The sequence below is a fragment of the Amblyomma maculatum genome, chromosome 1 (genome assembly GCF_055883805.1).
Source record: "Amblyomma maculatum isolate TAMU_Amacu chromosome 1, ASM5588380v1, whole genome shotgun sequence".
NCBI classification, from domain to species: domain Eukaryota; kingdom Metazoa; phylum Arthropoda; class Arachnida; order Ixodida; family Ixodidae; genus Amblyomma; species Amblyomma maculatum.
The window spans coordinates 387,529,815-387,601,903 of record NC_139344.1 but is presented as its reverse complement, the minus strand read 5'-3'; the positions used below and the strand labels follow the sequence as shown (position 1 = coordinate 387,601,903).

The window sequence follows — 72,089 nt, the reverse complement described above, 5'->3', positions numbered from 1 at the left end:
ATCTCCTAAGCTTAACTACAGCTAAGCCGTTGTTTAGTTTTTTCATAGATACACTGCCTGTGGTCGTAAACGTGTTGGCCGTAGTCCGTGTGTTGGGGATACTGTTGGGAAGAGGTTGTGCTGCGAGCAACACGCGATCTCTCGGATGCCGCGCTTTTCAGCCTTTCACCAAGGGAAAAAGCCACGGTTGTGAAAACTCGTGTGTGCGCTTTCGCTTTTTATGCTGCATGTGTTGCAATAATTCCGCGCCGTACAGCGAGCCTCCTCGCGTCCCTTGTAGGCGCCTTTGTGTGCGACGGCCGGACTGCGTCGGTTGCTCGTCACTTGTTGACACTGCCGACAAACCGGGGGGAGGGGGGGCTTGTACTTTCGTGCAGTCCTACTGTGTCACGGGTGCTTGCAGTGAGGTTAGTGGGTTCCCTTCTCACAAGGTAGTCGTATCCAGGACGCTTACTACTCTTCTACTTTTTAAGCACGGCACTTCGTGCTTTCAGCCCTGGAAGACATGTAGGCCCACAATCGGAGAGGCCGTCCTCTTTCAATCGTGTTGTTGCAGGAATGAAGGAGGCGTTAGACGCCGATTTAACTGATGCGAGCCTCACAGACACGCCACCCATTCAGCTTAGCGAAAAAATCGCGTGTGCAAGCCTTACACCGGATGAAGCCCGGATGACAACCATATCCAAATGACAGGCATGGGCGACAGGCCGAATGCCCAATGAAGTTGTAGATTTTGAGTGGAACAGGCGCTGGGGAGTCCATCCCACGCGCCAGTGCCTCTCCAAGTGGGGCGCGGTACCCAACGATAGATGCGCAAATTGTGGTGGCGTAGAAACGTTACAGTATTTTTTCTATAATGTGTTGTACGCACGATGTGGCGCCTCGTGCAGCGCATGTTTAGAGTTCACGTAGGCCCTGGCGCTTGACGCCAGCGCGGCTTTTTTCCTCGTTTAGTTGTCGCCGCCACCGTGCATGTACTGGGGCGCCGTCGCTGCCTCACTGAGGCACGTCGGACTCCTGCTCGCGCAATGTACCCAGCGCTGCGGAACCTGCGCGTCGTCATCTGGAAGTACTTGTCTGATCAGCTAGAGATAGATGGTGAGGCGCGGTTTGTGCGGCGTTGGCATACGCGCTTCTTTTTTGTACGGGGCTACAGGCTAAAGATGCTGGCCTTGCTGTACTAGCCTGCGAGCCTCGTATCCCCTTTTCCATTTAAGCTTGTACACGAGGCTTTGAGTAAGCGCAGTGCTCACACTTACATTGCGTCTTTATGTGCTGTAACCGGTCGCCCTGTCAATCTGCTTCTTCTTTTTAGGGGATAGAATTTTCAAACCTTGATGAGCCGTCTGAGTTTTATTTCCTTCAAGGGAAGAGAGGTCGTATGGACAGCTTTGGCTGCGGGTATAATTATCCTTTGTTTGAGCACAGTGAATATCGCGTATTTTTGAGTACTGCGTAAATATCGCACCCACGATGGTCCGTGCGTTTCAATTGTATGCTCAATGTACCAAATAAACTTCTCTTTGTTATCGCTGCCGCCTTTTCGCTTAGTTGTTTTGCAGGCGCAAGTCAGCCATATAAAGAGTTTCATTCAAGTGCAACGCCAGTGTCTTCGTTTGTGGCTACCGGGCTTGTCACCAATACGTGACAGGCTGGTAAATGGTTCAAAATAAAATTTACATTGTGCATTAGAAAAAATTTCAAACAATCTAGTAATTACATGCCGTGACATTCGTATTGGACAGCACAAATGAAAACAAAACAAAACAAAAAAAACTGTGTATAAGAAATCCTAAAATTCAGTACTTACAACTTAAAACAGTGAACAGAAATAGGACGATATATTACTATATTAGGATATATATTACATCCAAAATACCTCCAAAATGTACGTCCAAAAAAAAGTTAAAAATTCAGCGCATTTGTTTGTGTGTGTCTCGTCCTTTTGTCCTCGTCTGCTAGCGCTGCGACACCGTAATGCTCAACAACTACCAACTAGCCCAGCAGCATATACCCTACGTAATTTTTAGTGCCCTTAAAATAAATACTTCAGGTCTTTTAGATTCAGGCCTACAATGTGTACGAATCTGTTGAGCAATGCTAGAAGGTTGTAAGCTAAAGATTGGAGGTTGTAAAATGTACGGAATCGTGGATTACCCCATACATGCGGATTTCTAATGGATATATTAGTGTCTCGGCGCTGTAAATTTGCTCGACAACAAACAAAGCTCGACAGCTTTGTTTGCTTCCCATTTATTTTATTGCACCTCAGTTTGGTGTACAACCGCAAAAGGGAATTTAAAGCTTTGGATTGTGGTCTTCCGAGGGGGTATGCAAGGATAGTGTGATAAAACTCCAGTAATTGAAGACCGTTTCTTGCCCAGGTAACTGATATGAATGTCCTAGCTAAAGTTCGACGACAAATACACACCAAGGATTTTATGTTCGTGAACAATTTCTATTTCTTGGTATCAAGCTGAAATGGGGCGTTATAAGACACTTTCTCATTCCTAGCAGAAAAAAAAAAGTATTGCTTTTGTTTCTGCAGCATTAATTTTAATTCCATTTAGCTTTGACCATCTTGACAATTTTTCCAAATCATCGTGGACATCGGTACTAAATAATTGACGCTTAAACCAGAAAATACCAAAATGCTATCATCAGTATATATAAGAAATTTTATTGCTTTGTGTGCGCTTTCAATGTCATTATTAAATACATTAAATAGGAGTGGGCTTACTGTGCTACCCGGCGGGACACCATATTTCACTGTGAGAACCGATGGGCTATATAGGTTTGTTTAGGAACTGAACTCTATTGTTGAGGTAATGTTTTAATCATGAACATTCGCACTCTTTCGGAACCACATGTTGTGTGCGGTCAGCTTAAAAGGGCTACGAGGAGAAAAGCTGGGCGAGAAACTTTATTAGCTATAAACGCCTGGTTCTAATGGTTCAGAATGCGGCATCGTATTTGTAGCGGCTCAGCTGGTCACCGAATCAGTTTCAAGGTTCCCAGTAGGCCAATTTGTGCTGTGCTAGAGAGAGAGAGAGAGAGAAATGCTTTAATGTCTGTGCCAGGTTATTGCTATTTCCTCATGGTAACCGTTTCAGAGTGTCGGTGGAGCAACAAATAAACCAAGAGCAGAATAAATGCAGTTTAAAAAAAAATTCTAGTTCTTTGCGTTATGAGGCGAATAGCGCGAGTTAATGCCTGCCATGGGTAGCGCGTTATTGGCCAAATTACTTAAATTAAATAACATGGCGTTTTCGTATCTTACTTCTTACTTGTCTACTAGAAAGGCTTTGTTTTAAAGACTTCCGTAGCTGAAAGCATTGAAGGGGTAGTCGTTAACTTTTCGTTTATTTAGTTAAGCATGCTCGGCCGAATTCTATTATTTACCAGCCATTCACAATGTTTGATAACGAGAGACGTCTATAATGGTCAAGAAGTACTTTGGCTTGGGCTAGTTGGTCCATAGCCGATCTAAAATGGGTTTTGCCACGCAGCTGGCGTAGCTTCGTCACATCACATTAAGCTTGCCTGTAAAGGTGGCTTCCAGTGTTATATTGGTGATGTTAGGGGAATGGCTAGGCCTACCTTACGAGTACCTATTTTCAAAGGCAACGTTAAGCGAAATTAGAAAAAAAAAAAACGCTAATAAAACCTTAGATCACATAAAAAAATCATCGATATTTGCTTCATTTTGTCATTAAAAAAACAACCCCCCCCCCCCTCTTGTTTTCGTATTTGTGTGGCGTTCACTTAAATGATGAAATAAGGCGTGAATTATGCCGTAGCTTATTTTAATAGCAGGGAGTATCATTAGGGAAGTTCGCAGACGTAATCCGGTGATTATCTACCGTCATAATCATCGCTATCAGCCTGACTACACCACTTATAGGGTAGGCCTCTCGCATATCTCTCCAATTAAGCCGGTCCTGTGCCTGCTGCACCCACCTAACCCTTGCAAACATCCTTTGTCTCATCCGCCCCCCTAACTTTCTGCCGATCTCTTGTACGCTTGCCTTTCCTCGGAATCAAGTCTACCGCTCTTTGAGACCACTGGCTATCTTTCCTTGACACTGCGCCCTGCCGACGGCATTTTTTTTTTCTTGCTTTCTATTAGAATATTATTACCTCGCGGTTTTTTTCACTGAAACATTTGTGACGTTTACACCTATCGTTTATCGTTCCATAGCCCTCTGTGTTGTCCTCAATTTCAGGTGAACTCTTTTCTTTAGCCTCTACGTTTCTGCGCCACAGGGGAGTACCGAAAGTTATATTTGTCATATACTTACCGCTTGAGGGATATTGATAATCTACCATTTATTATTTATATTACCATTTATATTTCTAAAGGTAATCACTACTTGAAAAAGGTCAAACTAAAACTTCAATCAACTAAAAGGCCCAGGCTGGCTATCAGACAGTGTAGTCAAGACTACCCCATATTTGCACTATCAATCAGGTGATAGCGAAATTCGTAGAATGAGCCAACATTTGCAACAGCTGTCATACATTGCGAGAAAATATTTAACGTAGCAGAAATCTCAGCAGTCATACAGATATTGCATATCGAAAGCCTCGAAGAGGCATATGTAAATGTTACTAAAAATGTCGACAACGGTTGAAAAGTGATTATATAGTTTACAGGGATTAAATTATCACTCAGGAGGGATGATAGACAATGAGATACGATTTCTTCATTGTGGTTCACCATGTGCGTGCAACAGGTTTTCAGAGTAATTGATTGCGAAGAGTTGGTGTCAAAAACTTATAAAAACTGCCTTAGCAATCTCCGGTTTATTGATCACATGTTGCGGCTGCATCGGACCTGATTTACAATATAGTCTCTTATACCCTGTGCTACGATGACCAACACTCTTCGTTCTTATCTTGGGCCCCAGTTATTCTGGGCATCAACAGTCTGTTCCTTAGTAACCTTTCGCTCTCTCCGTCCAGGCACGAGACAGCGCAGAACGAAAACCAGGACTGCAACGTAGCTTCGCGTTTATAGAACCGTGCTTTCTTAATTATTTATTTCGTAGCCTTCTCACCTCCGCCGCGTCCTAAGTCAAGGGAACAAGGAGTATTTTGGAATCTAAAAAATGTGCCCTTGGTGCACTCGTTCGAACCGGTTTGAGGCGACGAGGTGCAGCGCCAATGTCGCAAGGGAGTAATTGTAAACTCCCTCGGTGAGAAAAGCCAGCCTGTGCGACAAAGCTTTGTCGCACTGCGGAGCACAGAATTTCCACATAGGAGTTTAAATAAATCATTGCTTTTCAGAATTGTCCTAGAGTTAACGGAACAATCTAAATATTGACAATAGCGCTCAATGATATGTTACAGATGGCGACTTGGAGAAACTCCTTTTACTGCACTCTGTAGTTTGTTACCTAGGTGCGTATGGGTTCACGCCACGCGCGACGACTCGCGCGTCACTGCTATGGTCCTGCATATACGTCAGCATAGACGTCGGCTTAGAACGAAGCTAAGTATTGCGGAAATTCGTTCGGGTGTGACGTCACAAATCACTGCGTGCAAACCTTTTCATGCATACTGAAGCAAAGCTGTACGTCACAGACAAAGCAGTACACGAAAATGAGCCGTCGTAATAGGACTCAAACCTTTAAGATACGAGTCCTATTTCGAGGGAGAATTTATACGCAATCATCGATTTCATTTATGGGCGTATTCTAAGTGGTCGGAGCAAAGGGCGAAACTTTGTGTCACTGACTGCCACTTCAACTGTAGGGTTAGTGGGCTTGAGCTGCAAGGTGCAGACATCATTTTCGAAGGTGCACAACCTTGGGTACTATTTATATAATAACTATCAGAATGCTATTGGTGATCACAGCTAAAGACCGCTAGAGCACAAGCTGATATAAGAACAGCTTGCAGCTCAAGCCTTCTAACCCTGCAGCGGATGCATGCAGCTGAACCGCTTTTTAAAGCAAAAGCGCAAGGAAGGTGCTGCGTAGAAGTACAAGAGTCGCCTACGCGATAGGCTTTAATATCAACCTTACTGTGTCGGTTATCCGGAACACTACTCTATTGTGTTTTGTTGTTATTTCAGCTGTACATGATGCTGCATCTCGCGTAGGTTGCAGCTTTCGTTTCTCAACGCCATGTGCAATCATCATGAGCGCTTCATTTCCTAATAGTGGATCTTACTCTGTGCGGGAAATAAACTGTAAACTGGGCGGCCATCTGCGTCTTTTCGCTTTCTCCGTCCGGATTACTTGTACCAGAATTACATTGGTGAGTAACTCAGGAGCCGAACTGCAAAAGTTGACCAAGGGCCTAGTCAGGTAAAGCAGAACACTTGGCGCATAAATTAACATGGCGGAACATAATAATGCTTAAAACCATTGGAAGGAAACAGCTCACTAGAGCAGGCAGTGAAGGAGTTTTGAAGTAGAAGGAAGCGCATTCACTTAGAGCAAATCCTGACGTTAGACCGAGTCAACAAAAATGAAATAATCAGGTAGATCAGATTGCATTAGAGGGCTCTTGGTAGAAACTGTAAGGGGATGAATTGCAGTTTACGAATATTCCCCTGGGATTGGGGCGTTGAACCAATTGGGATGGACCTTCTCGGCCCCTTCCCAACTTCATCAGGGGGGAACAAATGGATCATCGTGGTAACCGATTACATGATTCGTTACGTCTAAGCGAAAGCTCTGCTCAACGGTACCGCAGGAGAAGTTTTTTGTCGAGCGAATTCTCCCACGACACGGCGCTCCTGAAGTGCTTATCCCGAACTGCATTTTCGGCGGAGCTCACGCAGGCCATCTTGAACTATAGCCAAAATAGCCATCGGAGGACAACTGCCTACCATCCCCATACCAACGGACTAACGGCCTCAACAAAACGAAAACTCAAATTATCGCAATGTACGTCGACGCCGAACACAAGACTTGGGACGCCATCCTGCCGTACGTGATCTTCGCTTATAACACGGCCGTCAGGAGACAACACTGCGACCCCGTTCGAGATTGTGTACGGCAGGGAGCCTACGACGACGCTCGGCGCAATGCTGCCGCACGTAACTGGCGAGGAGGACGTCGCCACCTATCTTCATCATGCAGACGAAGTGCGACGGCTTGCCCGGCTGCGCATAAAAGACCAGCAACACACTAACGCTCGACGATACAACTTGCGGCGACACGACGCAGAGTACAGGCCGGGAGACGAAGTGTGGGTTCGGACTGTTCGGCCTCGTGTTCGGACTGGGTGAAAAACTCTTGCGGCGGTACTTCGGAGCATAGAGAATCTTTCGGCGCATCGGACAGCTCGACCACGAGGTCATCCCCGACGGCCCGACCACATACCAAAGGCTGCGGGTGCGCCCAGAAGTCGTTCATGTTGTGCTTCTCAATCTTTATTACGCGCGCTAAACTTATTGTAATAATTAGTGCTTTGTTTACCTTTCTGCGCTTATTTTGTAAGCATTGGGTCGATGCCTTTTTAATGGGGGAGTAATGCCGCAAACAATTCAAATCTGTATTTGTTCTTTTTTGGCAACCGCCGGCATGCAGCTTTATCACGCGTATTATGGCACGCGTATCAATTCTGCGTTCTTTGTTTGATCATGCTCGTTGCCACGAGGCTCAGCTTTATCAATTTCTTTGTCACGCACGATGTTCCGAGATGTTTCTCGAAGATTCTGGTCACTCGCGTATATTTCTGCAATGTTCTAGGTTGGGCTAGTCACCGTTGGTGGTTTTATCTCGATCTTTGCAGCCTTTCAATCGAGCGCTGACGAATAAAAAGGGGCATTCTTTGTTCAACGACCGACGGGCACATTTGCTGTTATCGCCGCCACCGAGTTGCTTAGTTCTTTTGCGGGCGCACGCCAGCCCAATAAAGAGTTGATTACAGTGCTAATACGCCTGTCTCCTCTTTTGGTGCCCATGACCTTGACACCAGTATACGTGACAATATAAAGCATCAAATACTGCACCTTACCGGCACTAAATCTTGGGAGCAGAAATGTATACAGGCGATCGAGACGTGTTCAACCTGAATATAGGACATCGCAGCTACATGGAAAAAAGGAATGGCAGGTAGAACTTTAAAAGAAAGGAAGGGAACAGAATATGTGGCGGAATGAACGCGAACTATTTATATCCTATTCAAAGTCAAGAAGCAGCCAGCGTGGGAGGACAGGCAACATCAAGAGCAGATGACCAATGGTCTCTCAAAATAACGAAGTTGATGCAAGGGCAAAACTGAAAGGGGCCTCATTTAGGTGGATGGATAAGATCTGAAAGTCATTAAGGATAAGTTGGCATTAGCTGGCACATGATATGATTAATTATGGGAGTATGGCAGAAGCTTTGGTCTTTCAGTGAAGTAGCAAGACTGATGAGGATCATGTAAAGTTAGGGCGCACAACTACGTTTCACATTGAAAACATCATGCAGCTCTTGACAGCTTGCATCTCATCATCGGTCGTTGTTGCCCATCCCATAAACGTAGCCTGAGCAGCCACCTGTATTCAATCCTCCGCGACATACTTACCCGGGCACTTATTCCGCTTGCAGGGATTTTACACTATGGTAGGCACACGCGGCAGCGATTAAGGCGCAATTAAAACCTAATACACGGATCTCTCTTGACACGCCAGCACACAACCACGAACAGCTACCAGCTGTCCCTAAGCTCTCCAGTTGTAAAGATAAGACTATAGAAACTTTATTTCACTCGCATGCTTTCTTCTTCTTACTGAAGCATAAGACATGGATGCATAAATGTGCACAAGGTATTCGCTCTTACTAAAACTTTATATTTGGTCTAGTATAAAAAGTTCGGATCTGGACATATAAGGAATTCGACAAATATGGCGAGATCGTGCAGTAGCTGGGAAGGCGTGGCCATAGCTACCTGATATCGACTACCAGTGCGCATTTTTATCGGTCTCTGCTCGTATTTCCGCTGGTGTATTCTGAACTTTGATTCATCGGGTCGCTTTACCTCTTTCCCAAGAACGACATGTAGTTCCATCGGAGCCCTGATGGAGCTCGAACTTTCATAGAGCTTATTTCATTTGTCGCCGGGCCTTTTATCCCGGAATATTTTAATCCTTTACTTACGGAAGTGCGCACCGGCACCAGTGGTCTTAGTATCGGCGCATACTTTCCCAGCAGCTGCGCTATGACCCCCGTGTCATTTCCAACGCCAGCCAACAGTCCTCACTTTCCGAACACAACTATCCGTCACTGAGAGCGATTGCCTCGCACTTGTCTAACGGCGTCTACAAGGCAGGCCGACTGCACCATGACTCTGACGGCATGTCCTGCCGCCTTATCAATCCTCCTGCATCCCATGATCCTCATGCCGAGTGCGTTTTATCCGATCGGACTTCCTGAACAATGGCAAAGAATGGCGGCGCGATCCATCGCTGTGCTCTGTTATCGAACACCGATGTTTCCTGTCCATGACGTCGGCCTGCTTTATACTGCTTTTCATAAACAGCTTACGGATAGCGGCTACTTCTATTCCTACTCATGCCCTACCTATCACAAGCTTACAACGGCCTACCATACTCAAACGACTGCTCTCACTATAAGCGCCTTAATCGTACACTAAAGGATACGCTGTCGATGTGCTTTGACAATTACCGTGACTGAAACGGTGCTTTAGCTTTCACGATCCTCGCTTACATTACCGCCTTTTGTCTCTTCTATCTCCTCCTCAGCCGCAACGTTTTGCTGCCCTACGATACCTTATCCTTTTCTGACGGCTTCACATGTAGTTATGCTTGCAACGCCGTCGTCCACATTCACGCTGTCCGTCATATTTTGAAGACCTGCTTGACTCCTCTCAACGCACTCAAAAACGCCACTATCACATTAATAACCTACTATCCTCCTTGCTCACTCGTTCTCCTATCGCTCCCGGCACGCCATGTGGTCCCGTGCGAGAAACTATATGACCTCATTACTTAGTGAGATCTTATTATATTTTGAGGCAATTTCAGAAACGTGACCTGCGAAATCACTCCTATGTACCTCGAGTCTTCTTCCACTTTTGCCTCATCATTCCACATCACCAGCCTATAATGCGCCCAGGGACTGTTTCTCCCCTTGGAGGAAGGGAGAAGATAGTGTCTCAGTCATCGACGGCGTTATTCTAGGTTGTCGTTGTTGGCAGTGACGACGACGGCTACGGTTGGGCTTTGAATGTGCTTCCGGCAGTGAACTGTTGCGTCTACCGCTCATTAATCACTAGAAGCAATAATAATCATTATTTTCTGAACAGTGACGTCACTTGGAAACTGCTGTTTCCCTCTTCATCACTACGTTATTGCATGTTACTGCTCTGGTACACTTATATAACTGAGGGGTTCCCAGAGAACAGAGCGCAAGGGGCGGCGACAAATAGTCATGTGAGTTAATGTGATTAAAAATTTGTCAGAGCACCATCATAGCTGCATAGAGATGTTCACAAAAGGTTATGGTACTGGATCGGATCCTATTGCCGGGATGCGTTGCTTGTTTCTACTTTATATTCCTTTAGATTTCGAGCATAAAATGACTTTCAGACAGATTTCTCATTGATAAGCACCAGTTTTATAGTAAAGGCATTTGTAGCTTTTCTTTTTCTTTGAATCCTACTTTTCTGAATAGCTAAGGTAGGAATTATTAACTCAGGTAGCGGTGAAACAAGTGCACAGCTAGTTGCCAGTACAGCCTAGAGTATCGAGCGATACTAAGAGGTCTATGTGTCTAAATTGACGAATGCGCAACCCGAAAAGTACAACTTCAGCCTCGTGTAAAGTATCCGTATGACTGGGAACAGAGCAAAGCTGAAGAAATCAGGGGGTACAGACAATAACACACTTAGAAGGTAAGACGGTATCGAAATTAGCGCATTCAGGTATGGGGGTCATGCTGGTGAGAACGTTTATTGAAACACAATGAGAAAAAGGTGCCAATAGCCGCCAGTCCTCAAGCACACATTCGAAATCATATTTGTTATCGCTGATTTGGGCATCGGGGACAAAAGAACACATACGCAGAGGACAGACACCAACGTCTGTTTTATGCGTATATGTTCCTTTATCCTTTGTGTCCAAATCAGTGATAGCAAGTATGATTTATAATGCTTTCCAAAGAGCTCAAGTATCCGCCTTAGGCAAGAGCTGCAGTGTTAGGGCTGCTGCCTTAGCTCATCGCACTAAGTGGCATTGTCCGAGCACCTTCGAGCTGAGCATCGCAACTTCTCAACTCTCCACTGATAGGGCGGGAATTGTTGGAAGCCTTGCGTTGCTCAATATTGGGAAGCTCAGGTTACGTAGTACAGAAAGAGGTGAATAATTGTCCTTGTATTTAATACAGTAGAAACAGTGCAGCAATGCGAGACGCCTGTATTTACAAGAAAATTAGCGCCAAAGACCACCACCCGACCCAAGCTCTTGTGTGTGTGTGTGTGTGTGTGTGCGTGCGTGTGCGTGTGCGTGCGTGTGTGTGTGTGTGTGTTTGTGCGTGTGTGTGTGTGCGTGTGCGTGTGCGTGTGTGTGTGTGTGTGTGTGTGTGTGTGTGTGTGTGTGTGTGTGTGTGTGTGTGTGTGTGTGTGTGTGTGTGTGTGTGTGTGTGTGTGTGTGTGTGTGTGTGCGCGTGTGTGTGTGTGGCGGGGAGTGATCGAGGGGGCAAACCTCTGTCGATGATAGGTGAAGAGTGTGGACTGGAAGGGGCTGTAGTTTGTGCTGGCTCGGTCTGGTGTCACTCGGTACGCAATGGCTGGGGATATGGCCTGTGCTTGCCGGTTTCTATGTACAGGTACATGGCTAAGCATCCGACCTATTTGCTTATGGAACTAGGGTCCCAAGCTAGCGACTAAGCTCGGGGTACGAGCAGTAAGCTTGCCTTAACGGTAGCAGCTTGATGTGACTCGGGAATGAGAGGATTATTACATATTCTGTGCTTGTCGTGACTTGCCATGGCGATGGTGCTTTCTTCAACTTCCACTGCTTTGGTAGTGGCCACTAACGTTGTAGCCATCAACGCGTGTGTTCTTGGTTGATAACACTGACAACTTTGGTCAGGCGCATCGAGTAAAAGGCACTTCCTGTGTGGTTGTCTTCATTGTTCGTGGCATAACCGCTGGAGCGGCCTAGCATGGAAGCACTGCCATGGAATCTAGGGCACGGCATATATTCACACGTAGTGCTAAATTTCCGTTCTCAGGAGAATCAAGTGGCGGTGTTCTGAGAGAAAAATACGGTCATGGCTTGGAAGGAGGTATGTGCTGCCATGGTTGAGCACTGATTGGTCATAGGCTTGCACGACGTCACGCGACCACGCGACATGACCGATTAGGAAGGCGGGGTCAACTCTCGCTTCTCAGTTCAAATCGGTGGCTGAGGACAGACGACCCTCCAGGACCTTTTCATTTCGAGTCAGACATGCTACCCATAGGTCATACAGGTACGTTTGTACGGCTTTATGCCTGTGTCAGGTAGATTAGTATAATACTGTAGTTTAAGACCCTATGCTAAAGAGTGCGAGATAGCAGAGGCCCAAATCATGATTAAGTTAGTGATTAAGCTAGTAGCAAGCTTTTGCGTATACGCGAAAGATGCGCAAGGAGAGCCGAAACGAGAAGCCGTTAGGGTTGTCTCGTCAAGGCATGAAGGTGAAGCTGAAGTAACCCCATCCAGTTTTAAGACGATATCTTGCTAGCTTGATTAGACAAGGTTAGGTTGGCGATTGGCGTTGAGGTTGAGACCCACATGATTTCAAAAAAAATGACGCATCACGGTCGCCAGGCACAGCACAGCCGCAGCTCAGCTAGTTGCTATAATGTACGTGACCAAGTGAGGTAGCATGAGTTGCGCCGAGGTTAATCGTGCCACGGTAGAATCGGTTGGCCTTGCGTCTGGGGCGATGGAGCCGTGCCTACGACTCTTCGAGGTCAAGCGCGCTGTATGAATAAGAGGCTGAGTCGAGGCGGACAATGTGCACGACCAGAAGAATGAAGCTGTGCGTGCAATATGAGGTGCGCTTGGTGCGTCCAGGACTACTTTATTCTGTTTCACTGTCGCATCCGAACGTGTATCGATCTTCGTACACAATCAACTACATACAGGAAGCATATCTCGCAGAAATAATTTCAATGAAAGAAACGCGCTTACATAAAAGTAATTCCCACATGTAAGGAAGCCTAAGGGTCTTTACCGAATTTTGTATACGAATAACATCTACTAGGACGTTGCATCGGGTAGACTTTGGCATTGTAGCTGCTCTGAAAGGTCTGCTTTGTAGGGGGAGGCGTAGGCTCCGTAGGACTGTGCAACAGATGGCTTAAAAAATGGGAATTCTTAAGCTCCTCGTTTGCCTGTATCACGTGACAGCGTTAATGGCTGCAGTTTATCGGCTCTTCTTTCCGATCCACTTTCGAGTACATGCGCTTTGCCCCTCTATTTATCAACATCTCTTAATTTATGCATCAATTATTCCATATGAGTTATCCCACAGTCGTAAGATACCACATAGGTTCAAATTCCCGCTTTAAGAAAGCCGTACGAACATGTCTATACATATGAACTGAAGAGAACGTGTGTCTAACTCTGGTGTCCAAGGACCTTGGACTATTTTATTTTGATCTTGCCCTGCAACTTCACAGGCACCGCCCGAACTGTAATCGTCTGCTAACGTGGTCATGACATGTGTTCTCGTCACTTCACACAAGCCAAAGACCAGTCAGTGCACGGAAACAACCTGCCAGCTACCGGCTGCCAGAGCCATTCCCGTGATCGTTTACTCACAACGCCGACAACGCCGACAACCACGACGCCAAATTCTCTTAGGGACTTGTTATTTGCACTTGGATGTGGTACTGAAGCATGATGTAAACACGGTCCCAGGCGTGTGAATGGACGCAGTAGATGAAGCGACAGATGATGAAGCTTTGGACTTGTCAGATTACGTCTACCACTTTGAGCGCTCGTGTTTGTGGCTTATGATGCATACTATTGTGAACACATTGTGGGTGATAGCGGTTTGAATCAACTCAACGCTAAAACTGGCTCTTCCGGTTCCATGGAAAGGGCGCCCGGTATGGATAGTTTTGGTAACGTTGGAATAAGGGTGGCGGTGTGGTGAAATGCACCTTGATTTCAGCCGGATTTGAATATGAACGTTCTGCTGATGCGGCTGTGGGTAAGGAGTAGCTCTGAAGTCTCGGATTGCAGCTGAGGCCTCCGGGATGCCGATAGAGGCGATACGGTTGCGGGAGAAGTTAGTGACCTAGCTGTATATCTTCTCTCCGGTTTTAGTATTATCTTTTCTTCAATAATAGCAGCCTAGAGTATGTGCCCATCCTGATTACGTCCGGACCACAAGCGCGTGACGTCTAGGCACCGGCTTCACAGTGTACTTATATCGTTCCCTTCCATAAATACGCTGTTTTCGTTACCAGACCGCCGAGTTGCTTACCTGGTGGTGGCGGCGCCCAGTTGAGATGTTTAGATGGTGACGACGCTACGAGTTTTATCGTCTCTGCTGCCGGTATGGAAGCCCCTGGATATGTCAGACGCCTCCTGGCTTGTCTGGAGAACTTGGCAGAGTGAGTTTGATCTGGCAAAGGGTATCGAAGGGTAGCGAAGTACTGGAAGTAGTAGGCGAATATGTCTACTTAGGAAAGGTAGTAACTGCAGATCCGGACCATGAAAAGGAAATATCAAGAAGAATAAGATTGGGATGGAGCGCATTTGGCAAGCACTCGCAGATTATGACTAGCAGCTTACCGGTATCGCTCAAGAGGAAAGTGTACAACAGTTGCATCTTGCCTGTACTCACCTATGGGGCTGAAACGTGGAGGCTAACCAAGAGAGTTCTACTTAAGTTGAGGACAACCCAGAGGGCTATGGAACGAAAAATGGTAGGGGTAACATTAAGAGATAGAAAGCGTGCAGAGTGGGTCAGAGAAATAACTCAAGTTACCGACATTCTGGTAGAAATTAAGAAGAAGAAATGGACATGGGCAGGACATGTTGTTCGAAGAGAGGATAACCGATGGTCGCTGAGGGTAACAAACTGGATTCCAAGGGAAGGAAGGCGTAGCAGGGGGCGGCAGAAAGTTAGGTGGGCGGATGAGATTAAGAAGTTCGCAGGGGTCAAGTGGATGCAGCTAGCACAGAACCGGGTTAAGTGGAGAAATATGGGAGAGGCCTTCGCCCTGCAGTGGATATGATCAGGCTGATGATGATGATGATGATCGACCGGGTTCTCGGCGCGATATTGAGCCCCTGTGCAACTGCTGTTGTCTGGCCTAGAGGCCGCCGTCTTCTGAACATTGTTGCGAGGTTGATTCCGGCGATGGTTGAAGTGCTGCCTCCTGCAGGTGCTCTTGTGCGGCAGATTTCATGGTCGTCTTCGGTCCTCATGATCATAATCGGTCTTAACAATGACGTTCCGACCATGCTACGGGAGTGCATAGGCGTGGATCCGTTTCCCTACGGTGGTTGGGAGTTCGCCATCATAGTTGACTTTTATTCTTCATCTTCAAACTCCGAGAGCTTTGCCACATGGCGGCCAATGTGCTGAACCCTTGGTGTACACAAGTTTTTTATGTGCATGGGCTGTAAGAAAAGCAGTGCAGTGACATGGTCCCCCTTCAATAGCTCAGATGTCAAATATTTTTGAGAAAACTAGATATTTTGCGTGTCACGTCAAGTCCATGTCACCCGCGTTCTAATGAGACGACTGAAAGAGCTGTTCAGGAGGTCAATAAGCGGCTAAAGAAATTCTCATTTCGCATACCAGATTTTGAAATTGCTCCGCTTGAGTGGAGTAATACCCCCAGAGACCCTTGTGGAGTCTCCTGTGTAGGGGCTCATGGGGTGCCAGACACGGACCCTCTTGCCGGTACCAGCACAGCAAAGGAGCAAGATGCAATACCCAGCAAGGCTGTTCACAGCCTCCTCCTGGTGTCCCGACGTCGGCAAAAGATCTGCTAGGACCGCGGCGCTAGGAACCCGTGCCCGCTTACACCAGGACAACATATAATGACGTACGAACTTTCCAGAGAACCTGGTCTCCAGCTATGTTATAAGACTCGCCACAACTCCAAGATCTCAAAGTTATACTATTGTGACGACGAAGACGGCCGGGAAATCCGCTGCACAAGAGAGCGCTTCACGAGGCAGGACCCCAAGCAGTGCCAAAATAAACCTCGCAGCGGCTTTCAGAAGACGGCGACCTCCAGGCCGGACAGCAGCAGTTGCGCAGGAGTTCAAGATCGCTTCGAGAACCGCGTCGATACCCTTTGCCAGATCAAACTTCGGGACTTTGTCAACATTAAAGGAGAGATATGGCCATCCTGATAACGCCTAGACCGCTAACACGCGACGTCTACGTCACCTGCTTCACAGTGGATTTATTTATTTGAAATACCTTCCAGGCCCATTAGGCATTGTGTAAGGGGGAAGAAAAAAATCTATACAGGGCTATATATATATATATATATATATATATATATATATATATATATATATATATATATATATAAAATGTAAGGAAACATTAAAAAAATACAAAGCATAATTATTATATCAGCAAACAAAATAGCACAGAAGAGCGCACGAAACGACATATTGCTAAGAAGTGTTTGGGACTGGTCTAGTTGGAACATCTTCTCTAAACAGCGCAGCATTTATGAGAAGACATATTGCTTCCTTCTATAAATAAACAGTATTCGTTATCGGAACTCCGATTTGCTTACAGAGAATCCGCGAGTGGCTGACTTAATATTTACAGGCGCGAAAAACACAGGGCATATTTAGGGCAAGGGCGGCTCCGATAGTGAATGCAGCTTTTCAACTTGGATAAGCACCTTCTTTATAAGTAAGCTCAGAAGCCGAACATGGTTTGCAACAAATCACCGTTGTTTTTCAATATTTTTAGAGATTGTTGAGAACAAGATCCTCGAGGAGCTTACCGAGACACGATGCGAAAAAGATCGGGCGAAGAGTTTTTTGTTTTAGCTACTTTCTAGCTCGGATCACTGGCTGCTCGCACAAGCGGTCAGAGTTCGTGGTTCTTGCTTGATTATGTCTGCTTGAGACTTGTATTTTATGAAGGCTGTTTCTATGCTCTTGTTTCCACTATTAAAGCTCGCTAAAATAAATTTTAAGCGTTAATATTTAAGTTTGTATTCGTTCTGAGCTTTAGAACGTACGCAATATCAGCTTTACAAAGGCGGTGTTCTTTTTTCATCCTCTTTTCTGTTCTTCTTGCCTAGTAGAACGACGTTTATAGCTGCGGTATACTTTGTCGCGTAATAAAATTGATCCAGTATTTTCAAGCAGATACATAGAGAGATACATAACCGTATCCACGTCCGCCTTCACGGGCGTTTCGCAATGACAGCATTATGCTATTGAAAATGGTTCCTGTATCGCAGCGTACAAAATGAATTTATTTTCATTTCTCTGTGTCCAGTGTGCTTCATTTTTATGGTCACTCGTTACGTGCTGTAAGCTTTCAATTTTATACATTGTTCCTTGCCGCCAGCGCACGTTTGCTCCCGACGCAAAGCAAACAGTCAGTAGTGTCCATGTAGATGCAACCAGATTGTGGTGAAAGATTTGTGATCACATGATCACGAATGCATCCGCTCAAGACTTTATAGGAAGATGACGTTCTTCGTGTGGAAAATTCTGATTCATACTTCAAAAGAATGGTGTCAGATAGCTCAGGCCTACAAAGTCACGCCGCCGTCGAGTCCGCTTGTTTTTTTCGCAGTCGCTGTTATTTTTTTTTTATTATATGTGGCCACACGTTCACACAGCACGAAGGCCGTATTTAAAAGTTTTTGCCTGTCTTTTATTCCATGAAATCTCGCGGGTGTTCTGGAAGTCTGTCCATGTTGTAAAATACATCAGATAACCGCTACTTCAGTCCTCTTAGTTGAGCGCAAGAGAACGACCAAGTGCCAGGTTTCAAGTCTAAGGCAGCAACCCATCATTACCACAAACTGTCAAGTATGACTTACCAAAAGACTGAACCTAGGATATTGACCATTGCCTTGCACCTGCGCCAGGAGGTCTAGTTGTTCCCCAAACACACACTAACTCCAGAAGTTTGTAAGTGAAGGCAGCTTTGAACAGGTGGGTTGTCTGAGCAAAACTGAGCGTATATTTTATTCTTGCCGCATTAAAACGTGATATAAAAACCACAAAAAATAGGTAACTATTTGAGTGAAGTTTCTTCTTTTTCGCAAAAAAAAACAAAAAAGAAACAAACAAACATTCCCTTTGCAGTGAAACATCCAAGATGCTAGGGAGCACGCCAGTGTATAAGCTCATTTCTCAGCATTTATTTATTTTCAGTGTAATCTCCTTTTTCAGTAAAATGAGGCGTACTTGAGAGAGAAGCTTTTTTTTCTTTCTTTCTTTTTTTTTTTTTTACAAGTATCTAGGCACTAGCTCAGCGATGATCAGTGCGTGTTCACGAGTGAAATGTTTACATTGACAATACCCATACAACGAATGAGCCCATCGTTGCTAAGCACTATTCTAGGTCCTCTCAGAAAGCTACCTAGACTGGATAGCGGCAAGTTGTAACTGAAAGGCCGTTAACTGCAGGAAACAGCCAAGAAAATGCGGTGATTCTCGCTGTAGGTTCAATTGTCGAGAGTCGGGGGCGTTTTCTGCGGAAAAGATTATCAGTCATTGACTGCAACTCAAGAAGCATGAAGCGCGTACTACGCTAATGGCGCAGCCCCGGGCTATGACGGAATATCTCAAGACCTTGTTGAGAGCAGCCTATAACAACGCTGTCCGCTGGTTTAAGCTTCCCAGCTCACGAGCAGCGCGTAGCTCCCAAATTATCCGACACCTGGATAGCTCTCGGCAAGCGTTCTTCGTGCTTTCATTTTGTTGATGTTAGCGAAGTTTAACAATGCGCTGAGAAATGTACAAGCCTGCATGATGACATGATGGTAACCAACTGGATGCCAAGGGAAGGAAAGCGTAGCAGGGGGCGGCAGAAAGTTAGGTGGGCGGATGAGGTTAAGAAGTTCGCAGGTGTCAAGTGGATGCAGCTAGCACAGAACCGAGTTAATTGGAGAAATATGGATGAGGCCTTCGCCCAGCAATGGGTACGGTCAGGCTGATAATGATGATGACATGATGACCGTATGAAGTGCCCGAGGAAAACTACCACAAGGCCTAAATGAGTACAGTGGGACTTGGGATACGTGCCAAAGGGCAGGTCTTAGTCGCCTTTTTCGTTTCTTCTTGTCACCAGGGTTGCGCTATGCAATGGCTATGGAAGGAAACTTTCTGCGAACTAAAACAGAATCATCATTTGCTTTGGGCTTTGGTTTTGAGTGCGAGGGCGATTATCTGCCACCGACAATGACGACACTGCACATCAACCTGAACGCAGCGACGACACAGCCTAGAAAAGTTACGATGCTACCTTTCATTGAGTAATAATAATCAATCAATCTTTATATTTAATCAATCAATGTTTATGTAATGTGTGCAGGAACAACCGTGTGGTCTTCGTGCTGCAGAACAAAAAAAAAATGAAAATGCACACACAAGTTTTACACAAAGAGCACAAAAGAAGAAACAAATAACACATGAAATGAAACTGAGATGAAAAGTGTCACGGAAAGAAGCTACTCCAGTCGAAGCTGTGAGGATTGCTTGCGCAAAGAACGCAGGTTCAGTGAAAATGCGACAAGAATGGGCAAGACATATCGCCCAGACATTAGTGAAGTTTTCGTCTTATAGTCGTGAAAATGGTATGGTTATGCCCACAACAGGCACACAGTGGTCGCACCATAAGGTCACGCCATATATGATCGGCCGGAATGTAGCCTATCGCTGAAGCATGTAGGCGTTTAAGCACCCTTTATTATGAAGAGAGCGACAGCTCGATTCTCACCCTGGCGGCCGATAACCATGTTGAAATAGCCGCAGAACCAACCGATCTAAACTCTTTCACATAAGCCGATGGCGCCTCATTGTTGCGTTGGCAACCCCCGTAGCCTATCACTTTATTGTGAGCATACTTTTGGCCCGGTTATCCTAGTCCCACTTATTCTCATCCGCTTTCTGCTGCTTTTGGGCGTTGCGTGAGCTTAATTTCGAAACAATGCTTGAAAGAGGTAAACTAATATAAGAAGTTGGCCTTTTGCTTACTTTTCTGCTACTGACACTTCGTTATCAGAGCCGTTCTCGAAAGCGAATTAAGTGGGTTGGTTAGATCCTTTCTTGCGTCGCTATCAGAATGCGTTTGAGCCGGACAAAGAAAAACTCGGAAGAGCCTACAATGACACTTTTTCATGCCATTCCGCCTTTTGCTTTGTCCTGTCCAAGCTTGGGCCAAAATTATGGCCAAGTCTTGGCTTATTCGTGCTGTCATGTTCTTAGCTTCTGTTCAATTGTATTAAAGCAGCCACGAAATAGGAAGAACGACTTTCGAGACGCTTACTTATCTGAACTGGTATCGGCACTGACTTCATATTTTTCGATTTGAACACGAAAGCAAGTTGCACTCAAAGCTTCTATCTTCCTAAGCATCCCTCTGGCGCGAAAAGAAACTTGGGCTCTTGCGCTGTGCGGTTAGCGCTATTCCGGTCATATCCCGTCTATAGAGCTACCTTATGTCATCTAATATGTGTACTGTCAGTTAACCGACTCTTTTCATACGCTGGTACTGATTTCAGGAAGCGTGGATGAAAGAAATGACCAGGGAACGGAGACTAATGTACCTTGTCTCAGCTCTTTTATTAAGCCTTGATTTCAGCTTTGGCAAAATTACACTTGCATTGCCATGCCCGGATGAGTGGGCGTTAGCATTAGTTACGTCCCAGTGCGCATGGCTAAAGCTTACCAACCATTAGTAATTTTTTACATGATAATTTTTCTCTCGAGGGTGAATGCTAAATATTGCATTTTGGCCCGTGTTACTGATGCTCAAGGTTTTGAGCAAAAATTAATTAGTTGAGTCTTACTGGCCACGCTGATGTTTATGTGGCAATAATGGAATTTATATATTATGGGATGAGGATTTCTCAGGAGGCTCGGGCTCTGCTTTCAGAGCCCAACGCCCCGCCGTTAGTTCTGACTGCACCAGTAACCGTGAAGAACGACATACCAAGGCATAGCCAGCGGGCCAATCGCTGTTTATTGAGAGCTCCCAAAGTTCTTTCTCGGTAGCTGCAACATGTCCGCATGCTCCCAAGTCGCGGCGTCGTGTCCCTTTTTCTGCTGCCGAGGCTGCCCATCGAGGTGAGCGGGGGGGGCGAAAAGAGGGCCGCCCGGTTCGCTACGACAGGCCCTCTCATCCTCGCTCTCCCCGCCGTAGCTCCAAGGAAAGGAAGAAAGGAGGAAAAGACGGGAAGGGTGAAAGATCCACCCGAAAGAGAAAGGAGGAAGATGTTCGCCGCGTTGTGCTGGTAAGGAGAATGTCGAATCACACAATATATAATATATATTGGTGACACTCAGACTTCACCTTGGAGGACATGACGCAACAGTGTTATGGGGTCAGGTCTGCAGCTCTCCGTGCGTATACGTAATCGGGTTCATGTAGACTACACTCGTAAACTACCACTCAGTTTGAAAGGCCACCTGGCATGCATATAAAACTTTGTTTTGAAACCTTAGGAGTAGCATGCCTGACTAGGTATCCATGGGTGCTGGAAGGTTGATTACTCTCACCCACTCACCTCAAAGCAACAACTACAGTCGGCCACTCCTCCCAACTTTATCATATCACGTGGTCTCGTTACGTCACATATCCTGCCGACGAATCATTGCCCGCCATGTGACCTGCCAACTATCACTTAGCAGAGCCACGACCGCAATTTTTCGTTCACAAAAGCGGCACCGACAACGCCCACACCGTATCTTTCCGAGAACAGGACCTTTAAGACTGTCGCATTAATACTCCCGTTACTTGATTCGTGCTTGCGGCGTAAAAGTCGTAAAAATTTCCGTGATTGATCTGTTGGAAAGCGAATGGTGACCTAAACGAGCCTCAGACTCGCATGTCCAAAAATGTCTTAACATGTCCGGAGCCTGGAATTGATTCGTGAATGCGGTTGCAGCTGGTGATTCCAGTATTTAATTCTCTGATCTACGCTTTCAGTGTAAGTAGCCTTCTGGCCAGCATATACCCCATCGACCGTAAGGCTACAGCCGCATTAAACACGCCAGTCCATGTATGCGCGTCGACTTCAACTTGTGTTCAGTGTTTCTTTAAATGTGCTGATGTGCTAAGTTATCTTTTCGAAGAACGAATTTTATTCGAAGTTAAAGAGGGTAAAATGCGTCTTCAGCAGCGCGCGACATGGTGTGCAATTTTTGTTTTCTGAACAGGTCTTACTCGCAAGTGGCAAGAAAGCTTACGCCACCTAGCGGCCGGAGAAGAAGATATCTCGGGAAACGAGAACAATGGCTCGTTCGATCATGAACTGGACAGGGACTCAGTACACTTTTAAATTGGTTCACTTTGGTTTTGACTATTCGCCACAGTGTTTAGCGCAGTAGAGGAGCACTAGGGAAACTACATGTGTCGCAGCGCTTCGATTTCAACTGCATACGAATTTTTAATGCGGTCCCTGTAATGTGTACAACGATGTCTTCTTGTTGCACGCCAGGCCGCGCAAGGACACTAGATTTTCCCTCAACACGCGCCGCGTAGCTCAAGCTTAGTACTTGCGTCTGACTTCATATCGACCGGAAGCTTCTGATTCAGAACACCAAGGCTGCAGTGACGTCGTGCAAAGATGTCCACGCATTCGCTTCTTCGAGCCGATAAGCCCCGCTGCCTTCGATTCATTGTTCCCGCTGCAACGCCTGTGCGACTGCATCGCTTTCATGAATGATGTATCTCCTGATTGTAATGCTTGCGCTAGCAGCACGCCTTTTTGCACTGCTTGCTATGACGGCAGGTCGTGTGTTCGCTGAAATACGTGTACATGACATCCTTTTTGTCGTTATTATGCACCAAACTTTCGTGAATATGCTGACGTCGCCGACAGTAACTGGGGGCATTACTGTGTACCGCTTGTTTGGCTTACGGTAACAATCAGTCTGTGTTCTTGTATACGTTAGGCAGCATTGTTTGCACCAGTCACATGCTTGTTAGTTTACATAGCATGATAATTCTGATAGCTTGCGCCATAGGGTTTCTTCATTAGGCGGGAACCAGTAGGCCGGGTGTCGACGCAGCGTATGACAGGCGATTATGCTAATTTTGGGTGCACCATTCAGTGTGCCAAGCATCTGTTTCCAGATAAGTTTGGTTGCTCGGCATCAACTGACATTGGTAAAGTGGCCAAATTTTGTGCTGACAATCTACGCTGGCGGGTACAATCGCACTCGATGCACAAGGTTCGGCCGTAGTGTTTTCAAGGCGTTGGTAACATCTTAGTAAATCACTGCGCCATATACTGCGCTTTAATCTACTGCCGAGGACCATCTGATTCGATAAAATTGTCGCTTCAGTGTCCCCGATTATCGAATCGCAGGCTATAACTTTGTGCAATAGTCATGATAGCGACATTCGGTAATCGGAATTTGAGGATCTGGAACGTGTTACGGCGACGTTGCTTCTGTGCAACGAGAGCTTACCTGTTGTTCTGTACAGGGATTGAATACCACTTTGGTTATGTGTCTGTAGAAGGTATCCTAGCATTGTATGCTGACATGTTATTTATTATATTTTTGCCCTGAATCGTGTTTCTGTGTACGTGATGCTCACTTTGTTAATATTGTATAGGTATGGATTGTATAGTTGTACTGAAGGGATTCTCTGGTAAACATCATTTCAGTTTCTTTGTACGCCATGGTTTCGTATGAAAGAGCACTGAACAAGGGTAGAGGGGAAGCCTCAGTTCGCAAGCCGAGCCAACGTTTCCACTAGTGGACTTGTCTGCGACGAAGACAGCTCCATTTGTAGAAACGTTAGCTCGGCGTGAGAACTGAGACTTCCCTCTAGTGCTCTTTCGTACTGTGCACGCATCTTCTTTCTCTCGTTTACCAAGGTGTCTTATAGTGTCATGTTGCGGTTATTTTAGTATTTCATTGTACACATTTTTATTTATGTTATTTACTTTCTTTTTATGCGGTGATGTGACTGTACTTATGTCGACTGCAGAGGGACAGAGGCCTTCGGCAGGCGCCACAGCTTTTGGTCTATTATCCTTCAGCAGATGATGTATTTGCTCAGCTGAAAAAAAAAAAAAAGTAGTTGCGGTTTATTATGTACCGGCAATATGACTTAGGTAGCAGGAACGATCTTTCAGCTGCTTATATAGTTCACAGCTGAATAACCTCGCTCGACACATATCATACATGCCCCTTACAAGTGCAATAGAGATGCCACAGTTCATCCTAGCCTACGTTAGGATTCGAAAAAAAAAAAACACTTAATTAAAACTTAAAAAAACAAATGACCGCACCAAGAGTGAATTTCATGGGTAATCGAAAAAAATTACGAGTGCATATGCTCCGTGTTGTCCACACAGTGTAATAGGCTGCTAGCTCTTTTTAGAGCTTCATGAAGTATCCCACTGCAATAGTGCAGTGCTAAGCCTTACCTGCACTGGGACATTACTTTGCGGCAGAAAACCGCATGTTGTCGAAATTATCCCGGAGCTTGTTACTTGTTTATTAATAAGGGCCTTAATAACAAGATAGGGATTGAAAACACTTTTATCCTATTTTCTAATAATAAAGTGTCATGCGGAATATGACAAAGAAACGCATCAGAGGTGCGAGAACTCTCTCATAGTACATATGACATTAGGACTGCCATAAGTGCGGCTATCAAAGAAAGCGTGGACACGTGCATAAGGGTCCGGACTGTTTGCGACATGCATGTTAGAGAAGCCAACAGCCTCGGAAAGACAGAAAAGAATAGGAGAATCAGTATGTTCCTGATGAAATAAATGTAGAAGCATAATAACTTTCGTTGGCATAAATTAACAAAAACATACACTCATTTTTTTCCAGGGAGTTCGTTTATTCCCGGGAAGTTGTTGTTAGTATCCAGAAAAAGGCGCCCGTATTTGATCGAGTAAATAGATGAGGCTTCACAAGTAAGAATACGCAATCGATAGGGTGCTATTATAGTGTGGCTATGAGAAACACAAATATGCTATTGTGCTAGCTTCTCCAGATGCAATTTTATGGCGATTTGGGGTATCAACAGTAGCCCTGTTCGCAGTTCTTATGTAACATTCTCATGTGCGTTTTATGCTTGCCTTGTTAACTGCATTATTAGCGTACACCAGCATTTTTTGTGAGTGCGTGAAGCAAATTTCAGCGATCGCTGTAGTACGCTTACCACCACATGTGTAGTTTTTCTTTTTCATTTTTACTTCTGAGTAAGTTGCAGACCAGGAACTCTGCACCTGACACCGCACGATGCTTGACCATGTCGTGGATTAAATATACGGCAATTTTGACAACCGTAGATATCTACTGCTGCGTCTGTGACCTGGCCAAATTATACCGCTGTCAAACAGGCACTTCGTATCGTGGTCAAGTAGATCGAAATCGAGCTCGATGTTGATCCGGCGTTGCTACAAGGCGAATTCAGTCACGATCGTCCCCAACCCTGCTCTACCGCCTCGACCGTGGTCGAGCTGCCGTTGCCAAGTTCGTTCAAAGACATTAAAAATATACCAACTAAATGTAAGTGTTGCTCAAAACATTTATAGTGAAACATACAATTTGAAAATAAACAATTTCTTTAATTTTGTGTCATTTGAACTGTAAAACTGTGTTCAGACTCTTTCCACGACGTGCTTGGTTTGGCAGCGGTAAACAAATGTGTGGGCTCGACCACATTTGCCAGTCGTTACGTGTGCTAGTTGCCTGCTGTCCTGCCTTCATCCGCAATGGATTACACAACTTCTACTCGTCCAGTGAAGCTGTGTTAAAAAATATGAGACCAAAGATTGAATAAAGCTTGTATTTTCATATAGATTACAAACAAATCCCGATATTCATCTGTTCATCGTGCGTGTAGCGTCATCTCTCGTGTAGCGATTTAACTTGTCCATCGGAATTGAATGAGCACCTGTAGCATGGTACATTTCGACTGCGCTTGACGCTTCAATCACGATCGCTACCGATCGTGATACTAAGTGTCCGCGTGACAGCGGTATAAGACAACGAAGATTACCGTTAAGCAGTTTTCAAATGCGGATACACATAGAGCGCCTCAGGAGTTGAGCATATCTCGTAATGTCGGCAAGGCGGTTGCGGAGAATATACGGTAGGATTATGAAAACAAAACTTTTTTTTTTTATGGAGCGAGTAGAACAGGCGCCCAATGGTACACCCTTGTTGATGATTGTATAATCTAATATATAACGTATTGATTAGCAAAGCAATAAGACAATGACAGGAAGCGGCCAAAGCAGCGTTGATGCATTTTATTCAGCATTTCTTTGATAATTACTGAAGACAACTTACTGCTATGCAGTGTGATTTGCTGGACGATTTGACTCATGTCTTGATCACAAAAGGGCCAGCGACAGAGGCAAGTCCAGCGGGGCCAGTAAGGGGAAGTCGAGACAAGAGTGAGAGGTCATTGAAGCGTTCTTGATCAAAACCAATGGTGCTGCAAAAGCATAACGTCCGTGATTATAACATAGGAAGAGGGGTGTTTCCTACCGAGAACGGAATGGCGGCCTAACGCTTAATAATTTATTTTGCGTATGCGCTTGTTGGAAGGAAGTAGTTTTGTGTACGTGTATGAGTGTGTTTGTGCGTGCGTGCGTGCGTCTGTGCGTATGGGTGTGGAAGTGCGCGTGTGCCTTCTTGTGCTTCTGCTTCCTGATTGCCACCATTCGTCTTTCGTCGTCCAATTGTCACAGGTTTGCGGTACGGCTGTTCCGAGCTGCAGGCTTTGGAGCATGCCTTCTATTACATTAAAATATGGTTTAAGAGGTGAGATGTTGGAGATCGCCTCATAGTGTTAGCTTTGCTGTCGCCAGGGAAAGGAATTTTCGACTCTCTCTATCTGGCACAATGTTGCTACCTGGTGACAGCACTATGTTCCTCTTTGCAGGCCATGTTGGATGATTAATGAGTTGGTTACTCTGGAAGTTATTTTAGTGTTTAAATTCTTGATTCATAGCTTATTGTAAAATGGCCCTTTGTAGCAAGTGCAGATCCTTCTTGCTTAGATTCAGTTCCAACGCCGTCTTTCGGCAGCTGCAGTGGTTTAGTATGCTGCACTTGTTCCTCAGCTTTAGCGCCTGTGTGTTACTTAGTCGCAATGTCACCTTTATGTACGGAAAATACCCATTTAAATAGAAAATTCGCGAAAAACCTGGCTATTTGAAGTCATTTCCGGCAATTCTCAATTGGGAAGTGAGGATGGCATTTCTGTGGAACAGAAGCACACGAGGAAAAAAAAAACACTTAGGGTTTCATGCTGCATAAGTTATATATTTCAGCTCCTTGTATTGCTCGGAAGCTTTGTGACAATGGCTTAGAGTACAGGAAAGAAATTCTTCTGCTGTTTGCCCCAAGAACCTGCTATACTGTCCTTTGTTTGATTGCCAGCGTTATCAGTATCTGTGCACCTGGTTGGTTGCGGTATGACAGGGGATGCCTTTTGCATTACTACATTATTTACTTTGCAATCTCCACATGCTATTTCGTATAATTGTTCATCTACCTCATCCGAAACTAATCCGTGAAGTAGCCGCCACAGTGCGGCAGCTCCACACTCCCCAGCCTTGCGCTTAAGCACGCCTTTTATCCTGCAAGTACCAAGTGCGGTACCCATCTGTGATGTTATGTTATGGGCCCAGGTCCGTTCAGAAGCTCCGGCAGGTAACAGAGCAGGTTCACAGACACACGCACGCTTTTCTTTTCTTGACCAACGTATCACGGGCAACACACACGCATACAGCCTAGCTTGCTATCTAGTGGGACATATCCAAACACAAAACCGTCCTACTTCTGTTTGTCCGCTCGTGCACTTGATGCCGGTGCAGGCGAGTCCGCCGGTGCTCGGCGTCCGTTGAGGCAAGATCAGCGGCCGGGGTGTGCGCGGGCTCTTCACGCCCAGTCACCAGAGGACTCGGTAGCGCGGCAGGCCACGCTCCGGCATCTGTGTCCGGAGTCTGCTTCGCAGTCCGGGGTACTGCGGTGGTCACGCCCGGGTACTGCAAAGGCACCAGTGCGGCAGCACAAGTGCGGCGGCCAGGAACGATGGAGCTGTCGAGCTGCCTCCGGAAGTCGTTCGCAGGCTGGCGAAGCGCTGGGCGGCACCAGACCCCGGACCAGGTGCCCGGCAGGTGCTGGCGAGCCTGCCTTGTACACCAGGCCCAGGAAGATGAACTCAGCTGCCAGCGACGCCCAGGAACGTCTGTCCCGTTTTCTTGTCCGAACAAACTTTCGCGCACTGGCACGCCCCGCACGCGGCCGCACTTCACTTCTTTTCGAGCAACCCGCACACTCGCCACAATCACCATCATCACAACGTCCCCCCGTTCCAAGACAGTTTCTTGCAACTGTCCTGGCGCCGGGGAGGGGAGAGACGTGGCGGAAAATGCACAAACTACACAAATAACTACAAAGCAGACGCCCACAAAACTCTTCACAATCCACACATCATCAACAATCCACTTTTCCGGTTATAATACAGTTTCTGTTTCTGACGTGCTCGTGCTAGTTGTTCGTGAGCAATCCGGCACGTATCCTCCAAATGGTTTCTGAGCTCGACGAGGTAGGTGTACGTTGAGTTGAAATGGAGTAGCTTCATCGCACAAATAGGAGTGCGCAGTACCTGGAAATGGAGCCGATGGAGGCAGGCAAACTAGGGACGATATACTCACGGCAATAAAAATTAGTTGTGGTTTAACTCTCGTTAACCCTAGTAGAATTGCGACAGAAACGGTGGAAGCTTCTTTTGCCTGCTACATTATTCCCCTATCACGCCTTATGAGTGTAAGGTGCTACATTATTGGGCACACTTAAGCTCATAAGCTTATCCTTTAAGAGTATGACGCGAGAGCGTAAGCTACCAGCCCATATATAAAGGAGAATGGTTCAATGCTGCTGAACCGAATGTGGAGCGAAAGCATTAGCTTCCGGTGACTGAGCATTGCTTTTCTTCTTCTTCGGTTGCTAGGCAACGGGCAATACCTGCTCGGCTGCTCGGCTCAACCGTGGCTACGGCTGGTGCTATCCGACGAGGCGAAACATGGGGTAGTAATGCTAACGCATTAAAAAAAGTGACTCTTGCTTAAACCTTCTTTATACCACCATGCGAGAGCGTCTAGGTCGAAGATAAAATGCGCAAGGTAATTTCCATGGTGGTGGACAAGGCCCACCTTGGTGACCATCGATGGCAAGGTGTTGTACTAGTCTATGCTTTACTGGCTATAGGTGGAAGGCCGATATGCTGAATTCGCAAAGGACATCTTTAAGGCCAGGTGTCGCGCAAGATTCGTGATCGGGTTTAGCCGTGTGAAGCACGGCTTCTGCACCAAAACCATAGTAGACCTCGCTGTCGACAGTGATTGAAGAATGAAATTAATCTGGGGGAATCGGTCAGGGAGGAGAAGGGGAAAGTTAGCTCTTCAGAAAGAACGTCAGGAACAAGCAGTAGTAGAACGGAACGTGTACCACGGCAAAATGACCGCAGGAATGCCTTAGAATGCAGTGGGCGACAGTTGAAAAACAGTGAAAGTGAAATACCGTGGTTCCTTTAACAAGCAGCCCATGCAAGTCTATGATACCTTTGCAAGCTCACTTGGGTAGAAAGCTTTAACGACAGATCTGGTTTCACAAGAAATCATAGTACATACCTTTGTCACCTAAGGGTCTACGGAGTAAAAAAGCGAGAAAAACGAATCCATACTGATATATTAAGTTCGGTGTGTGTAAAACGCAAAATAGAAAAAGAATTAACACTTAGCAGGCACGTATGCCTTCAGTGGTTTAGTGGAAGAAGTAGCAGGAAGGATGCAGCATATTTCAACATTTTGTTTATTATTACCAATGTTACTGAAGAGCAGCTACCATGACGGTGACTCGGTTTTGAATATTCTATAATGTTTTGCGCGTAATGTTCTAGCCAAGGTAAACATTTTTTGAAAGTCGGTGAAACTTTTCCTTAGGTCTTTAGATATTTTCGCACATCGTAGCGGCATAAGTTTTATGAAACTCCCGATCGCATAAACAAGTGAAAAAATAGAAGTGTCAATTGCATTGTGCATTGTGTACAGGGTAGCCCTATCCTAAGGTTTTCCTTCGAAAAAGACTAATCCGTAGTTGTTAGAGAATTCTGTATAGGAAGTTCGATTTGCGATACTTGCGTTTCGAGCTTCGCTACTGCAGTACATTTTTAACAACCGGAAATTTTCATTGGCTATGTTTTTTTGTAAAGACAAAATACAATTCTGGGAACTCAGAGACCTGACCAAGACAGAATATGCTGTTATGATGTGGAAAAACACCAGGTGCAGATAAAAAAAAAAGTCCTTCTTGCTGGAACAACATGTGCAATCAGTAAAAATGCGGATATGTCTACATCCTTATCTTTGCATCTGGGATGTCATCTACTTCGCATCTAACTTTAGTATAATAATGAAGAAATCAAATCCGAAAGAGGGCACCTGAAACTGAGCACAAAAATTCTAGCTTATTCTATGGCTGCTGTTTATTAGTACCATTTGAATAAAATATTTCAACCGGAATGTTTCAAACAATTATGCTGTGAAATGAAGCATATTGTACTTTAGCTATATTTCCTTGTTTCGATTTGGTTTGGTTTGTGGGGTTTAACGTCCCAAAGCGACCCAGGCTATGAGAGACGCATTTTCGTGTTTCTTCTTGTTTTTAAACTTGATGTCGAATGTCAATTCAGTAAACTGAAACCGGATGACATTGGTAGTTTTTATTCACCTCTTTGTTTAAATAGATGCAAGATAGGCAATTACTGAAGCATCCTATAAAATATATAGACCGGCTGTGGAGGGTTTGAGATATGTACAAAACTTCGCGGCGAATGATTCAAAAGCAGAAACATTAATTAAACAAGATAAGTTAGCATTGAAAGCATTTGCTTTCCAAGGTAGGGGCATTTTTGTGCCACTCCAAAGTTCTGCCTCCTTTTATTTATTTACTTATTTTTTTTTGCTGCCTCAGCAGTGCTCATTTGTGTTCGCAGGCATTTCGCGGTCGCTACGCTGAGAGTGACATGGAGATGGAGAAAGACGTATCGGGAGCCCATATAGAGATCATACGCAAGCCTCATCTTTCTATCCCTAATCCTTCTCATAGGTCATCTGGCGTTCATTTCCTGCATTACCTTTTGCCCAATTCCCATTTCATTCTTCGCTTATTCAAAAAAAAAAAAAAAGAAAAAGACAAGGGCGTAAGAATAGCATGATGTCCTATGGCTAGCACCGGCTACTTTTACTCGCAAAATATTTAAAAAACAACCTTAACACTCTACTATATAAGGCGGTTGCGACAAGAAACACGTTGTCTATAATGAGAGGTCAGCAAGGTTGGCTTTAAAAGTGTCATTAATACGCAAACAATAAGGCTTTTCTTGGCATTCCATTCTGTACCCTTCAGTCTCGCAGTAAGTAGATCAGGAAGTGTTTAGCTCATAAAAATACATTTATTCCTAGCTTATTTAAGGATGAATCTTTCCTGCTGTACTTTTTCGTTTGTCTAAGGCTTTAGGTTGAACTATTCGTTCTATAAACAGCTTTTAGAACAATATTGCTAGCATAAAAGCTTCTGGATATCCTTCACTGGGGTTGTTTAGTCCAATGGGAGTAGGAGGAAATGACTCAGTGGCCAGATGTTCATTTCGGGAGGTGGCGTTACAAATTCTAATTTATTCACTGCATCTCATTGTGTTTTTCGGCACTGATTAAGTTCCTTTTCGTTTTTGTTTTACAAGAATTGCTCATATGAGCTTTGTATCTGTAATCTACGAAATTGATATTGTGTAGGCATCATATTTAATTTGGTACATACTTTGAAAAGCTCCCTTTTATCATGGTGTGCAGCTGTACATTTACCACCTGTTCCTTTTGAAAACGTTAAGTAAAGATTTCCAGTAGATTATTACCGCTTAAGCTCACATTGTAAACATGCGGGCCAACCCTGAAGTCTTTCAAGGTAAGAAAGTGCAGTAAGTGGTGACACCGTGCTATTGAATAAATTATTTAATTTTTAAACGCTGCCAGTGGTCCTTCGTACTACAAACGTGAATTATTTTGCTTTTTTGCATGCTATCAGCTAACTGCACGACGTAATAGAAAGGCGAATATATTGCGCCTAAAATATGGCGCGAAAAAGTGAAGGACAGCAGTACGTTTGCCATGTACGGCATGATCGCAGATGATTGCTTTATAATAAAAGCAATATTACATGTTATCTACCACTGTTACATACAACTTACACAGAAGTAGATAAAGTCGGCTGTGACTTTTCTAGAAAGAAGAAAGAGTGCAAGTGCATGTAGTAACAAGTCAGTGACGTAGCGTATAATGTAACAGTACGGGCACGCAAGTGTGACGAACGGGAAACTTTATAGATATTTAACTCTATACGTCTTTTTAGATATTTACGCTCGTTACAAGTGCAGCTAGGCGCTCATTTCAATTATCATAACTCACCATCCCCTTTAGGGTTTGGCGGCATCTAGTTAATTGAATTGGCTCGACCTACGTACGGCCCGGTCTGCGTCATTGAATGCCTTTGCGTCTTCATTCACCTTGAGATTTGGTATGATGGCTTTTGTTGAATGCTTGCTTTGTTGATTCTATTTGCAGTGCGAACAAAAAAAAAAAAAATGGAACTCAATCGAAGCCTTGTGAAAAGAAAAGGGCACGTAAGCATGTTGTAACAAACTATGTGGTCTAGCATGAAATCCCAGCACGTGCAGGTGTGACGTAAGCAGTATGCTGAGTATTCAGCTAAGCCGTTATGGGCAGTTTTACGCCTGAGTACGACGCTGTGGCCTTTGCATTTGTACCAATGGCGTCTAAGCAATTCAAAACGCCAGAGCTACGTGACACCCGTGCTGCGTCACTGGACCCTTTTGTCTGCGTCATAAGCGCTTCGCACCTGTGTCCTATGTGCGTCACACCAGCTTGAACAGGCAGGAAGACTCGGTGTTTGAAAACAGTCGATGTCCGGTGCATTGGGCCCATCCGGTATTTCACATTGCTCTTTTGGCACTTCCGGACGCACATTTCTCTTTGTTTTTGCATTTTTGAATATATCACTTATTCGTAGAGGAGGTGTTCGTGCACTATACCTGGGTATCAATGCCCCGAAATAAGGGTACCGTTTTTCTAAATTGCGCAATACCATGCAAGGCAGTGTCTAAGCACAATATCCTAGGAAGCAAATGCGACATGTGCAGGGTGCATTTATTGCATTGACTTTCGCCGGTAGCCGACCGCGACAAAAAACAAGAGAGAAGATTTCATTCTCATTCCATGATCTCTCGCAACCGACCTATGGGGGAAGACGTTTTCGTGGCGGTTCTCTTCCTTTACGATGTAAAGGACAAAGCGCTGCATTGTTCTGACTGTACAGGATATCACGCGAGTACCATTGTTTGCTTTTGCAAAGCAGGGCAAGTGCTATGCAGTAGCATTCGGTGCAGTTCGTATTGTTTCCTGTGGGCTGAGGACGCTAAGATCCTGCTTTCGGGAAGAAAGACAGAGATGCATGACTATGTTTTTAAGCGCTCCCGCACCGGTGCAAGGATTAGCAAGGTCATCGAATCAATAACAGAATGTTCATTGTAATGCCACTCTTTCTGACCTAGACCGCCGCCCGGCCGGCGGCGAATTTCAGAAGGCAACCGTCCAGCGTATGGGTACAATAGTTGACGTGCCCAAATTGACTTGGGATTTTCTTGCTGGGGGCTAATCTCACCTCCGAGAACAGCGCGCCAGTGAAAGCCTTCTGGGCCTGGTTTCGAAGAATGGCAGAAACATTGAATTAAATGTCTGCCGCCGCCAAAGGAAGTGATTTTTTTCTTTTATCACGCGGTAGCGTGGTGGCCCCACGTCACGCCTTCCCTCTCCATTGATGTTAGGTGAAACTGAGCGCAAGCACGCGACGCCCATAGTAAAGCCCGCGATCGCACGACGGTCCTTCATACAGATGGTGAACAAGCAGTATTAAAGGTGCGCCTGTTGTAGGCTTTGCCTGACGTTTGTATGCCATTGATGAGATGTGTCATTAGAAAGGAAATTCGGGGAATGAACATGGTGGTGTTGTAGGCACTATCACGTCTAACAAGGCGAAGCTTGAACGCCGCATAAAGTTTTAGCTTCTAGCACTGTGGCCTCTGTCTATCTTTAGAATGGCCTTGAAGTTGAGATCGGGAATATGCATGTATGTATAACCTTATTGAGATACCGGCAAACGACGGTTTAATGTGTCGTGACGTTGGCCAGGCGTCGACCCGAGGTTATGCCCTACTGTGCATTACCTCATTTTGACCCATTTTTGGTGGGCCCGTAAGGTTTGTGCTTTTCGAGCGCACCCCGGGCCTGCTGGACGACCCACAGCTGAATGTCATTGTCTGTACTTAGCCGAGCACTTTGAAGTTCGGGCGGGTATGTCTTGGATGTAGCTTTGGTCGGGAACTTGGCACAGTCCCAGATGATGTGCCATTGGTCTAAAGGACCAACTAAACATACACTGCACGTATCAACCGTGTAGACGTCTGGGTGGAGGACATGCAGCACTGCCGGGGCGAGGAGTGACCAGGTTTGTATTTGCCTTAGAATGACCGCCTCCTCCCGACTAAGTGCCGGGTGAGGCTGCGGCATTGTCCGTCTAGCTCCTTTCACTTCCTCGTAACTGGTCATTCGGTCCTTTGTTTCTAACCACCACCCAGAACGGTCACTCTCGGGGGCGCGGGAGGGAAGCGCTCGCGCCGCCGAATGGACCGTCTCGTTGTGATTCGATGAGGATGCACACTCTACCGCGTGCGCCGGGAACCACTTGATGCGAATAGTGTTGCCGCAGTCTTGGAGCTGGAGCTTACCGATGATGGCAGCCGCTGGCGCGCACACTCGCCCCTTGGCGAAGTTGCGCACAGCGTTCATAGAGTCGCTGTGCACGGTGCGACGCTCGGCCTCCGAGATCGCCAGAGCGATGACAGCCTCCTCGGCGTCTGTGGCGTCCGTGCACCGCACACTCGTTGCCGTTATCCTCATGCCGGTAGCCGCCGCAACGGCCGCTGCCACGAATTCTTCTCGCTTGTATTCCGCCGCGTCCACGTACCAGGCGTGCGGGTCCTGGGCATGTTGTTCGACGAGAACTTTGGCCCGCGCCTGCCGCCGTTCTTGGTTGTACTCGGGGTGCACGTTCTTCGGGATGGGATCCACGCGAATGTGGGCCCGCGCCCATCGCTGATCTCGCATGATTGCCGACTGGGAGCTCGGGGATTGTAACCCAGGGACGTCAATATACTGCGGCCTGTCTTGGTGGTAGAGAGGCGCTCCATTTGTGCAGTGAGCTATGCCTCTATTTCTTCTAAGGTGTTATGGACGCCGAGCTGTAGGAGCCGAGCCGTTCTCGGGGTCCCCATTAATTCCAGCGCCGTCTTGTAAGCCCGTCTGATCAGCGTGTTTATCTTTGTCCTGTCGGGGTGGTGGTGGTGGTAAACATTTATTGTGGGAACCAGGGTACATTACAATGCTTGAGGTGGTTCCTTATCCCGGCTGGTGTCTGTCAGGCCGTGCCTGGTAGCGACCGATTCAGCCCAGCCAACCAGCATCTTTTGCGCTGCTGAGTCCGAGCTGGAGACCGCGATCTCCCAACTGACTTAGTCCGTGAGGCCCCATTGGGGCGGTGGCTTGAAATCTTCTCATAAAAAACCTGCCAGTTGAGGTAGGCCACAACGTAGGCGATGTGAATGATCACGAACGACTGGACGAGGTGCATAAGGCTGTCTTCACGCATGCCTGCTCGTCGTGTCGAGACTTGGAGTATGTGCTAGATAGTGTCCATTGCCATGGTGGCAATCTTGCTTATGGTCTTGTCGTTGTGGCCGTTCTTGTTTAGTAGCAGGCCCAGGACCCTGATCTTGGGAACTTCGGGGATGCGCTGCCCCGATGCTGTCACGATCTTTATGTGATCGTACTCCCGAGGGAGAGCGCATTTCCGTCCCGGTCGTAATGGTGTGAGGACGAACAGCTCGGATTTGGCGGGCGAACACACTAGGCCTGTGCCGTCAAGGTGCTGCTCGACGGCAGTAACCCCTCTTGGAGCTGTTGCTCAATGCTGGCGTCGGTGCCTCCTGTTGCCCACAGGGTAATGTCGTCGGCGTAGATCGTATGCCGGACACCGGTCCCCTCTACTGCCCTCGCTACCCCGATCATGACGAGGTTGAAGAGCAACGGCGAGATGACCGAACCTTGTGGGGTACCTGTGCTGCCGAACGTGTGTTCGGGGAGCTTAATTTGTGCATTTCCACCTTGCGGTTGGTCAAGAAGTCTTGGATGTAATTGTAGCTCGCTACCCCCATGTTGAGTCTTGATACTTGTGTTAATATGGCGGAGTGTTTGACTTTGTTGAATGCGCTTTGTAAATCAAGCCCTAGAACTACTTTGCTGTCTTGTGTCTTGTCGATTATTTCTTGTTTGAGTTGTAGCATGGGACGCAAGTTGCCGATGTCCGATGGCTTACCCGGTTTCGGGATCAGGATTGTTCTTGCCGTTTTCCACTGTCGGGAGAGCTTGCCCGAACGGCAGCATTCGTTGTAGTAGCGGGTTAGGGCCTCGATCGATGCATAGTCGAGGTTGCGTAGCATCTTGTTTGTAATAGGATCGGGGCCGGCTGCTGAGCGGGGGTTGAGCTCGTGCAGCGCTACCTGTACCTCTGACATTGATTCTTATAGCGCTGAAGAATCAAGATCATGTACCAACTAACCCGTCAAAAAGTCCTGCTGTACCTCTGACATGGTAATGTCTCGTTCGAGCCACATGTTGGACAGCCACCCGTATGGCGGATGGGTTTCCGTTGGCCTGTGTGGCAGATACTTGGCTTCCAGGTCCTTGATAACGATGTCTTTTCCTTGTTGTGTGGTGGTGTGTATGAGGCAGGCCAGGCAATCGCGCTGGTGTGACTTGGTCTTGGTTCGTTTAGGAGGTGCCGAAATAGATTCCATGTGCAACCACGATGTAGTTGCCAGTCAGCTCGATTGCAGACTTCGTTCCATTGCTGACGACACAGGACCTTGCAGTGGTGTTGAATGGCCCTGTTTAAGTCGGCCACCTTCTTTCTCAATTTGCGATTCAGCCGCTGACGCTTCCAGCGCGCCTGTATCGAACGTTAGGCCTTGATCAGATGGGCCAGACAGCTGTCCATAGCTACGATGTCCTCGTCCGTTTCGATGCTCTTGGTGGCTGAGTGCACTGCATCACAGAGCTCTGTCGACCAGGTTTTGATGTCCGTGACATATTGCACCGTTGTTGGTCGTCCCTTACGGAAACCGTCCCAGTCCGTCCACTTGTGTGTAATGGTGTCGCCCTGGAATTGATTGGGTGTCGTAATTTCGAGGATGTAGTGGTCACAGCCCAGGCTGACGCCGGTGTTGCGCCAGGTTACTTTGCCAGTGTGGTCGCTCCTGATGAATGTAAGGTCTGGTGGGGTGTCTCGTGCTACGGAACTGCCGATTCGGGTAGGATGATTGGAATCCGTGATCAGGGTACAGTTGTGGTCCGGGGTATCCTGTAGTAGGTCCCGCCCTTTTGCCGTGTTTTTTACGTAACCCCACGCTCGATGGGAGGCGTTGAAGTTTCCTCCAATCAGCTAAGTGTTGCCTTTGGCTTGGGTGCTGGCTGTGTGTAGTAGGGTCTTGATGTGTTTGGTGCAAAAAGGCGTTTTTACATATTACAGTCTCCAATCCTACCTTCTCGTGTTTCGTGCTGTTTTTATTGTTCCTCCCGCTAACACTGCCGCTGACACAGGCTGCTGTATACGTGAGAATAATGTGCTGTCGTTACAAACAGCTTATGGGACGTCAGTGCAGGCAAGAATTATTTAGATGCAGCCACATATATGAGTTCCTGAAGTGTGTCAAAGGACGAAGGAATATGTATTATGTATACACCGATAACAATGACACACGACTTGATAGCGAAGCAGATGCACAATGAAATGTTTTTTTTTTTTTTTTTCAAAAACAAGCGTCCCTTGCACGTTTCATCACAATACCACATAACTATCGCGAATGGGGCAACAAAGAAGTTGGGTGTGTGTTTGCTTGTGCCTATCCTTGGGGTTTGTATTAGCTTTCTCGCTGTTCTAAAAGACTATAGCACACCATAAACCAGCGTAAATATTCAATTATGCAACAACACTGTATGCTATTGCGCGACTTGTGATGTACGAGTCGGTGAGCGGCACTGAGCGTCTCCCTATTTCCGTATACTGTGCTGGCGCACACGCACGCATACGCACATGCACATGCACATGCACAGACGCACACGCACACACGCACACGCACAGAAACAGCTGAGTCGATTGTCTGTTATAGGATGTCACTGATGGTTCACCTATCTCTTTATAAAATTAATTTGTTCATTCATGTAAAGAATATTACGCATAAATGGTAAACGGTTCAACAGATGCGCTATCATAGATATAAAAGTTCCATAACTAGCGCATATGAGTTGTACGAAATCAGTCTGCTTTTGTTATCTGACATTTGAATTACTTTTTGACTTTCTTCCTGATTAATAAATGTTTATTGAATCTTACACAGCACTCAGTGGTTTTATGACTGAGTGCTTGCCATATTTCAAGCGTAGATTCGGCGAAGAACTCTACCTGTTGGTCAGCACGTGCGCCTTTGAGTCTTTTTCGTTGTAACCTCTCGCCGCGTCCTTTAACTTGAAAATCTGCGTTATTCCCCAATGCCACATAAGATGTTTTAGGTCTGTTTGTTTTGTACACTGTTCTTGACAGTGGGTGAATGTGTTTCTATTTCAAGAGGAAACAAAATTACGCATATAATATAACATGTCATTGCCACCTATGCAAGTGAGAGCGGCCTGCTTCGAGTAGTGTGAGAAAGGTTGAATTACAGCGCACAGATCGGCAGCATGGCAAGCAACGAGAAACTGCTTGCATAACCGTGAAGAAGCGAGAAGCTACACTCCATCCCTCCTAATTTCCTAATTACCCAAACAGCGGGCTAGAGCCATCCCTTCAATCAAATAAAGGATTCATTCATTCATTCATTCATTCATTCATTCATTCATTCATTCATTCATTCATTCATTCATTCATTCATTCATTCATTCATTCATTCATTCATTCATTCTCTGATGTGAATACAGTTTAAACATTAGCTAATTCTAGATTTTCTTGCCCCACTAGGCCTTATCATCAGGTGGCGAATACATACTGTCGTTTTGTTGCATCAAGAGATTAGTAAGAATTGCTGCGCGCTTATCTCCATAGTACAGAGAGGGCTTCGCAGCATGTATGTATGGTCAGGCGTAATAACTAGAGACAGAACAAGGTCATAAAAACTGGGTTGCATAAGAATGCTGCCTGTGCAATCTGACTTCAGGGCATCCAGGTGAACGCCGAGAAAGGGTCGGATTAAATTAAGTCAATATTTATTACCTAAAAGAATGCAGATCACAGGGAGGACAAAGCTGAAAGCTCCTTGAGACCGATATATTCTGCAAGGAAATACGTTTGAAAAAATATTATGCTAAGCTGCTTCGCAAAAAAAAAAATTCATGTCGCTGTCTGGCCATGTGTACATGTATTGCCACACGTTGAAATTCAAGAATTTGTTTCGCTCTCCGTGGTGGTGCAGTGGTTGCTTTCGGTTACTGTGCCCAAGGATGCGGGATCTAATCCCGGCCTCGGCGGTCGCTTTTCAGTGGACGCGAAAAGCTAAGCGCCCGTGATCTGTGCGATGTCAGTGCACGTTGATGAACACCAGGTAGTCCGAATTTCCGGAGCCCTCCACTGCGGCATCTCTCATAGCCTGAGTCGTCTTGGGACATTATTCCCCACAAATAAAATCAAATCAAATCGAGTATTTATTCCTTTTACACCTCAGATAGAAAAACGGTCTTTGATGGGGATGAAGGAAGTTTTACACGATAGCGTATAAAAGTCTTTCGGTCGGAAAAGCGCCGCCGTCACCTTAACCCTGAACTAAGAAAAAGGCGCGGATAAATTACGCGTGTTGACTCACGTAGAAACGGTGACGCAACCGTTCTCTGTGCGATGGTCAGGGTGACATCATACCTTTTCGATTCCGATTTAGCATCGATCTGCTAGGGAAGTTGCGGGCAAAAAAATTCGCGGAACGAAAAGGCGGTGCTAAAGGCGACATCACGTCTACTTTTAAGGCGAAGTCTAAGCGTCATGCTAAGTGTTTTCCTTCAAATTCCTCTGTGTATTCCCGTACTAAGCGTAATTCTTCATTTTGTCTTCTGCTCTACAGCACGATTTTCGGTCTGTGGATAAGGTGCTTTCTGAAGGCGTTGCTGCTCGGCTCCTTACGTTTAGTCCTCTAAGCTAGCCTATGCTGCTTGTTTTTGTGGCAGCCACCTGCGTCAGAGCCTCCTCGTTCAAGGTATACTTATGTTGTGAGTTGTTGTGGCAACAGTTTTCTTCTCGCCTTTTCTTTGTCTCTTCTCTAAGTGGTTAGGGGGAGTGAATTTTCTGGGTCTCGCCTTTCCCGGAAAATGTTGAGAAGCGACGATGACACTAAAAGACGATGACACGTGATATGGCTAAGAAGTGAACTAAAGGTTACACACACAAACCCTTACAATACTCACGGTGATGTTGGGCAAACCATGGATCTGACTAGCTCATCCTAGTTGAAAATGTCGCGCTAGACCATAGCTCGCAACTCAGCACTCAGACCACTCGACTGGGCTTTCGAGCTCAGCTTTAATGCTTCGGGGCCCAGACCAGACTCGAATCGTAGCCAATTGCAGCGAGAATCACCCCGATTCATTAGTTGCTGCCTACCACACCCCTTTTGACTTTGTTAGTGCTAATAATTCTCTCCCGAGACACATATGGAAGCAAAAAAAAAAAAAAACTAAAGTCTAAAACATACAAGCGGCAGTGACCCGAGCAACCATACTGACCTGCCGAATCCCGGTTTCTGCACCATAACATTCATCTGTACACGGGGCTCTTTCTTACAGAGAGAGGATACAACAAACACAAGATCCTTTCAACGTTTCTTTTCGCCTTGTGTCGCCTAGTGTCGACACCGCACCTGGTCACTTCAAACTTGCAGTTGTCAATGCTAATTTAGTATTGTAGTTGCGACGCGTCCTTCCCGTATTTCTTGGCTCCATACACCGCGATAAGGGGCCGTCGCCGGTTCTCTCAAAAGCTTCACCGTAATAGAGCTTTCCTTATGCGAGAGCATTATTATTGCTGGAACGACACGCAACGGACATCACTCAAGCAGGGGAAGCTCTCTTTTGTCCTACAAGGACCTCGTGGGTGCAACCCCGACACACCAGCCGTTATAACACTGTTGCGCCCGTCATTTCAATGACCTCCGTATACTTGCCGTTCACTGTTCCCCGCGCGGATTCCTCAATGCCGACAAGCCCCTTTGCATACTATGAATAGTACATCAATAACCTTTAGCAGTATGGCCAACGCTTCACTGTGTCTTCCACGTTACCCCATGCCTACACCGACCCTTAAAAGAGGATTTTTCTCTCTCCACGTTGGCACCTGTCAACTTGCAGGTGGTACCTGCAGCCTGCCCACAACACTGGATGCCGCACAGTTTTTCCCGTAATGAACCATCTGATTAAAACGCTATGAAACTGCGTATTCACACAGGCTCAGCAACTGCGAATTCGGTCCAAAAATATGGTCAACCTTAAATTGCTGCTTTGGCCACTTGAAGGCAGATTGAATAGCCACAGCAGCAATGGGGAGTTCCAGACTTCTTCAAAGCGACTATAGACTTATGCTTGGGTCGCGATTAAGTGTTTGGTTATCTGTGATTTTGACTATTGCGAAGTTCAGCCAAGCACATATATGAAGTAGGTGCTGACATTGGCATCATATAATGCAGCTATTTCTGTTGTCCATTTTCCCACCAAACGTTGCATGCGTTGGTGCTTAGTTTTTAAAATGCAGCTGTTGGAAATAAGAGATCGCTTATAGTGCGGTTGTGGGCAGCCCGGTAGTCCGCGTATCACGACCAGTGGGAACCATGATAAGCAGACTCAACGAGAAAGGGTTACCAGAAGAGCGTGGCCCAAAACTGAAAGCAATAAAGAATTCTCCCTCCCTCCCTCCCTCCCTCCCTCCCTCCCTCCCTCCCTCCCTCCCTCCCTCCCTCCCTCCCTCCCTCCGAAAAAAAGTATCAAAACGGGAAGTTCCCGCTTCACTCTCCAACGCACTTCAGATAAGCACTTGATCGCGTTGACTTGAGAACGCATAAACGACGCCTCCCGACTGCCTCCCTTCCTGACTTTCGCTTCTTCTCTACACGCGTGCGACCGTCAATGGAGAAAGAAGAAGCGATCGGCATCTTCTAACTAAGACTGGCCGCCCGTTATACCTCGTGATATGGGCGGAAACATTTTTTGGTATCTGATTGTTTCAAAAATCAGATAAAATCAGGTAGTGATTGTTTAAAAAAAGTGGAAACAATTCTTATTCGAGCAGCACTACCGACAGAAGTTGAGCTCTCAGCTAGCCCAATATTAAGCTGATGACGTAAGCATAAGTGATATCATGGTGCCAGATGAAAATGCTTGCGTTGCTTCTTCGACTAATATATTCTCAGACGAATTTTAAAGGTAAAATGACTAATGTACAAATTTAAGGTGGATAGGGGTTTTGTTTGTAGTACGGTGCAGCTTGTAATTGGAATTTGAGCCCTTTGCCACTGCACATGTGGAACTAGCGTAGCTATTAGTCAAAACCAGAATTTTAAAATGGGATTTTAATATAAATTCAAGGAATACCTAATGTTCATCACCCTTGAATTTCCAGAAATGAGGTTCACATAAAAAAACGACAGTCCTTCGGTTCATGGCGGAAAAATAGAAGCAGTAAAATACCGTCTCATTTATTTCTCACTCTCTTCAACTCTTGATGCCAGCGTAGCCGTTACCTTTTTCCGGCTCGCGCAAAAACACTCGGTGTCTACGGCTGCATTGTAGGGCGGCCAGTATTCTGCGTTCGCCCAAGTGTTACCTGAATTTGCACAACGACAGCCAGTGAACAATGATAGCGCAGAAAGAGGAAAAACAGCAGACAATAAAATGTCGAAATAAATTCATGTACGTAAGAAAGCAGATAGCACGCGCCGCTTCCACGCTTGAAATATAAGAGAGATATGAGCAAAACAAAGCGGCAGCACCACTTAAAGCTGACAGGCCAATTTTGTTCTTTGAGAACCGCATTTGGACGTAGAAGTAGCACTCATGTTTTTCAATTATGCATGTCCTTTTTCAAGGTCGGTAAAGAGTGCTTCTTTTCGTAAAAAGGTGTCTAATGAAAACTTTCCGACAGCTGCTTCTAAAGGCGATCTACAACTTTTGCACTGACACTTTCTTACTGAAGTAAACAAGTAAAGTATATATAATTACTATCTTCTATAATTTATTTCGGAGAGTGAAGTGAATATTCGAGACGAAGCCACGCGAGTCTAAACAGCCCTGGTGCCAGAGGGCGTCGCGTCTTTAACATATTGGTTGCCTTTAGCTGCATGGGAGACTAGGAATATGGACGGTCGATTTGTTGATGTCAATCAGGTCGGCCTTGCTGGAGCTGCAAAACGCTTTAGGTGTGCCCCAACTGCAGTCCGCAGGCGGATCAGTGTTTATTTATATTGTAAAGAAGAACACCTGGAGCCAGTGTGCTGGCACGAGATGCAAGCACCAGCTGGACGAGCCTGTACCTGCGAGCGGCTCTCTTGACCTAGCTTCAGTAAACGAGCTCGCCCAACATGAAGCTCGTTATAATTTACTTATTTCAGATATCATCAGAATCAAAGACATAACAGCGGGAAGTGGTTAGAGAAGAAAAAAAAATACAGGCATGAATGATTCCTAATTATAAAATATTATCTAAAATTGCTTACTAGTTATGTTATATTCCCGATTATAGATTGTTAGCTAAGGCACTGCGAAAACGCAAACGATCGATCAACAATGGAAGTCGACAATCTAGGAAGGCAGTTTCAGGTCTGTGAAGCCCTGGGAATGAATGACTGGAGGGGCGCTTTCTTGGAGTAAAAAGGGATGCCAATTTGTTTGAGCGTAATGAATGCAAGGAGCGATATACAAATGAAAGACTGGTAAGCAAAGAAGAAATAAAACATTTTCTGAGATAACCAGACGAGAAAATTTACGACAGGAGGCGAGTGAAGGTCCACTGAGCTTGTCATTGAGATGTGTCACGTTTACCCAATGATACGATAGCAATATTGCTGACATCTCGGTTTTTATGATGTTTTAATGTGAAATGCGTTCATATGTGTGCTCGCTGCAATAAAATTTCAGTTGATATTTGCGCTCCAGTGTCTCGTATCGCTTTTTGCGTCTGTGTTTCATTGAAGTTATGCTAGCCATGCGTTTGTCATTAAGAATAATGAATCAGGTCAACTTAAATTAAACTAATACGGGCTAGCAAATCAAGTTGTCGCTGCGGGGTGCCAGATGGTCGCGACGGGTTCAATCTTGTTGCGGAATAATGACTTATATAACAGCAGTTTTAGTGACACAGGGGCTGTAGAGAAGTTACGGCGCAGGTATCCTGGCATACGGTTATCGGTGCTAGTTAGTTTTGCTAATATGCAATGCCAGCTAAATGTAGAAGGGATGAGAACACTAGATCTAAGATCCTATTACGAAGAGTGTAAGAGTTGGGAGTAATAGAAGGGCTGGAGACGCACATTGCTTCGTTACTGCGTATATGAAAGTGTTTAGTTCCCTTAGCCAAAGGTCACACCAATTTGAAATTGCATTAATATAATACTGCACTATGGTGACGCGGTTCGTGTTGTTAATTTCACGAAGGACTACATAGTCATCAGCGAATAAGCGAAGATTTGAGGACACGCATTAGGTTTTGGGATTAGCATAGATAAGGAATAACTGGGACATAAAACAAAACTGTGTGGCAAATCAGAATAAACGAAATTTAGTGGGGTGTTGAAGCCATTAACTGATACGAACTATGATCGGTTAGATAAGAAATGTTCGAGACAACTTAGAATTCATTGCTAACTAGATTCAATTAGTTTGAAAAGAAGGAGCAGATTACAGCCATTTCTTAAATTTTTATTTGAAAAGTCAAGAAAAATACATTCTGCTCTCGATCGACTGTCAACGATGATGTAAAGTTGATGGATGAATGACGTGAATTGTGGTTCGCAAGAAAGGTTCTTGCGAAAGCCGTAGTGCACTTGCGTAAAAATTATTTTCAACGACAACACAACGTCGGAAGGGTAAGCGGCCTGTGTTAGGCGCATTACTTGATTGTTGAAGCCAAGCTCCAACCTGGGCTCACGCGTCTTCTTTAATATATTTTAGAACATTGAGTGAACAATGGCTCATTTTACAAGCTTTGAATGGGCAGATGCATATGGAAGAATTAGTTTTGACCGCGGTGTTCAAACGCCCAACATACATGGGATGAGGTCACTTAGTGAAGCGACAAGTCTAAAAACTTAAGAAAATCGTTTAATGGCAATGCGTGGGTTAAAACCATCGATATAAGAAATTCTAAAAACACTGAAAAGACATGACGGACCTGCTGCTCGAAATCGATATTGTCATACCTAATCCAAAAACTTGCCGGCGATTACATTACTTCGCAATGCAAAAATTGAGCAAAACTCATCAGCTGTTTCACCTTTTCGATAGATTGAGGCAAATAATACGAGCAAGACATGAATGTATAATTAAAGACAACCTTTAGGCAGGTGGCGGCTATGCGTTTCGCTTCGGGCAGTGAACATATCGAGATCCGCCGCCATCGGTCCGGTGCTCTGATTGCCGCCGCACAGGGGTGACATTGGAGGAGAAGCGAAGAGAGCAATTAAGTTATCGGAAGGTCACGGGAGGTAGCGGGTGGGCCAATAGGAACGTTGCACGGCGAAGAGATAGTAGCAACTGACCGATGCTGCTGACGCTGCTAGCTAGTTAAGTCAACGTGGCTCTGCGTTTCGGCTTGGTATGCACGCACCCTGATCCGTTGATGCCGAGCCAGCGCTTCTGCAATTGAAGAACACCGTCGCTGCCACGAAGGAAGAGGGGGAGAGGGTACACGCAGCAGCGAACGGTGGCGGAAGGAGTGCGCGGTGCCCAGCTGTGCAGCTGGTTACGAGGGACAGCGGCGACGCCGACGGCGACGACGACGAGAAACGCAAAGAACTGCGCTTTAAAACACGAAGTAGTCATCCACAAACCAAAAAATGCCGCACATACACAAGACCCTTCATAACCCTCTCTCAAAAGTCTGTCGCGCGAAGCCAGAAACACATCGCTAAGGGCATGTCGCTACGGTGTGTGCATGGATTCTTTTTAAACTCATGTCACTTGTATCTTGCCCTTTCAGCCCTTCAGTGGGGGTATATATACTGGCTCGAAAGGCTCTGAAAAACTATTTTTCACTGAGCTCTGTGTTTGTGCTTACTTGTTTCTTCATCTTGTCCCGTTTATAGCGCTTCAGATATGGAACATCGTCACCAACTCCCAACAACTTAGCTTGTCGAATATCTGGGCGAGTTTTGTCATCACGGAACGCGCCTGATCGATGTGAGAGCTCAATTTCACATGATGAAAATTCAGAGAATATTGCTGCTGTTAACGCAGAGAAGGGTTTATGTGCAGTATGGGTGCCCAATATTAATTTGAATCGGTGTTTTATATATTATCAAATTATTACGTCTTAGCCGATCTTCGAAGTTGTCCAGGCGTGCCTGCACGTCAGTGAGTTGAGAGGTGAGATGTTCTCTAACAACTCGTACTGTGCAGTGTTACTGTGGTTTGAGCTTAACTCATATATCTTGTTCGAGTGGGCCATAACATTTACACCTGCAGGGTAATTTATGATATGACAAGGTTCTAGACCAGACTTAATTTCCTTCATGCCAAATTTGACAGTTTTTTAATGAGTTGCTTAACACTTTCGTCAGAGTCCTTTACCATCTGCATCAGCATTATCATGTGGCCTTGATCAGGAGCTGAGTCAGTGTGGAATGTGAACGCAGAGTAGGCTCGAGATTGCACTCAACACTGTCGCATGATAGGAACAGCGGGGAAGCATAAAAAACTCGTGTAACACTTCATAGAGAACTCCTCGCCTCGCCATGCCAGTGGTATATGTTGTGGCTTTGATTGACAGAACTCGGGCCAAACTCGTGAATGCTGATGGGCCTCGAATTGGAGTCTGCTCCACTCCCCACATCACCTTGAAACTTTTGTGTAAAATGAACCTTTCCTGATGATCGCGCGATCGTCGCTGTTCTTCGCGGTGCAAGGCAAATTGCAATAAAATAAATACAAAGTATTCTCAAAGACGTTCTCTGCACGTCTTGCACACTGTAATGCGCTTAGAAGTTGCGTTCAAATCATAATAAACATAGAAGTAAATCAATAAATAAACTTACTCGCACAGTTAATTCACTCTGTAGAGCGAAAAAAAAGAAAGAATGAACCGGCGGTGCGATTACACGAGTCCTAGATTGTTGCCTGCCCAAGAATGACGTTGAGGTAAAGTGCAAGTGGGGATAGCCCCAGGATGATTGTAGATAATGCATCGAAACTGCAAGTGTCAAGGGTTGAATTTGATACTTTGACACAATTACATCTCTTCTGGTAACATCGATAAAATTCGGGGTGAACCCGAGTTCCACCAAGATACAGACTTCGTACATAGTACCCTATATAGCACTACGTAAAATACTTAGAACAGGAGTCAGCTTCGGACTACCGCATGGAATTGAAGAATCGTGGGCTGCAGACTGATGACCTCATTATATGCCCCTGTTCAAGGCAAACGTAACAAAACTATAGACATCCGCCTCGAAGTGACGCTAATTTGCAGCCATGGCTGTCTGAAAGAATGCCGGCAGGATATCGAAAAAACAAAAACAAAAACCGTTTCTTACTAATGCATATTCTCTCTGTCAGGACTCCTTGCGGGATAATTTTTCCTCCAATGTGAGAATTATTCACGTGCGTGTTTTCTGAAAGTGGCCCTCATTTTTACTCTTTTTTAGAAGGGGTAACGTTTTTACAGGGTATGCACACTTGGTCTCCACAGCGGTATACGCGCGCATTGCGGCGGAAAATTGCACAAGGTATGCCGGATTTGCTCAGCCGTACTCAGCGAGAAAGAGGCGCCATCGCGTGACGATTTTTAAACTGTTTCTCTTTGCGTTGCAAGAGGGTTTTGTTCTCGGCGTGAGCGCAGGGAGGAGGATCTTTCACCGAAGGGCTCATACAATGCATTTCAAAATAGGAGGCTTAATCGTTGCGACAAATGCAGAGTCGAGGGGTTGGCGGCTGCGGGATTCGTTTGTGACGTACCAAATAAAGAACCGCCTTCTAAAATCCGCCCTGAGTGAAGACCGCCTCTTTTCCTGCATTGCAGCTCTTCAGTACACTTATTTCTCTTAACCTCATCTCAATTGAAATGCTTGGCTTAATTCTATTCAGTCTGATATACTCAGCATGTCGGGTTTGTGAGCCTGTAGCCTGTACCAAAAGAATATTACCTGCGTCTATGTGATGTGCTTTTAATAAAGTAGCTTCTCCCGCTTCTAAATTGTGCTCTTACGGTTTCGTGACTTTCCATATATGAATTAATGAATTCGCAGTGAATGGCTTTTAATTAACTGCATTTGTGTTGGAATGCTTATGTCTTGCTCCTAAATTACGGTCTGTTTAGGGACACTATTAACAACTATTTACACACAATTTAAAACACTAGTTTTGATCCTTTTTGCGCCAAAGATAATTTCGAAAGGTATTAAGGTATTTCTTTCTAAGAATTAATTCGGCCTAAAAGTTCTAAAATTTACAATATCATACTAACGAACCATTGTTCACGGGATGAGGTTACAATTGAGGAGGGTGGGAAAATAAAAAACGTTTTGCTTGCCTGCTCTCTGCGCACTTAATGATGATGAGATATAATTCCTTCAGTCAGATGCTGCCCTAGAAAATGTCTCTAGGGGTGTGATGATAGAAGCCGTGACGATATGGATGGTCTCATAAGCGTCACAATGACGTAGTTAAAAAACTTTCTAACAGTTCTACATGTGTGACCCAAGAACAGGAATTTATTTCTGATGACTTTCGTAATTATTGGACCGCACTTTGTAATTATGAACTGCGGAGATAATTTACCATATGTTATTGCACTACTCTCATTTGAACGCAGCGTTAATTGAGTACACAGCAGGAAAACGCGTATAAGTATGATAAAAGAAAGCGATGAATTAAAAAGCGCCGCTTCGTTGTCACAAGACAACATTTTCGAAGAAATATCAACGGCGTAATGGAATATGAGGGGGGATCATCAGATTAAAAATGTTGCTGTGCAAGCTATACGCCAACCTGTAGAATATTCTAAATGAAAGCAACACGACTTCCGCTATTGCTATCTGCCTGTGGAATGAAGGTAACCGAAAGGTCTTTCGGAAACTAACAGAGCTATTCTGACGGAGGCTTCCATACTGATAACTAGTTAACCTCAAATACCACCACCTTAAGGATCGATGAACTGTTTTTTTCCGTATTGATTCTATGAAAGATGTAAGCGCGCTCAATTGAATTGGATATCCATGTGTGCAGCTCGGGAACTACGGCGCATGGCCGGTTCCTAGGAAGCCGTTACCGATGCGTGCTAGTTGTGGAATTATTTCAGCGCCGTGTCCGGATTGTGGGGTTTCTTTGCATAGTGGCAAACCTCAAGGAAGTGAAAATGCATCCCATTCACTCAAACTCCCACACCCATTTACTGATCCAAAGCTGTTCACAGAGAATACAACATTATCTGATATAAGAATCTATTCGGAATACCAGTCGAGGCGGCTGAACTCGCTGTGAGGAGGCAGCATTGCGGATAACCCGTGTGGGTGCTTTGTTTACTCCTGCGGCCAGGGCCTCCTGGGCATGACGCACCGCTCCGCTGACACGCCCTTGCTGCACCGGTCTCGCCATAGAGGTGACAGTGAACTACTTTGACATCTTGACTCGGACTTAGGCAGCACGCAAGCTGCACTTCAGCAGCCAGGGTCACCACCGCAGTTGGCCACCAGTACAAAAATATGGGCATATTGGTCAAAACACCGGGACTTGCAATCGACACCAGTGCACATATGTACGCAAAATAATTTTCCGGGGAGCACAATGGTGCAATTAAAGCTTGATTAATGCAGCAAAAATGCGAAAGATAGGCATTTTCAGTTTCGCTTAGGTAGTAAAAAAAAGGCACATTAAAGACAATTTTGGAAACATTTGACTTTGCGCTGTTGCTGCTCGCATCACTGCTAGGGCGCCTATTTGTTGCGCCGCGACTCCCGACTTTGCAACATGTGTAGGCTCTCTAACCAATGCAAGCACGTACCGCCATCTACTGGCTCTTTTTGCTTTTAAAAAATGGTGTAAAACTGTGCAGAGACAGCCATTACCTCCAAAGAGGGGCTAGACTGCCCCTCTGTCTTCTCTCTCGAACTTATATTTCTTTTTCAAGGGTGCAGAGGGGGTTCCCATCATTTCTACACTACCTAGCCACCATGGGAGGTGGCTAGGTTCTTAATGTGCAGCGAGAAAGTTGGTTGTTTTTCTAGGTCGGGATTATTGGCTAGGACACATCTGCCCTCTTCTGTTAGTGCTTTGGGTGCGAAATGGAGTGGGCAGTAACTGAAGTTAGTACTCACGTGAGTACTCGAAGTGCTCACGAAGTTAGTAGCACAGCAGTAACTTTATTCTGTCAGGTTTCAAAGTAGTAGAAAAAAAAACGTCTATAAAGCGTATATTATCAACATGCACAACCGAATCGTGAAAGGTTAAAAAGGAAACATGGATTTAAATTAATCAGAACGCTTAGATCCATGAAAGAGAAACTGATATGTAGAGTTAAGAGACCGGAAGAGAGGATGTGAGTCTGAGAACGAACACGAGTTATTGAAACGCAGATGCTAACGGAAAGGGTTCTACTTACCTTGAGGACAGCGCAGATGGCTATGGAACAAAAATTTGGAGGACGCTTAAGCTTCGCCTTCAAGAGTGGAACGCGATAGCGTTATTGCACCTCGTCGAGAAAACTTAATAAACGCAAGGGTATTGGGGCATCCTCGCACCGGTACCCGCGCGGCCCGAAGGGGAGAAGCGGGTGAGCGAAGATAGTGATCTAAAGAAAGGAAAGACGCTTGATTCTACAACCCGTGAGCGTGCACGGCGAAACGTCAGGGGCGAGCGGCGCGCCACGTGTCGGGGCAGCGCCGCACATTGCGAGGAGGGGTTCTGTGTTTGCCGTAAGATGGCTCTGCATGTGCGCAGAGCGCAGAAGAAATGTAGCGGAAACGTACGTCGCTACTCGTGTAACTGCGACTTCTGTAAGTAACATGCTCATAATTACCGATATACACCGCAGTATAACGTTCTACTGCACGTTTCTAAGGTAACACCGCATTCACTAGAAGCGCTTTTGTACCGCTTTCAAGCATCGAACTCGTGGCTGAGTGGTAGCGTCTCCGTCTCACACTCCGGAGACCCTGGTTCAATTCCCACCCAGCCCATCTTGGAAGTTGCTTTTTATTTATGAAGTGCATGCCGGGATTTATCGCTCACGGCCAACGCCGCCGCCGACACCGGCTTTTCTGCGACACGAGCTCCTTAACGCTACCGCGTTAAAAAATGGCAGGCGCAACGTTAAGAGATATGCAGCGTGCAGAGTGAGCCAGACAAATAACTAGAGTTAGTGACATTCCAGGGGAGGTCAAGAAGGAATGAACATGGACAAGAAATTTTATGCGAAGAAGCTAACTGACGGTCGCTAAGGGTAACAAATTGAATTCCAAGGGAAGGCAAGCTTGCCAAGGGCTGAAGAAACGCATGCAGAGGAATTTTATTGCAAAGTTTGTGGGGAAAAAGTGGATGCGGCTGGCACAAGACCATGGTAATGGAGGGGTGGTTGTAGGAAGTGTTGGGTACCAAGTGGATGCCGCTGACCCAGGCCCGGATTAATGGATGGGCATGGAAAGCGCCTTTGCTGTGCAGTGGGTATACATGGGATGATGATGACGTGCTTTAAAGATAAGCTCTTGACTAGATATTATACAACTCGTTCGGTCGAAAAGGCGTCATCTCCGCATCCCAATATTGAGAAAAGCGGTGCCCGAGAAAACGCGTGCGTGATTTCGTACCAAAATGATCATGCAATCGTCCTTTGAGTGGCATTCAGGGCGGATTCATACCATTTCGCTTCTAATTGAGAATACATCCGCTAGTCAAGTTGGAGACTGTAGTTTGCGAGAGGGAATCGAAAAGGCCACAAATATACCTCCAACGCTACGTCGTTCACTTTAAAGGTCTAATCACACTTACGACTCGCGAAGGATGTGCGACCGGCAGTCGCATGCGACCAGAGAGCAACCGATGTTCACACTTGCGAATGCGACTTGCGGGTTGCTTTCCACATCGTGTCTACGTTGACTGTTCACCACATAGAGTAAAGCTAATTTACGTTCACGTCAGCTGAGCCGCTGATTGGTTTAACGGTTTTCGACCAGCAGTCGCGATGGCTGTAAATCGAGCAGTGCCCGAACGGCCCGCGGCAGTCGCGTTTCGACCAATGCGACCATTTGCGACTGCCGCTTTTCGACCAAAACGGTAGCGCGACCATTGCGAGTCGCAAGTGTGAAAGGCCTTAAGTGTGCTTTTTCACCGAAAAGTGAAAAAAAAAAAAAAAAATGCTACGCTATAAAAATGACACAATGTAACATTTTCGATTACAAATATGTTTAACGCTTTGTCAGTCTCCTATGCCAACTAATCATGGAACGGAATGAAAAGGCGCTGTTACACAAGCTATCGCGTCTACTCCTGAGGTGAAGCTTGAGCGTGTTCCTATTTTTTTCACCGCCAGCAAGCAGGACAGAATTGTCTTCAGAATTCTTGAAACCACGGAGTGAAACACTAGATAACTAAGTCGTTATCACCGGACTTCTTCTACATGGTGCGGAAGTGCCCTGGGTCGTGGACTGTATCACTTTCAAAGTACCCCTTTTTGATGTTTCGCGCTCCCGTAGGCTGAATCTGCCGACTGCATGACCAAGGTTGCACTTTAGTCTCGTTTATTTTGTTCAGCTTTCTAGAACGGTTAATGATAACACACAAGTGCGATTCGCATTGCTTAAGTATTCTTCGCCAGGTCACTAATGGCAAATGGTCGTAGAGGCATTGTCTCAAAGCTAATAAACTAATAGTCTAGTGCTTAATTGCGTAGAGTGATGAGAGATAGGGAAAAGAGAGAAACAGTGTGCATTGACAGTTCTTTTATTGCACATCATCTCATGAGAGATTAGGTCTGATCCACCGAATGCCGGTCTCTTGGAACAAATATGTGCAGGAAACAGTGCCGGAAATAGCTTGCGATGAATCTTACATCTTGATCGTCCTTCCATGGCATTAGTCGTGTTCTTTCTTATATGAATTTCGGTAAACTGAAAGAAAGAATTGGGAATTCATGACTCACAAAGCATAACGATGCTGGCGCTGTCACGCTTCCATTACACTACGACACAGTGTCGAAAGCAAATGCAATTGCTTCAAGTGAGAGCCAGCTCCTTGTTTGAAAAATAGCCTAAGGTTATCCTACGCCTTAATACGCGAGCAGGCTGTCTTTAATCTTCAACTACAATGATACAGCCTTTTTTCTGCAGCTAGCGCCCTGAAAACTCATTTTGCTGGAAATGAAACTTTCCTAAAAAACTTCCTCTTTTCATAACGTAATTCTAAGCGCTAGTTGCTCAAGAAAAAGAGCACAAAAACCGTTTTAAATTGACAGATGCTTGGATGAGAGAAATAAGCGCTGTTTACTCTGCTAGCAGCGAGATAAATACTAAGGCAGACGGAGAGTGGTCATTGAAACCCTTGGTACAAAAACTAGCCTAACATGCGCTTGCGCCAAACCGCGTTCCTGGCAGTCCGCTTGTTTGCGAATGCGGCGCACCGGAGAATATGATAAAAAATATTTCTTGCTTAAATGTGCTGCAACCTTCCATCACATTACAGAACAAGTTTTGAGGTGTAATAAACATTATCTCATCCACGGTGATATTCTGTTGCTTTATCCAAAAAAGCTTTATTTCTCCCTTTAACGTTGCGAAGGAATTACAGTTTATTGCGACAAGATTATCGTCTTTTACTTTACATGAAATGTTGTTTATTTTGGCTGTTCGCATTCCCGCACCTTTGAGGTTAGAGGAGAAAAATATTAAATGTACATAGATGCGTGGCTGAAGTTGTTGCCTCGTCGTGTGTAAAATCGATAGCAAAATGTCTGCATCTGATGCATTCAGATAACCAGCCTATTACATAAAAGCGTACTGCAAGAAGAAGCCGGACAATAAGTGGTACGGCTAGGAAAAAACAAAAAACAATGGAACCCACATGCTACATACCACCATACACAGATACCGCGCCCTCGTCATAGAACAATTCTTGCGCTTATGCTAAATTTTGTAGTCAAATGCAGTTACAGTGCACAATAATCTTATTGCAATGAGCAGCAATAAGCAAATAAAAAAAAAACACACACGCAAACTTCAAAAACAAGTAGTATAGCCCAGCAAGGATAACTGGTTTAACTAGACGTCACCGAAAAAAAGAAAGCAAGAAAAGAAGAATGGCAGCCTTTGTTCAAATTGGAAAAATGCACACCCCCTATTTTGCAACTGCAGAATTGTACCGTTTGTCTTCCGTAGGCAGATTACGCCCTTCAAAATTCTTTTATGGTGCGACTGAGCCATTTTAATTGATCTTAGCTCAAGAGAACCAGACGCAATTGCTTAGCGTGGATAGAGCGCGACTCACACGGAACAAGCTGCGCTTATTGCATTTTTCTTGCGAGGCTCCCAAAGGTAACATATGCACATAAAAGAAGTTAATACAAATTTAAACACGGGAAAAGAGTGTTGGGAGTCTCTAATTAATGCTAAATATTTTATCCATTCTTTCCTGACGCATACGCTTTCTTAGAGCGACAGTCTGCAGTCTTAAGCTGTTTGTTTTGAAGCGGTTGGCTACTGCAGCTCAATTTATGCCTTTGATACCTTTGGACGGCTGTCGCGTCAGTACAATTCAAACATGCTGATGGCTTTTATTTAGCAATGGTTTGACAATCCACCTCGCTTGCGGCAGGTGAGTGGTCCGATCGTTGGTGCAACCGAATACCCGCCAGTGGTACAATGGTTGCAATGGGCTTTCCCTTGGACTGGTGCTGGGCTTATATTGGGTAAATTGCTAGGGAAAGAAATATTTGACCCTGTCCAGAGTAAAAAAAAAAAAAAAAATTAGACGGTCTCTTAGATGTCCCTTAAGAGGAGAATGGCGAAAGCCTACCCTTCCTCTCTTATCATTTGCCTCTTATCGTTTCTCTTAACGGCGATTCGTTACAATGCTACTTATAATTATATATATAATTGATTTACGGGGAAGGAAAACCGCAGTGTCGGTCATACTTTCTCCCACAAGTGCGAGTTTGGACTGTACACCATCGCTCCTTTCGCGCAGCGTTCCTTGGCGCGCTTTGAACTGTGGGATTGCAGATGGCAGGAAAGCTAGACAAGGAGAACCAATCTCGCGGAATCTCGCGCAGAAACCTCGCGCACAATTTACGCGCACAGGATATCGTTCCATGATCCTAGGAAGGCTTTCGTCTTAATAAACACAATTCAGAAATGCCGGTATAGTCTTCTCTTGTTCGCATATATTAGCTGCAGTCAATGGTAATACGTACATTTTGGGAGACCTCCCGATCGCTGGAACTATACCATTTACGATGAGCTTGAAGCGACGGAGCTAACGGGTAGAAGAAAAGGGAGAGAGAAAAAGCATACATGACGCAGTGTCAGGACACTTGGTCTGGTTTGCAATCAATGCGACGAAATAGTAATGAAACGAAATTTTCCCTGCGGCGTTTTCAATAGGTTTGGAAAGTTTGCTTGGGTAAAACTTTCAGCACTGTTGGCAACGCAGTGCTTACTCTATCAACTCGTGTATAGGCCCAGCAGCTGAGCAATACAGCAGAAACAACATATGTCCGTGAAAGTTTGTTCATGTACAAACATACGAGCTTAGATCAAGTTCTACAAACGCCAGAGTAAATGACAAATTATCTCCACTTTCCGTTCAGCTACCTATTTGCGCAAATGCAATTCTAGAATAAATTCATAATTTTTCCTCCTGTGCTTTTCGCTTTGAATTCACTTTTTACACCGAGCAAGAGAGTGGAGTATTCCTTCCATGCAAATTTCCGGTTCGTAATGAAGAAATGTTTGCAGCGCTTTCCGTAGTCTTGTTTTGTAAAAAAATTATGACGTCGCAAAGCATTCATAAGGGAACTAATTCGATAAAAGTCAAAGCAGAGTTCAAGTACCTCAAAGTTTAAGTCGTCGTCGTCGTCGTCGTCGTCGTCATCATCACCACCACCATCATCATCATCATCATCATCATCATCATCATCATCATCATCATCATCATCATCATCATCATCCTGACTATACCCACTGCAGGGCGAAGGCCTCTCCCATATTTCGCCACTTAACCCGGTTCTGTGCTAGCTGCATCCACTTGACCCCCGCGAACTTCTTAAGCTCATCCACCCACCTAACTTTCTGCCGCCCACTGCTACGCTTTCCTTCTCTTAGAATCCAGTTTGTTACCCTAAGCGGCCATCGGTTATCCTCTCTTCGCACTACATGTCCTGCCCATGCCCATTTCTTCTTTTTAATTTACACTAGAATGTCGGTAACTTGAGTTATTTTTCTGACCCACTTTGCACGCTTCCTATCTCTTAATGTTAGACCTACCATTTTTCGTTCCATAGCCCTCTGGGTAGTCCTCAACTTAAGTAGAACTCTCTTGGTTAGCCTCCACGTTTCAGCCTCATAGGTGAGTACAGGTAAGATGCAACTGTTGTATACTTTCCTGTTGAGCGATACCGGTAAGCTACTAGTCATAATCTGTGAGTGCTTGCCAAATGCGCTCCATCCCAATCTTATTCTTCTTGTTATTTCCTTTTCATGGTCCGGATCTGCGGTTACTACCTGTCCTAAGTAGACATAATCGCCTACTACTTCCAGTACTTCGCTACCTAATGTAGTCTGCTGCTCCTTCCCGAGACTGTTAACATTACCTTAGTCTTCTGCATATTGATTTTCAAGCTTACCTTTCTACTTTTCCTGCCTAGGTCATCAATCATTATTTGCAGTTCATCCCCCGAGTTGCTTAGCAAGGCAATGTCATCAGCAAATCGCAGATTACTGAGGTATTCTCCATCTACCCTTATCCCTAACTGCTCCCATTCCAAGTCTCTGAATACCTCCTCTAAGCAAGCTGTGAATAGTACTGGGGAGATTGTGTCTCCTTGCCTAACACCTTTCACTTTTTACTTAAACAACTAAACCAACAAAAAAAAAAAGTTGAAGTAGACTGTTCCTAATTTCTAGAAAGGGTTTTTTCTTAGGCCGTTCGGACTAGAAACAAACCTATAGTTTGTCTCATAACCTTACTACATGATTTTCTGCGAACCTAAGCGTGCGAGGAGCGGGGCAGAAGTGGCTTGACAGCCTACCGAAAACTTTTCGCAGGGAGAGCATGTCTCTAGAGGGACAAAGGTACTGAAGAAGGATGTGCCGATATCTCGAATTGATGTAGCTGTTCTATGCTCCTTTGCGTAGTTTTTTGTGATGTGTATGAAGAAATCGTAGACAATTTATGACTTACTATAAGTTGTGTGTGTGTATATATATATATATATACATGCCCTACATGACCTCAGGCTGAGCTAGCTTCCTTTGACCAGTTTATCTAGATTTTCCTTTGGCAAATTTAAATCGTTGCCGAGTATCTTGGTTCTTTTGCAGGGACAGAACGGCTCAGTAAAGTGTTGATCTCAGTTGTACACCTGTCTGTTCGTTAGTTGCTTGCGGCGTCGTCACCACTTCTTGAAATTAAGCAACCACAATTAAGTAAAATTCTTGCAGTCACACACTTGCAATGAGGCCCATTGTAAATTATTTAAAATAACAAAGAAGCAGACAAGAGGACATGCTTCGTTGCTACACTAGAGACGGCACTGAAAAGCCCAAACATGCATAAAGATAAAAATGAGAAATTATAAAACAACGCAACAACAAGAAGACAAAGACACACGGGAAAGTGATGCCTTAGATAAATCGAGGTAACTACGCGTGCAAATTCTATAGAGAAAAAAAACAAACAACCAAATGAAAGTAAATGGGACACAGTGGTATGAAAACGATGGGATCTTGTCCACGTATAGAACATTTATTTGAGTGAACGAAATACTGAGAGTACCACTCTTGTTCCTGTTGAAGGCAGCCACAAAATGTGGCTACTATGGTAAGCAAGGACTGCGCTTTGGTTTATACCTGACGACTCAGCCTGAGGGTTAAAAATGTTTAACGTTGCCGTGGTAGTTCGATCGGAACTCAGATTACAAAATAATTTCTTATTTATCAAGTGAAGCACATGGAAGGTTTACATGCTTAGATAGGGGATAGTTGTGCGGAAATTAAAAAAAATGCGATGCTGCCTATGTTTTTGTGACGAACTCCCTAAACTACTTGGAAGCACGTCCGACCTGGGCTATGAAGTGCATGACTTACCTAGACGACGCGCTAGGGGCAGCAGCAGAACCACTAGCACCAGAGGCACCAGCAGCACTAGCAGCAGGAGCTGCCAAGGATGTAGCCGCGGGGCTAGCACCAACGACGCCGAGTCTTCCGCCGGTACGTGAATTGGAGCCATATCCCCAGGTTCCATAGTTACTGCCGAAGCCTTGGGGCCCATAGCCATATCCAGCCCCATAGTTTACGCCGTAGGGGCTGAAGCCGTAGGCATCTCCGTAGCCAGCTCCGTAGCCAGCTCCGTAGCCACCTCCGTAACCACTTCCGTAGCCACCTCCGTAACCACCATTCCAACCCGCACCTCCAAATGGTCCGTAGCCGCCGTATGCAGGGTAGGCGCCGTACGATCCGTATCCGTTGTAAGGTCCGTACAGATCATAGCCTCCATATGGGCTACCCCATTGCCCGTATGAGTTGTACGGGTTGAAGCCATTTCCTGCACCGTATCCGAAACCACCTCCTAGAAAAGAGAAACGAAATGTTCTGTGTTTACACAACCACCAGAAAAAATAAAATACTACGGAGAAGATGGAGGGGACATTCAAGCTATCTGTTATATACTCTTTGCTACTCGCTTCCTCACTAATCATTCTATTTAGGCCAGTGTTATCTCAAACATGCTCAACGGTGTAATTTCGTGAGCTACAACATTACGGGAAGGACGGCCTGACGTAGGTATTAAGCCTCGCTTCCAGCTTAACCGTACGAGCGCACCTGCGTGTTCAATGGGTAGCTGTCTGACTTGGGATCCAAGGGAACCGGGGGGCTAGAATCCAACCTCATTCTACCACCTGAAGGGCGCTGCGACTGATGAGTTCCCGCCAACCAACTCAACTACATCGCTCGGCCTCATGACGTGACATAACCTGACTGCTGATAGGTGCAGGGTCATGTCAGCTGCCAACTACCCCCTGCCAGATCCACATCGGTGATTTTTCGCTCGCAAAGCCAAAGCCATGCTGGATTTCCTGGAGATCGAGGCGTTTAACACTGTCGGATTGAAAGCTGAAGAAATGAATCCAAGGATTTTCAGCATTTCCTGGTCAAAAGAAGCTGCTATACAACAGTTGAAGCACACGACCTTTATATGATTGCTTAATGCGGTACATTCTTCAAGAATATTGTTATTTTGTTGCCAAGATGTGTATTTAGACCGCGAGTTTCCCTTATGCGAGCAGGAGAAAATGCAGAGCAATGAAATAATATTGCACACAACCAGGAGTGACTAAACTGAGCCACGACGCCGATCAGGGGCACATGCATTTATTACGTCTGGTGTGCGTACCAGTGAGATAATCGTGAAATGCTCATGCTTGAGTGATCACATGAGTATGCATGAATTACTATTATCGCTCACTGATTAGCAAGACATGGGCTTAGATAATAATCATCGACCCAAGGAGCCATATATAAGCACAGGTGTGGAGTTCAGTGAACGGAAGGAGCTCGCGGCTTGAGCCGACTCGGCCCAACCGGCTTCATTTGAAGCTGGTTGCTGGAACATGCCGCACAGCGAGCGTAGATGCACCGTACAGCATGTGCAGCGTTTACAGTTTGCGGTACCGTTGCTGAACATGTCCATTTTACTTTATTTCAGCTTTTGAATTATGCCTAAACATTAGTAAGCATAGGTAACAACCACCTACTTTCCACCCACTTTCAGTGAAATATCTTTTTGTTGCGAACTATCGTAATTTTATTCCGATTTCAGTAGCATGACGATAGTTGCGAAGTGGCAAGAGGATACGAAATCGGAGGCACAAAATGTCGCTATGATTTCAGGTTCTGGAGCAGTTTAGAGAAAGAGATGGCGTGAAATAAAACTTCAAGCAACGATTAAATTGCAGCTCCTGGGTGCCTGACGTGTAATCATATACTGACGTAGCAGCTTTTCTTCGGCAGCTTAAAGTGAAAACAAAAGTACGGATGGTGATCTATGTTTACAAATGCAATGCGCATTATTAAATAGCAAAACCAGACTGATATATTGAGTTACTGCAGAACTTTTTTAAACAGGAGTCTTGACGTTTTGTAGCTTATTAGATTTTTCATTCTAGATTTTTTAACGCAAGGAACAGGCAGATAATAAAGGACGTTTATGCAAGTTTCTCATTTGACGAGGCTGATACAAACTGAGAAATAAGGTTCCGTCGTGCCTAAGGACGCGAGATAAAATTGAAGTCGCGGCTGCCGCATTTCGATGGAGGCGAAATGAACGACACCTATGTGTTCTGGGGTGTTAGTACTGGTTCGAGAATCCCAAGCAGTCAACTTTTACCCGAAATGTTTTACTACGACATCCGCTGCCGTTCATATGTGGCTTTTGGACATCAGCTATACATAGGAAACGTCGTCGGCCACACCCGAATAATTCATGTCTATAAAAAAAATGTACCTTGCATGTGTGCGTTTATATCATATAAGCTTACTTATTCCCAGCCAACTAGCGTTGGTGACATTTCCGCACAACTGCAATGCTCCCAGCTATTGCTGTGCAAATAAATTACTAATTGAAAGTAACCGCTCATGGATGCAGTGAAGATCGGCGGAAATCACCTTCCATTTTGAAGAAGCAATTGGGCGCCATTGTACTGGCAGTTGCATAGAGAAACAGAGCGAGTTTGGTGTCAAAGTTGAGTTTTTGCTTTGTACTAGTGAAATAAAATAAACGCCGTCGACGACAGCTCAGTTACACCACTGAGGTGGTATGCGCGCATATCCATGGCGCTGAACTGTTTCAAAGAGCACTGAGGAAGAGCCACATTAAATGTTTGTTCTTGTCTGTTATGTTATATTGGGTTTCGTCTCGCATAAGCAACTAGGGCTCCCTGATCGGGAGGAGCATGCTAGTTTATTACTGAGAAATTTGTAGTTAGAAATGCAACAATCTTTTTCGACCTCTTGATTCCAGCTTTTCACGCCAATACAGGCATATTATTGTTCCTTTATTTCAAAGCATTTGCAACGTGTATATCCTGTGACAAACGCTTAATTGAATCGGCATTATCAGTTTAATTATGAAAGTTGTTATACTTATCAAGCTTGCGAAAGTTCCATTCTCATCAAATGCCATTGTTTTCTTAAAATATCATTATCTTATCACTGCTACCGAGCAAGTGTCGCATGTGTCCCTGTATATTTTTTTATGATCTTACTTTTAAAGTTTAGCTTAATTCATAGCGTTTGAGCCTTCAGAGATAGCTGTACGGCACAGTGATAGTTTTCGTACTCTTACAGCTAAATGCATTGTTATACTGTGCTGTGACTGTAAAACGGCACATGGCGATGTTAAAAATAGCAGTAGGTACCGCACAGTCACCCGCCGTCATAAGGCAGTACTAGGCAGGAAACTGTTGGAAAGAAGGAGCGACCCCTCTTTAAGGTATGAAATGAATAGGGCGGGTGAAATTGGGGAAAACATTCAAACCGCAGACAAAACAGTAATATTTAAAGTGTACCTTAGATCCCCTCGTTAACTAAATGAGGATAAGAACTGTTGTACACGACTGAAGATTTTGGCACACAAAATGTGAGTTTAGCTAAACGATATTACCGAAGCCAGGGCCATTCAGTCCTGCTCCTACTTGGGCCCCAAGTCCTCCTCCGAAGTTTCCTCCAAGGCTGTAGGTGACGCCTGGTCGTCCACTGGGGCCTATTCTTTCTGCACCCGCGTAAAGCCTAGCGGTACCCCTCGCCGCAGCAGTACCTTCGCCTTTTAATCTCCGAGAGTCAGCCAGGCACACTGTAAACAAAGTTGGTAAGGCAAAAAGTGTTTGTTAGCTTGACGCAGAGTTTGGATGCGACATGTTAAAAAAAAAAACAACAACAACATAATGTTACGCTGGCGAAAACATGAATGTTTCGTCGGGATTTTTGTTTCTTTTCTTTTCATTATGGTATTGTTTTTGCTCGATTTCTTGTTATTTTAATTTTGCCTATATAGTTTTCTATTTTTTTATTTGGCAGTTCAAAACTTTTGTAGCGAAAGCTACATTGGCCACAGTCTCTCCATTTCGCCGTGCTTGTCCGTGCCAGTCCAGTGTCGCCATTTCGCCATGCCTGTCCGTGCCTGTCCTAAGAGCGAAGAAAGAAGAAGGAAAAGAAGAAGGAAAAGAGGAAGAAGAAGAAGAAGAAAAAGATGAAGAGATTAAGAAAAAGAAGACAGATAATTCGCTAGTTGGTAGAGGCGAACAACAGCGAGTTGCTAGGACAGAAGGTTCGTTCGAACATTGTGACGGCGGTGACCCCGGAGTTCGACGTAGAGACATTGCAACATCACTGGAAGTCTTCTACACCTGTATGAGAATGGCCAACGACGAGAGGTAAGGGGTGCTCATATGTGAAGTGATTTCCCTATGTGCAACTACAATGTGGAAAAGCCATGTCTGTCTTTGTGGATGGGTATGAGATATGATTTATTAACCATTTAGTGGGACATGACCTAAGAATGTGCCCACCGAATGGCAGGCAATGGAACAAATTCGGCTGCTATTGGCTGTGGTAGCCCAGGTTGGTCACCGGCCAGCGAAGTTATTCATCGGTTCAGAGCCGGATGACTTGGGTTTGGGGGCCGGGCCAGACGTACCTTGCAGCTGCTGTGCGTCGTATAAATGACCGTGCTGGCTTAAGAGTACCATGTCTTTACTTTCAAGCCGAAGCTAAGCGTAGCCATGCAGATAGCTCTCGTGTAACTCCAGGTTCACCCACAAGCTAAAACACAGCCAAATGTTTTACTGTTTTTCATTATCACTGAATATCCCAACTAATGGCTGCATCGCGCATTCACTACGTACAACTTTATTCAACTTGGGTCAACGAACCTTCGTGTCATGTGGGTAGCGTATCAGGAGCGCTATTCGTAGATCATGATTCGATCCCCACGATATCCATATCAATCGAATATTGTTCTGCTGATCGCCTGGTGAGGTCACGCAGTTTTTGGATCGGTAAACGCTGGATTCCGTTGCTGAGGAGCTATTTAAACTGTTAGCTATTAAGGAAAAAGATATTGGAAAGCGGGTTGAAATGAAATAAAACTGAGGCGATGCAATGGTGGTCAAAGCTGATTGGATAAAATGATACCTCGAAGCGATTGACCCTTCGCTCAGAAAGCGCATTGGATGGGATGTTTAAATGAGCCCTTAGATAGGCTTGCATGGGCTGCAGCAACGTGAAAGAACAGAGAGAGCACAGAATAACTAAACTGAGCAACATTTGTGAATTCACATTTACCACATATTTTGGTCACCGAAGCAGGCAGAGAAACTATTATGCTTTTGTCTAGCGAGCCGAAAACGAGCTATCGGCAAGAAAATCTGAGCCGCGTTCCCCCTTCCCAACGAGCACGCCCACTGGCAGGCTCACATCGATTACATATCTACCATTTACTGGGGAACGACTTATACGCCCAGATGATAACACAAGGACAACCTCTTGCTGGGCCGTACTGTGGGAAGCTGGCTACCAAGGTCGCATGGCCATTTATGGAGTATTCTCATCAGCGGCCACCTCCGAGTAACCTCACTGGCATTGTCTTCGGCATAGAGACTAGCGGGAGTGCTTGGCTGCAACACGAAGATACCACTTTTCCTTTTTTTGTGCTGTCGAGAAGGTACTGCGAGGACACAGTTAGCATTTTATTGACGACAAACGATCGATGCTTCAAACGGGCAATGCGCCCCTACAAGCGCTGGTGATATCCATAATTTACCTGCTGCTCTGTGCAACAAGTTAAAATAATGGGTACGTAAAAAACGCCGGCTAGGTCATGCTATCTTTGTGATGTATTATAAGAGAGTCTAGGGAAAGCATTTGTAGGTTGCATTTAGTATGGTCGAACCATAATGCCTATCATTTAGTAGATACTGCGATCGATCACATAATGGCAGCTGCGGTCGCCTATTTCTCCATTTTACGGATGAAGATGCTGTACAAGGTAAACAGAAGAAAGAAACACCGTAGAAAGTTGCTGCTAACGAGTCATGCTTCTATTCTCAGATCATGTACAGAATAGGCAGGTTGCAGCACTTCGTAACAGTTGCAGTGAATGTCATACATAAATGTCCGTGCCCCATGAGCCGCCCGCGTTATGTCGTTGTATTAACACTGAAGAAAAAAAAATCAAGAATGTGCCAAGGAGCATGTCTGGCAATATTAGCAATATTTAACAGCTGACTGGGAATCAGGTGCTAAGCATCCCTATGAGAAGCCGCAAATATGACAGGGGGGAATTAATTCGGAGTGTGAATAAAGCCTTGAGGGCATCCGTTATTTCTGAGGAACGGCTCGGATTGACGCCTACCTTTTCACTGTAAACCTTGCTCGTTCCCGCTTTTCTTTTTTTAATTGAGCAAACAGAGGCGCAAAGCAGCCATCGTAAAAAAGTAAGAAATGAAAGATCATATGACATCTGTACTCAAAAGATTCTATAAAGATGCTGCAGTCAACTGCTGACGATTGTTTTTCACCACAGGAGTGTTATTTAACTCGCGCTCTTATTGGACATACACGGAGCGTCTTCTCGTTTCGTGCCCATTCAGGCCAGGTAGCTCAGGCTGGGATTTGATCCCGCATTTTTGAGGTTATCAGCCGAACGCCAGTTCCACTTTGCCGCAGTGCCAAGTGAAATCTAAATCAGTCTTGGTTCGTTGCAAAGAGTGTGCCACCATCCCTGTAGTCTTATTGCTCTAAAACGAATTCTCCTCCCTAGACTGCTTTTGATGTAGCTAATTTCATCATCTCATCTCTCGTCCCTAGCACATGGTTGATAAACGTTTGGTGCTTTCGAGCGGAAGTCTCCAGGACAGGAAAAGGCGATTCATGAGTATTATTGTGATCTGGGGCTACGATTGCATTATTTTGTTTGCGCACAATATAGCAGCCAAATAACTTCAATCTCCGCAGATATGATCTCGAAATACACGTCGATAACAAAGCCATTGCCGCTTGTTCGTGCTGGCACGTCTCGGGGGCTTTTATCCCTGACAGCACACAGCCATTTCGTAACGTTTTCTTTTACTTCTTTTACTTAGTCTACTTTTTCAGTAAATATTGTATTTACGTATATCGCCTTAAGGCCTAATGCCCTATATAGGGTTACATTTTAAACACCGATGAGGACTGTTGACGCAATGTGTTACGTTAACTGCTACTGATATGACATATTACAGCCTGCTTTAAACTGTGTGATTTTCGAATGAAAGACAGCTGTAGAAATAACTCTCTAGGAGGTTCTTTCTAATACTTTTCTTACAGAGCGGTGTATTACCACCACAAGGCATTAGAAAAGAAAACACTAGCTCAGCAACAAGTCTGGTGCAACAAATGTTCTAGTCAAGGAATTATGCCTGCATGCGTGGCAAGTAAGAATTCAGGTATTCTATCACAAAGTCAGTTTTTAAAAGAAAATATATCGTGGCGTCTTTCGTTGGACTGGTAAATAGCTGTTATATACTGCCCTGTCTTCTTGCCTGATTTTTCTTAAGAGACAGATGATCTCACCTGCTGACAGAAGGCAAACGACCACGAAGGCTTTCATAGTGGCGGCTTTGCAGAGGACGCTCTCTGCTGGAACAGGCGGCTGGGGCGGGAGGTCACGATGTAGATGCCGAGTGAGTTGGTCCCGTTTTTATCTCAAAATCCGGATTGTAAAAAATTCGGTGCTGTTTCGTGGGACCATAAATTTTTTCTGTTTTTCATTTAGCGGTGCAGGAAGATTGAACACTCGCGAGCTTCCCCGAAGAAAGAATAAGTGCTCATTCTGCTGTCACTTGGGGCTGGTCCCGCGAAGAGGGAGAAAGTGTTAGAACACGCCGCATTCTTCTTGCGACATTGAATACATGTAAAAAATCAAGAAGAAAGCTACATTTAGCGTTATATAGTGGCGAGCACTACGTGCTAGGTGTCATAATATTTGTCTCCACTGCTGCAGAAGACCAGCCGGGCAGCTGGTTCAATACAGTGACCTTTGTTTTTCGTTGTATGAAATTGATGCTTTCTTTTCCTTACGAAGGCAGGTATTGCTAGCGTACAATAGAGTGTGTGATTGTTGCCAGGGCCAAGTGCTGCCTTTTTTCTTGCGCACTTTCAAGTTGCAGCCTTTAATCTGCAAACACAGGCTAGGAGACAATGGCAGCACCAATGCTATGCACTTTGCCCTCGGGAAACAATGTTATATGCACCTACAGGTGAAATAAGTTCATCTTGCACTCTGACCTTTCCTTTTTTCCTCTTCGGACTTCTTGGAAAGCTTCGCAATTGAGGTGCAACTGGGCATTTAGCTAAACGTTAAAATACTTTATAAATGACTAACAGGCATTTGTGTTCCTTCTTTTCTTACAGATGAAAAATGGTTTTGGAATCGCGTTGTCGAATGTGTATTCGAATCAATAGCATTATTCATGCTCACAAGTTCCTAGCAACGTGACTATTACACGCATCGCCTTTGCAGGAGCACAACAAATGACTCAACTATTTGGGTCTTTATGTCAGGAGTTAGCAAAATGCCTTAAAAATTGCATATAAACAACAGAAAAGGTTATTTCTACGTAATCAATAGCAAGATGTCATTTACCAAAAGCGTTTGAAGAGTGCTATCCTATAAGATTTGTAAACACCGACAGCTTCCAAGAACAAGATTCTCAGCAAAAAGTACTTTCCTCCTAACAAAAATTGGAAGATGCTGAATTAAGCTTCGCATTAAGAATAGAAGCGATAGCGGCTTTTGTACCGCTTTTCTTTATGCCTATTTTTTAAAATTATATAGATTAAAGAAATATTTATTTTTGTAACATAGGTACACATGTCAAACACGCATTGGGAACTCATATGCACCACAACGAGTTCACTAGGTGCCACGCTAATACAGTAGGTACCAAGTAATATTGGTGTTCTATTTTTCCCGGTGGAAATAGGCCACAAAGTCTGCCTGTAAAGTCTCGCCTAGAAACAAAAGGTCTTTTTTTTTTCTTTACCACAGGGAACTGACGCTTCGTCTATGAACAGTGGGAAACAATAAAGTGCGTATAGTTTGAGGCATGAGCTCTACTCTTAGCGCTGCAAATGCCAATGTCATACACTCGCGCGTTTCACCTCGAGCCGAGAGGCGCCACTGAGGCGGGCTCTGGAAATTTTGACCATCTGAGGTTCCTAACAAACACTGATCACGCCACCAGGCGGAGTGTTAAACAACTACGTAGGCATTTAGGTATTCTGTATCGCCATTGACGAGGTGCATGGCGGTATTAGCTCGTCAACGCTTCAGTGGTGGCAATGAATAATCTTTACTAAGTAAAGCTGAAGACGTGAGACTGCATATAGCATGCAGTGGGGAAGGTCGTTATTCCGGCACCCCATTGGTCAAAGGCGGCAGCCTAACTCTCTTGACCAAAGCCCTTTGGACCTGAAGGTCCGAGCTACCGAGCAGGGCCGCCTCCTATTAATTCCTATGGAACAATGCGGGTAGAGCTGAGCTGCAATGGGAAGCCCACGCGATGGGGCATATCTCAGCCACTCTCACACAGTGTCGGCACAGGCCTGTGAACGTGGGTTAGAAGTGGCCCAGGGGTAAGGATGATGTGCAGCCATGGTTATCAGAGCTTGCACTCCAATAACTAGGTGTAACCGGGACAAACTTCGGCGAATGTTTTTATGCTATTACATATATATGATGTGCTTCAAAGGAGCATTAAAAGGTTTACCGACGAACTCCCATGGATTTAGATTCTCACCTAAACAGAATGAAGATCATTTCCCTATTAATTTAGTTATGCTCGTTTGTCTACATTGTATATGGCGCACCTGGTTGGTCGGGTATCATAGCGATATAGATGCGCGGCCCACGCGCATGTATACTTGCGAAGGTGTCCATAAGTTTCTTGAAGTACTGCAATGCCTAACGTGTTCTCCGAATTTGCTACCCAGGTGGTCGCCATTGGTAGCGCTCACTTGGGTTGGCGGCTTTACGATGTTTGTGTGCAATTGTATGTGACTTTTAAGCCTGGTAATAAATATTTGAGAACCTTTTGAAACTTATGCGTCGTAGCTTGCGCACCTGACATGTTCGTTCCCTTTGCTTGTCATGCCTGTCAAGGCCTGGATTTGAACCTCATTTCCGACCCATTGATTTAATTGAATTGCGTAGTTTTTTGAAGTCTTTTTTTTTTTTCGTCTATATTGTGATACGGTGACAGACTTTCGGCTCAACGAGTTTATTACGCTATCAAATAAACTCAATATTAAAAGTCACTGGGAATGGATGATGTAAATAGACCGGATATAAGTTCATTTGGCTGAGCCAAGATTTAAGATAAAAAGGTAAATATCTAACACCTCCTTTTTTTCTTTTTTTTTTAAAGTTCCCGATGGGGAAGGAAAAGAAGCGAACTAAAACCACAGTTCTTCAGTACTCTCTATCATCACGAATCGTATGCTGATGTTCAGTTTCAAGTAAAAGCGGCCACTATGATCACCACCAAATCAGTGGGCTGTGAGCACAGTCCGCCACCTCTGCGTAATATGTTGATGCACCAAAAAAAAAACAACAACCTTAGGTCAAATAAATTCTGAATAACTTACGCGGAACTGAAGGAAAAGCCCTGCATCCACTACAGCTTTGTAATCCGATAGCCCTTTCACACTTATGTAAAGAAAAGCTCCTCCTGGAGTGATACGGCTGGGACATTGCAGCGATCATCTGGTTTGATAGAAACCAGTGGGGCTTAATGAGACATTGAAATATTGCTTCAAATTTCGCTGCACTGATTTACTTACAATATACACATAGACACAAAACAGTGCTTGAAAAAGCAAATGCCACATTTGGAATTGTGCTCTGTGCGTGTATGGCTCGTTTAGCTTCAGTATAGGTACGACCACAGGTTTAACATTACGCTACGTTATACTGCAGTACTATGACCACTAACCTGCGTGGTATTTTAATGGCGTTTTTAAAGAAGGACTAAGCGTCTGTGACATTAGCAGACAAGTGCGTCATAACGTTGCGGCGAAAGATTAGCGCTCGCCAACACGGCGTTAACGTTTTGATAGCAAAGTGTTTACGATTTAGTTCCCAATACCTGTAAAGCGCCGGATTTGTGTTGTTCCTCTTTTGAGCTCATGAGTACTGCGCTTCGGCTGGTAAAGTTTTGCAATTTTTCCGGCAGAATGTCGCAACATTTGAAGTGGCAATGTAACGGCATGGTAATAATAACTGCCCCGATTCGGATCAAATAACGCAATTATAGATTGTGACCAGTCCCTTACGCATTGCACCATAATACTGTCGGCTTCTTTGGAACATTAATGTAGACAATTTCACAACTTATTCGTCGCGATCTCCAGCTGTTTATATGCACTATATAAAAAAGCGAAAGTCTTGTACACAATGAACAATTGATTTGCATATACTACGAACAGCACATAAGGAAGCTTCAACATAGCAGCGTTAACAGCTAGCTCTACTTTTTCCTCCGCAGGTGTGTAATATTGCACGAACAGCTGCAATGTTGCGTTTTATGTCGGCTGAACGGGATTTCACAAGTGTTTTATAGCTTGACAGGCTACATCTAATGTGGAATGTGTGCTTTGCACAGTATCTAGAAAGGATAATGCAAATAGACCGTTTCATCAAATGCCTTCCTTTAGCTTTTCAAGCTATGACCCATTCGCACTAGCAAGCAGTGTGTCGGCATTGAGACGCACCTAATTACCTTATCCAGTAACTTCGTTGAGGATCGGGTAGCTCTTTCATGAGTTAATAGAAGGTGCTTGTTGCTGCGGATGCTGTCACCGGGCGTCGCTTTGTTGATGACCGAGAACATGGTCTGGCTTGGTTAGGTATAACGTAAGCCCTTCGATTGTCCTAGGGACAGCATCAGGTTTCAGAACCGCTACGAATTCGTTGTGTAGAGCAATGCTCCTGCAATCGATGTTTGTGAGCAACCCAGACGTTGAACGAATCGAAATAGAAGTTGCGAACATTCCCGTGGATGGAACGTCTCTACATCTCCCGCAGTTGGGCGCCAGACGAGAAAAGAAAACGGCACTCATTTTTCTCGCTGCTTTTGTAACCTAGCTTGAGCTACAACAGCACACTTACTAACACAATAGCCCTCTTTGCATGATAAAAACCAGAAGAAACTATAAAACGGAAAACGATCCTTTCTATCACCCTTTAGGCGGCCTCCTCCTTCTGTGAACGCAGAGCCGCGAAGTTTCGTAAGTAAAAGGAGCTATTGTAGGATTCTGTAAGCACTTTCTGTGATTTGGTATAATGTTGGGTCCCTAGCAGCGTATTGCACGAATATGTTAGCGTCTATAGCACCCGCGTGCGCGCGTGCACTGACTCCCACATACAAACATACAATTACAAAAAAAAAAATTAAAGCAGCCACTGAAACTAAGCATCCCCCCCCCGATATCTTGACAAGTGCCACCAAATGAGCTGCGAGCGCGGTTCTGAGTCGGATCCCGTGGTATTCTCTCGCCACTTTACTCAAGCCCGTACGCACAGATTAACTGGCTGATTCTTTATTGCTCATGTGCACGTCGTGACGTTCGCTGATGGGAGAGAAGGTCGTGCAAATGCCTTGTTAGAATCTCGGTTGCGACGAACTAAGGCGATCAAAGACGATGTATAGTTGGAAGTGCTCACTTGAAACGTTCTGTTATCGATGGCCGTCCGAAAGAACCCGGGGGGGGGGGGGGGGGGGCGGTTGCTAGGGGGCTGATGCGGCGCTTCAAGCGACATAGAGCGGGTCAGAAAACAGCGACGATATCATCTACATTAACACTTCTTTTTGGGCGAGTTGTTTAATTTTGACTATATGAAAATTTGAAACATCGCTAACACACACAGCCGGGAAAGAAGAGGAACGACAAGACACAAGCGCTCCGTGCCTCGTCGTTCGTTTTCTTTTTTGGCTGTATGTGTTAGTGCTGTTTCAAATTTTCATAATGTTGATATCATCTACATCTACTCAGAGACAGGCAAGAGTCATGGTTAAAGTGGCCTATCTTCAACGGATAGCTGACAAATGTTTGTAATGGATCCGTCTGCGGCCGCATACTTTGTGCGTGAATTACATAAATTTGTCGTACAAGCTAGAATCGAAATCATATTAAACCAAGTTAAACCAAGCTATACAGGGCTTTCTGGAGAGTTAGGTT

General features: G+C 45.1%; 1 protein-coding gene across 1 annotated transcript; it reads right to left on the bottom strand.

The window, feature by feature from the left end:
- Window positions 1–53,528: 53,528 nt before the first annotated feature.
- Window positions 53,529–66,576, bottom strand: LOC146208470 (uncharacterized). Its single transcript, XM_084593967.1, has 5 exons — window positions 66,423–66,576; window positions 62,476–62,664; window positions 58,902–59,382; window positions 56,009–56,070; window positions 53,529–53,711 (listed from the first exon to the last, which is right to left on the bottom strand). The coding sequence occupies exons 1-4, from the start codon at window positions 66,457–66,459 to the stop codon at window positions 56,046–56,048; spliced, it is 732 nt and encodes a 243-aa protein (XP_084450093.1). The 5' UTR covers window positions 66,460–66,576; the 3' UTR covers window positions 53,529–53,711; window positions 56,009–56,045.
- Window positions 66,577–72,089: the final 5,513 nt, after the last annotated feature.

What these genes read in the sequence shown, in the direction of transcription:
- LOC146208470 (XM_084593967.1), bottom strand. Translation starts at nt 66,459, where the DNA reads ATGAAAGCCTTCGTGGTCGTTTGCCTTCTGTCAGCAG. An exon ending in CGTTTGCCTTCTGTCAGCAG is followed by an intron (nt 62,665 to 66,422) that starts GTGAGATCATCT and finishes CTTTGTTTACAG; the next exon opens with TGTGCCTGGCTGACTCTCGG. An exon ending in ACTGAATGGCCCTGGCTTCG is followed by an intron (nt 59,383 to 62,475) that starts GTAATATCGTTT and finishes TCTCTTTTCTAG; the next exon opens with GAGGTGGTTTCGGATACGGT.